Source organism: Microtus oregoni, unplaced genomic scaffold, assembly GCF_018167655.1.
Source record: "Microtus oregoni isolate MIOR12 unplaced genomic scaffold, Mior012 000011F_ref0000422, whole genome shotgun sequence".
NCBI classification, from domain to species: domain Eukaryota; kingdom Metazoa; phylum Chordata; class Mammalia; order Rodentia; family Cricetidae; genus Microtus; species Microtus oregoni.
The window spans coordinates 44,051,284-44,122,157 of NW_024543070.1; the positions used below are offsets into that span (position 1 = coordinate 44,051,284).

At 44.4% G+C, this 70,874-nt stretch overlaps 2 protein-coding genes across 3 annotated transcripts; both read left to right on the top strand.

Moving 5' to 3' along the window:
• The first annotated feature begins 2,766 nt into the window (after positions 1–2,766).
• LOC121453355 (UDP-N-acetylglucosamine/UDP-glucose/GDP-mannose transporter) lies at positions 2,767–35,917 on the top strand. Of its 2 annotated transcripts, none has more exons than XM_041660075.1 (12): positions 2,767–3,019; positions 9,675–9,708; positions 10,912–10,998; positions 13,097–13,164; positions 17,786–17,857; positions 19,196–19,264; positions 23,729–23,831; positions 25,077–25,169; positions 27,274–27,341; positions 33,822–33,900; positions 34,765–34,847; positions 35,416–35,917. In XM_041660075.1, the coding sequence occupies exons 1-12, from the start codon at positions 2,898–2,900 to the stop codon at positions 35,516–35,518; spliced, it is 981 nt and encodes a 326-aa protein (XP_041516009.1). In that variant the 5' UTR covers positions 2,767–2,897; the 3' UTR covers positions 35,519–35,917. The 2 variants fall into 2 exon arrangements, with proteins under 2 accessions (XP_041516009.1, XP_041516010.1); XM_041660076.1 differs by lacking the exon at positions 2,767–3,019 and adding an exon at positions 6,596–6,647.
• An 8,897-nt stretch (positions 35,918–44,814) lies between these two features.
• On the top strand, positions 44,815–69,122 carry LOC121453685 (testosterone 17-beta-dehydrogenase 3-like). Its single transcript, XM_041660615.1, has 11 exons — positions 44,815–44,959; positions 46,579–46,625; positions 61,395–61,470; positions 62,987–63,094; positions 64,174–64,241; positions 64,690–64,725; positions 65,583–65,617; positions 66,788–66,869; positions 67,011–67,076; positions 68,231–68,380; positions 69,012–69,122. Exons 1-11 carry the CDS (start codon positions 44,818–44,820, stop codon positions 69,120–69,122), a joined length of 921 nt encoding a protein of 306 aa, XP_041516549.1. The 5' UTR covers positions 44,815–44,817.
• Positions 69,123–70,874: the final 1,752 nt, after the last annotated feature.

The window sequence follows — 70,874 nt, forward strand, 5'->3', positions numbered from 1 at the left end:
AAAACCAGAGAAGCCTTGCAGCCAGCCACTAGAGAGACCTTTATTTCTACCAGTGCTCAGAGCACAGGGGCAATCCTGTCCTCAGACTGCAACTGTATCCACCAAACCTCAGACTACACTGAGCTCCTGTCTCCTCCCACTTTATATTCTTCTCTCTACCCAGCCATATCAATCCTGTCTCCACCTCCCTGGTGTGGGATCCCAACTGCTGAGATAACCTTTATTTCTCTTTTGGAGGGAATAACCCAGGGTGGCTTTGAGCTAACATCTCTGCCTCTGTCTCCCTCGTGGGACTTAAGGTATAAGCCATTACTCCCTGGCCTCCAGTGACTTAGCTCTGCACTCTGATCTTCAGGCAACCTTAATTTGTTAAAACACAAGCAAAATATCACTACACTTCCGCCAGCTGCTTCCCCCTATATAATAAACCACTTTGGCCATGCTGGTCCTTTTGGTCTTTTGGTCTCTTGGTCTCCTGTCTCTCCCCTCTTCCTTCTCCACTCTCCTCATACAGCCAGGCTCAGGGTTTTGTTCACTCTGGGACTCCTCCAGATGCCTCTGCCTCTGGCCATATTTTCCCTTTTATCTACAATAAGCCTCTTCCACCACACCTAGGGACAGTCATCTTTTTTTTATTTCTCATTCAATTATATTGGTGAAGTTAATTTTTAGAAAAACAAAACATGGGTGGTGTGGGTGGGTGGGTGGGTGGGTGGGGGAGGTGCATTGCCCTGGGTTTATGTGTGGAGGCCAGGAGATAACTTGGAACGGGCTCTCTAACGTGTCGATTCTGGGGACCAGACTTGGGTATCAGGCATGCGTTTTTATCTTCTTTGCTATCTCAAAGGCTCTAGTGTAGTTAAGTATTAATTATTGCCAGCCCTACCCTAAGGCCTTAGAGTAATAGGGAAGGCAGTGAGCCTGCCCTTTTGTGTGTGTGGGGGGGAGATGGGACGGGATTAGTAACGTGCTGGGCTTAGTACTTCATGTCTGCAAGACTGTAAATGTGACTATGTGGAGAGTGATCAGAAACAACAGATCTTTGGGAGGAAATCAGCCCAAGTGACTATATTCAGAGTTTTCTTTTATTGTTAATTCTGGCTATGTTTGTGTATATCTGCCCAGGCCAGAAGCTCAGATCTGCACGGATCTGGGGTTATAGGCAGTTTTGAGCTGCCTGGTTTCCGTGCTAGAACAGCCTGGGTTCTCAACAAGAACAACTAGAGGTCCTAACCCCTGCTCCTCTCTCCATAATTCAGATTTTAAAATCTTGCATGCCCCCACATCCGCCTTGGGGGTAATCTAGCCAAAATTTTCAGAGGTAGACCACTTCTCAAAAGTTCCACTCAGCTTGTAATCCAGCTGTTGGCAGACAGTTCGAGCCTTTATCCAGTTGGATTTCAGCTTTATTTAAAAGGGAATCTTAAGCATTTCTAAAAGGCTAAAATCTCAGATTTTTAAAATAAATTAGAATTAAAAATATGGGACACTTCATTTGAAATAACACTACAGCCGTTCTGCAGTTCCCAGCCTTGATTCCCAAGAATCAGTGATCCTGCACTGCTGTCCTAGGGAGAAGTGGATCCTGGGTGAGGGAGGCCTGAAGCATCCACAAGAGAAGCCGAATACTTGACTACCCCTGCTCTGCCGCACCAGTCCTAGGCATTCATGAACGGGAAACAGAAGCTCCACACAAGCGCTTGCCCTTCAATGTGCCTAGAAGTGTTTAGTAATTGTACATTGGGAACGATCAAAATTCCATCATTGGCAAATGGACCGATGTAGTTGGGGGTGCTTCCAAGCACCGAACCATCCGAAAGAAGGTCTAACGCAGTGCCACAGCAGAAGAGAGTTCCAGAGCTCCGTCCGGAAGGGCCTAGGGGAACTCTCACGCTTTAAGAGGATGTTGAGCTATGTTCAGCAAGTCCGGTTTTATCCCAAGCTTTTTCAGACCCAGGCCAGCTGGCCTTGGTGAGTTCCCGATAGAACATCCCCATTGTCTCAGTGTGTGGGTGCACCCCTCGCGGTCCTGAGTTCCTTGCTCGTGCTCCCTCTCCTTCTGCTCCTGATTTGGACCTTGAGATTTCTGTCCGGTGCTCCGATGTGGGTCTCTGTCTGAGGACTACTGAGAACTCAAGAACAATGGCAATGGGTTTTTGATCCTACTGCACGTACTGGCTTTGGGGGAGCCTAGGCAGTTTGGATGCTCACCTTACTAAACCTGGATGGAGGTGGGCGGTCCTTGGACTTCCCACAGGTCAGGGAACCCTGATTGCTCTTCGAGCTGATGAGGGAGGGGGACTTGATCGGGGGAGGGGGAGGGAAACGGGAGGCGGTGGCGGGGAGGAGGCAGAAATCCTTAATGAATAAATAAATTTAAAATAAAAAAAATAAATAAAAATAAATAAATAAATTGACAGACACAGATGGAAAAAAAATAAAAGGTAAACATTCCTGAACGTGTAAAGCTCAAAAAAAAAATTATCAATAAAATATTTGCAAACCAAAAAAAAAAAAAAGAGGATGTTGAGCTTGGATTTTCGTGTATACTTGGATGTATTCATTTGTCAAATACGCATCTCAAATTAGCAGCTAAGGCGCGTCCTGTAGGATGTAAATTACACTTTTTTTTTTTAAACAAACCAAAGGGAAAAAAAAGCGGAAGCAAATCTCAGCCTTGCTGGAGGTGTGGCCTGAGGGCGGTCCACTGGACCGCGGGCTAAGGCCGGCTTTTCAGCAGTACCCGGTACTGGGCGCTTACGAGGCGAGAGCGCACTAGGGGCGCGGGCCGTCTTGGGGTTCGCGCCCCGGCTCCTCCTGTTCCTGCCGCACCCTCTTCCCGGGCGGCTAGGGGCGGGACCGGGGGCTGAGTGGCGGCGGGGCGGCGGCCGGCGGAGATGGAGGAGCCTGACGCGGCCCGCCTGCCCTCTCGCCTGGCCAGGCTGCTGTCGGCGCTCTTCTACGGGACGTGCTCCTTCCTCATCGTGTTGGTCAACAAGGCTCTGCTGACCACCTACGGGTGAGGCTGGTTATGCGGGACGCAGGGTGGCCGGGGCCTGGAACCGTTGTCTCTGGTTTGCCTTCACCAAGTCACAACACAACAAAGTCCACTTGTAGTCAGGGGCACAGCACACACCAGCTGAACTTGGAAAGCCGCCGTCGCAGGCTTTAAATAAATACACCAACTGAGAAAACTTAATTTTGAAACAGGCATTCATCAGGTAGCTCACGCTGGCCTTGCTCAAATCCTCATGGCTGAGCCTCCTTAGTGTTGGCATTACAGGTGTGAAGCAGCATAAACATGTGTATTTTGAGCAAATTATTACTTTTTAATCTTTGTGGTGTTTTTGACACAAGGTTTCGTGCATCCCGGGCTAACTTCGGGACTCCCTAGCAGCTTTCCTGTCCCCCACCTCCGCCGCATAACACCACACCTGTTTTAGACAGTGTAGGGAAGCAGCCCAAGACTTTCCTCTCTAACATCTCCAGCCAGCCGCAAGCAAAACAAACAAAACAAAAGTGTCCCACAGAGTACAGTCTGGACTTGTGATCATCCGTTTATATGGGTTGATCATCCATTCTCAAATAACCATTACATTTCTGGAGAACCAGAACAAACAGAAGTTTACAAGCTGAGTTTTGGATTAGAGTTGAGTGCACCAGCAACTCTATGCTTCTTTGAATTTATTGTAAAGACTACAATGTCCTATTTAATTCTACTGTGTGGTAGAACCCCTGAGAGAACTGTGGGCCTAAATCCAGCCCCAGGGGTGAGGGCTCTGCCCCCTGGCACTAGTCCATACTTAGCATTTTCCTTAGATGCAAAACCTAGCTGGCTGCAAACCTGGTACTGACCTCACAGGACCTTGCCTAAGATGCCACAAGTTGGGGCTCTTTGTAAACTATAGGACTGCCTTTTTGTTTTATATCTGGGAACACAGGCTGTAAGGACTACAGATATTGAGCGTCTGTTACACGCCCACGGTGGACACTGGGAAAATGGTACGGACTGTGTGAGACATCTTCAAGGGTAGAGAGTAAACGAACAGGTTCAAGAACAGATACGACATCGCCTGTGATTGGAGAGAAGTGAGAGGTCGGTGCCAGGACATCAGGCCAACCCCCGGGAGGAGCAGAATGTGAGCAGGGCTGGATGACCGAAGGGAGTGAGCAGGTGCCACGTGATAGGAGAGCTCAGTAGAGCTTTATAGGAGCAGCAGGGGTCAGAGCCTTCATTCATTCACCCAGTGACACTGTGTGCTCAGGGTGTGCCAGCCTTGGTCTCAAGCACATCGGTGAAGTTACCTATGTGAAGAGAAGAGGTAAAAACCCTTAATCTCATACCCTAGTTTGCCAATAATAAACTAGCAACATTTAAAGTGTGTGTGTGTGTAGGTCAGAAGACAACTTTCAGGAGTCAGTTTTCTTCTGCCACTGTGTGGGTCCCAGGGATGGAACTCAGCTTGTTAGGTCTGGCAGCGGTTCCTTTACCCACCAAACCATCTTGCCAGCCTTGCACTCCCATGGTGTGGCTGGCAACTACCTGTAACTTCAACTCCAGGGGGTCTGACAACTCTAGGGAGTCTGGCCTCTTCAGTGAATGATATACATTCACAAACACATAAATAAAAATAAATTAAAAAAAAAGTGCCGGGCAGTGATGGCACACACCTTTAATCCCAGAACTCCAGAGGCAGAGGCAGGTAGATCTCTATGAGTTTGAGGCCAGCCTGGTCTACAGAGCGAGTTCCAGGACAGGCTCCAAAGCTACACAGAGAAACCCTGTCTCGAAAAACCAGCAGTAGTAGTAGTAATAATAATAATAGTAATAATAATATAATAAATAATAAAAATCCCGCAAACTCCATGTTGAAAAAGCAGAAATGAACATACACTTAAGCCACTTAATACACATAGTGCATGGTAATAAAGGGAAGGAACTGTCAGGGTGGAGATGAGGCTGTGGCGGTGCTGGCCTAGAATACAATGTGCTGGGTTCAGTCCCTGGCACGCATAGTGGTGGACACCTGTAAAGAATCCCATTGCTTGGGAGGTGGAGGCAGCAAAATCAGAAGTTCAAGGTCATCTGACACACTGAGTTCAAGACCAGCTTGAGCTATAAGAGACCTTGTCTCGAAGTAAAAAAAAAAAATGTAAAGGGCTTGGTGAAATGGCTCAGCAGTTAAGAACACTAGCTACTCTTGCGGAGGACCCAGTTTGGTTCCCAGCACCTACAGGTTGGCTCACAACCATCCATAACTCCGGTTCAAGGGGATGCAGTACCCTCTTCTGGCCTTATTGGGTGCATACATTTATGCAGGCAAAACACCTAAACACATAAAAGAAAATAAATATTTTAATAAATAAGACATTGGCAGGTGGTGGCACACACTTTTGATCCCAGCACTGGGGAGGCAGAGGCAGGTGGAGCTTTGTGAGTTTTGAGGTCAGTTTGGTCTATTAGAGCGAGTTCCAGGACAGCCAGAGCTATTACACGGAGAAACCAACAAATAAATAAAACATCAAAATCTACAATTGAAAACATGAGGGTGTCATGGGCATATTTAAGAGTAATGTTGTTATGTCAACCAAAGGCTGAGGATAAGTCTGTTTTGTGTTGGAGTTTGTGGGCTTCTGACTGGCTGTGATTTTAATGCCTCTAAGAAACACATTCTTCTTGTTTTCAGCAGGAGCCAATGAACACTGGCCACTGCTCTGAAGACAATGGGTGTCTAATCATTGAGAGATCTCAGACACTGGCCCTTTTGTTTTTAAGATTTTGAGTTCCAGACTAGGGGGTGTGTGTAGCCTAAGTAATCGACTACCACTTAAGTCTGGAGTTTCATACGTTTCATAAGTATGACTGAGTGGTGCGAAAGATTTCTGTGACTAAAGTTCTCACCTTGGGAAAGCTAAAGCACTTATACTGTTTGTGAAGACACCCCACCCCGTTTCTGTAGTGTAATATTATACATCCGGGCTCGGTCAAAATAACATTCATTCTCTCATTTCAAGATTCCTGAAGCACACATTGTTGAGACAGGGATTGGGGTGATTTCGTTACAACGAACCATAGCAACCTGACCCCAGCAATAGCTGTTTGAGCAGACTGTATTCTGGAGGCCAGAAGGAAGAAGTTTTTTCGTTTGTTTTGTTTTTGACAGTTCTCTGACAAGACTGTAGGTGTGGAGGGAGCTCAGGGGACTTCTTCTGTTCCATTTTGAACAGATTCTTTCTGGTTGGGGTACAAGCCTTGTTGTGTGTGGTCTTAGCTTCTTGTTAGTTTAAGTTCATGCCTTTCCTGGCTACTTTATTGACACAAGTTAGAAGTGCTATCATAAACCATAATTGAGAAAATGCCTCCATAAGATTGGCCTCTAGGGTATTGGGTTACTCTTTTTTAATATGAAAAACGCTGGCTCTAGGAATTAATATAGGCATATTTTGTTAATTTTATGCTAATAAATTTTTTAAAATATTTATTTATTATGTATACAATATTCTGTGTGTATGCCTGCAGGCCAGAAGAGGGCACCATACCCCATTAGAGATGGTTGTGAGCCACCATGTGGTTGCCGGGAATTGAACTCAGGACCTTTGGAAGAGCAGGCAATGCTCTTAACCTCTGAGCCATCTCTCCAGCCCCGGTAATAAATTTTAAAAATTAAAATATAATATAGTTATTTTTAAACTGTTGAATATACATTATAAACTATGTTTATAACTAGTGAGAGAATGACCAAGATAAGTAGACACCAGCTGCTCTCATTAAGTGACTTGTCAGGAGATTGTGGCGTAAAATGACAGACTGTGTATCAGTGTCCTTCTCACAGAGAATACAGACTGGAAATAACATTCCTTAGTAAGTGATTAAATTTACAACCCCAGTCTCGGCCCACCCATTGTGGTGGTGCCAGTTCTGGCAGGAGGTCCTGGGTGTATAAGAAACTAGGCTGAGGGGCTGGAGAGATGGCTCAGTGGTTAAGAGCATTGCCTGATCTTCCAAAGGTCCTGAGTTCAATTCCTGGCAACCACATGGTGGCTCACAACCATCTGTAATGAGGTCTGGTGCCCTCTTCTGGCCGCAGACATACACACAGACAGAATATTGTACATAATAAATAAATATTAAAAAAATAATGTTTAAAAAAAAAGAAACTAGGCTGAACAAGCCATGGGGAACAAGTCACTAAGCAGGGTCCTTCCATGGCTTCTGCTTTACTTCCTGCCCTGACTTCAGTGTAAGATGAAATAAACCCTTCCTTCCCCAAGCTGCTTTTGCTCACGGTGTTTTATCACAGCAATAGAAACCTTAACTAAGGCAGAAATTTGTATCAGGCCATAGGGCATTGCTGTGACAAACCTGACCATGTGTTTTGGAGAGGGTTGTGGTGGCATTTGAACTTTGTGCTGGAAATTCCTTTGAGTGCTCAGAGCTCAGTAGGCTGTTCTGTGGAAGCTTGGAGGATAAGACGTTGGGAACAATGCAGGCCATGGGTGTCTAGTTTGTGAAGTTTCAGGGAGAAGCAAAGACTCTGTCAGGGCTGTTTATGTGATATTTTTAATTAAGAATCTGTGTTTTTCTGATCAGCTCTAGCTGACCAGAGAATCAGCTGTGGTTCACAACAGACCACACCCGCTAGCTTGAAATCTTGCTCTGCTGGGACAGTCAGTACTGGCCATCTGGGGCTGGAGAATCAGCTATGATTAAGAAGAGACCAGCATCACTGAAGAAAAATCTGGGAAGTATTTCCTTAAGGCCAGCATGCAGAAGCTGTGGTCCAGAGGGGCCCAAGATTGTACCTTGGGTTAGCAGATGAACTTGTGTGAGAGTTTCCCAGGTTTGTGGTGAGCATCTGTGGCTTGGCACTTAGAGAAGCCAGGGCAATTCTACTGCTAGATTTACCTGGCAGGAAAGGGATTCTGTGAGCATGTGAACTCAGTGGCTTTCAAGGGCTAGAACAAAAGGAGGCCCATGAAGGAGTTTGTGTTTTAATAGTCTGGTCAACTGGCCACAGTTGTGATCATAAGGGTTGTACAAGCAGACAACTTTTGTGTTTCCCATGAATACTCTTCTCTAGGACATGAAAATTTACTAATGACATCTTATTAAAACATATTGAATCCTAAAGCTGGGTACATCTGTGATATCAGCACTCAGGAGGTGAGGCAGGACGGTCGCTAAGTTTGAGGACCATCTGAACTATATAGGGTGCCCTTGCCTTAAAAAAAATCAAATTTGTTTTATCCAGTTCAACAAATATTTGTTGAGAACTTGCTGTGTGTATTTGCTTTATGATTCACCAGAGAGTATCTTCAATCAATCTCCACCCTCTCAGACAGGATCTCATTGGAGCTGGCTGATTGGCTATTGTTGCTGACCAGCAAGTTCCAGGAATCCTGTCTCTGCCTCAGTGCTGAGATTACAGGCATGGGTGCATAAGAATTGGGGGCATCTTATTTAACTTTTTGAGGGTTACCTGTTTATCTGCCTGCCTACTTTGTCTAAAGGTTTTTTTTTTTTTTGGTCTGGCTCCAAATATGTGTCTATGTATGTGTCTGTGTACATGTGCTATGACTTTGGAGATGGGGTGATAGGAGCCGGTGAGCTGCCCACATGGGTGTTGGGAACTGAACTTGGGTCCCTGAGAAGGGCAGAAAGAGCTTTTAACCACTGAGCCATGTCTTTAGTCCCTTGTTTTTCTTTCTTCAGAGAAGGGCCTCACTTACTTGTTCAGGCTGGCCTTGAACTTGAGATACTTTTACCTAACCTTGCAGTTAGCCAGGTAACAGCCTGCCTGCACCAACAGACTTGATTCTTCTTTGACTTTTAACTTTGGTTTAGTTTTCTATGTAGAGGCGTCTTAGTCAGTGTTCCATTGCTGTAAAATGGCAACTCTGTTTACAAAGGAAAGAATTTAATTGGAGCTTGCTTCCAGTGTCGGAAGTTTAGTCCATTATCATCATGGTGGGGAACATGGCAGCACACAGGTAAACATGGTGTTGGAGAGATAACTGAGAGTTTTACATCCTGAACCATAGGCAGAGAGAGACAGAGATTGGGCCTGGCATGGACTTTTGAACCCTCAAAGCCCACCTAGTGACACACTTTCTCCAACAAGGCCACACCCCCTAATCCTTCTAATTCTTTCAAAAAGTGCCACTCCCTGGTGACCAAGCATTCAAATATATGAACCTGTGGGGCCATCCTCATTCAAACTACCACACGGGGTCTTCTTGTATATGGCATTTTAAATATTATTTTATTAACTTTATTTATTGTATTACTCTATTTCTTTCCAGTATGCACAATTATGACTAGTTTACCTTCACAGAACAAAGGAAAGCTGGCAAGTTTAGCAACCATCATTTTTTGTTGTTTTTCTGTTTTTTGAGAGAGGGTTTCTCTGTGTAGTGTTGGAACTCGCTCTGTAGCCCAGGCTGGCCTTGAACTCATAGAGATCCACCTGCTTCTGCCTCCTGAGTGCTGGTATTAAAGGTGTGCTCCACCATCCAGCAGCAACCATTAGTTTTTTAAAAAAAAATGAAAAAGAAACGGACACAAATTTTTGAAGTTTCCATTGTCTAATGCCTATAACAGCTCTTTATGTCATTATGGTCTTCAACCTTTTTTTATGTTGCTAAACTGATTCATTATTTTATATTTCTTGCAGTTTTCCCTCACCAATTGTTCTTGGAATTGGGCAGGTAAGTTGAAAAAAAAAACCAGTCTTAACTCGCCATTGGTGTTCAGGCTGGCCTTGAACTCACAGAGATCCACCTGCCTCAGCCTCCTAAGTGCTTGGATTAAAGATGTGCTCCACACCCACAAGGCTATTTACTTATTTTTGAGACAAGATCTTACAGTGTATCCCTGGCTGGTCTTGCACTCTTAGAGATCAGCCTGCCTTTGACTCCAGAGTGCTGGGATTAAATCTCCGCCGGGCTGAGATTTATTTTATTTTTAACTATGAATGTTTGTGTGTGTTCATGTGTGGGTATATAAGTGTGAACACAAGAACTCAATGGCCAGAGGTCATAGTTTCCCCTAGAGTTAGAATTCCAGGGAGTTGTGAGTTTCCTGAAGTGAGGACGTGGGTGCTGAGCACTAAACTCAGGTCCCCCAGAAGAGCAGCAGGTGCTGCTCCATCTTTCCAGGCCCTGAGAGGAAAAAAATCTTAATTCTGGACTTCTCGAAAATACGCTCTGACTTTTCTTAGGACATTTTTATTAACTTGTATTTATTGTACAAAATAATGAGTCTCATGATATTTTCAGTGTGTATAATGCCTTTTAATCATATTCACCTCCAATACACCCTCTCTCAACTTCTTTCAAAAAGTTTCGGTCTCTTTTCATTATCTTTCGATGGGTGCAAGGAGTCGGTACCTTCTCACACCCTTTTGAGACAGGGTCTCTCTATGTAGCTGTTGTTGTCCTGGAATTCCAGCCTCAAACGCACAGAAATCTGCCTGCCTCTCCTTCCTGGGATGAAATGTGAGTGTCACCATGCCTGCCTAGGAGTTTTTCCTTTTTAAAAAATGTTTCCTCTTGCTGGCCTTTAAGGGAAGTTAACAGACCATACACTCCGTTTGTGGAAGTGTGGTCCAGGGTCATCTGGTCAGTCTGGTTACTCTCAGAGGCAATCCTTTGTTTACTCCATGGCTGTTTCTAGAGCCCCTGAGACAATGTATCCAGGTGAGTCCACTCAATGATACATTTTACCTGTTCTGATTCGAACAGCTTCTCATCCATGGGTGAGAATCTTAGCTTCCACGAGATCCCTCCCTTCAGCCTGAAAAGTAGATTTTTGGGTTCTGTTTCTGATAAATATGCTTTGATTACACCATTGTATCAGTAAACCTCACACTGTCTTTCCAGATAGTATTTTGCTGTTTCTTTCTCTTCTAGATGGCCACCACCATAATGATACTGTATGTATCCAAGCTAAATAAAATAATCCACTTCCCTGATTTTGACAAGAAAATTCCCGGAAAGGTATGTTTGAAAGATAAAAAACAAACAAACTAAAAAATGAAAAGCAAGCAAGCAAACACACAAAAGATCCAATTGGATTAAAGTAGGGATCCATTTCATACACTGTGGATCTTCCTTTCCCCTTACACTCAGTAGAAAGTTGGTTTTCTTTATTTTTCTTCTTTGGAATTGGCTCTTATGTATCTTTCCAGGTCAGATTTGAACTAGAAATCCTTTTCTTAAGCCTCATCAGTGCTGGAAGAAAAATTTGTTATTTTTTACTTTTTGGTTTTTGAGCCTGAGTTTCTCTGTGTAGCCCTGCTGTCCTGGAACTTGCTCTGTAGACCAGGCTGGCCTTGAACTCACAGATCTGCCTGCCTCTGCCTCCCGAGTGCTGGACTAAAAGTGTGTTCCATTACCACCTGTATGAGAAAGTTTTTAATAAATATTTTATACATAAATATCTATTTGTATAACTCAATGAAGATGCAGACAGGCTGAGCTGGGCTTGTGAGATCTGTAAGTGTGTAAAGTGCTTGCTGAGGAAGTGTGAGACCTGAGCTTGGATCCCTTGCACCTGTGTAAAGCCTTACCTCAGCACGGCTGCATCGAGGTAGGAGGCAGAGAAAAATGTGAACGTAGGTGTTTAACAACACAAATGCTCTTAGTTTTTAAAGCCTGTGTTTTGCGAACTCTTTGGCTAAGGGCCGGACTCACTGTTTATTGTACCGTGAAAGAAGCCCTGTGTGACACACAAATGAGTCAGTGCGGTCATGTTATGATAAAGCTTTATATAAATAAGCATGGGCCAGATTTGCCCTGGGTCCTAGCTTACTGACTTACGTTTTCAGATTTTATTTTTAGTTTTTTTGTTTTTTGTTTTTTGTTTTTTGACAGAGTTTACTGTGTAACAGAGCTCTGATTTGATTTGTAGACCAGGCTGGCCTTGCACTCACCTGTCTCTGCCACCTGAGTGCTGGACTAATGGTGTTTGACAGCACTCCCGGCTTGCATTTTCACCCTAACCTGATATAAGCTAGAGTTAAGAATACAGTTTGATACATTGAATAAATGTACAAGTACACACGGAAGCCGCATTGAAGGATCTGTCTTCCTACTGGGAATATGGAGTGGAAGTAATTTTTAACAACTGGCTGCAGGGGGCCAGGCTTGAGACAGACATTAAATTCTTAGAGTAACCCTTTGATGGATGATATGAAGTAGCTAATGGTAGTGTTTGGATTAACAGGTTTAACTGGTGTTTCTTAAGAAACCCTTGAATAGCTTCTTCATATATATTTACAGTTGATAATCATAGGATATTAGGTCAGATACTAATATATCTATTATAAAGATATATTATATTAAATATATATTAAAGGTAGATGGCTTTCAAAGGGACTAAATATAGCCCAAGATAATTTGTCTCTTGCATTTTAATTCTCCATAACCTTGAAGTTTCCCTATTAGTCCTTCTAGAATCTTCCATACAAGTGAAATTTCTCCTGTCTTCCTCTCCCACCTTCCTCCGTCTCCATCTCCCTACCTTCCCCAACCCTTTTGGGAACTTCAGTCCACAGTGTGTACAATAAGGAGCGTTAATGATGCTTTATTAGACATGTTTTTTTTGTCTTTTTTTGTATGTAGGTTCAAGTTATCCAATCAAAATTACTCCCCGAGAAGCTAATTTTCATGTCTTTTACCTTCTTTGCTGTGTAGCTCATGTTGATAAAAATGGCATCTTTGGTCTCAAAGTAAGGGCTTAAATATTTCATCATGAAGCAGGGCTCTGTGGGATTTTGGGGGCCGTGCCATTTACTCTTTGCTGTATAATGTAATGGCTCAAAACGGTAATCTTTTTATTGTCTATCATACTGATTGAGGAGTCTTCGCAAGGCTTGGCCAAGCAGTTTTGACTTAAGGCCCTCCTTTCCTTGCGGACACAAGGAGAACTGTGTTAATTATGAGTGTGGTTAGCGCAGGTGGGAGGTGGCCACCCATCTGTCTCTTGCTGTCTAAGAACTCTACATACATACATAAATACATACATACATACACACACACACATAAGGAAAGCATGCAAATGAAGTTCTAATGGCATCTTTTCCCTTTTATGAAGCTCTTTCCTCTGCCTCTTCTCTACGTTGGAAACCATATCAGTGGCCTATCAAGCACCAGTAAATTAAGGTACAGTTCAAGATGACAGTGGGGAGGGGTATCCATCACCTCTGGTTGTGCAAACGCTGAGTTTGGTTTTCTAGATTTTGCTTGGGGTGATGTTCTAGTCTGCTCTCTGTTTCTGTGATAAATGCTATGGCTCAAACTACTGTGGGCAGGAAAGGGTTTATTTTAGCTTCCAGGTTACCTTCGGTTGGGGGAAGGCAGGGCAGGAACTGGAGCAGAGACCACAGGGTAGTGCTGCTTCCTCGTACACTTCCCCACTTCCTCCGGCTTGCTCTCTGCCCAGGGTGGACTGGGTCCTACATCCATTAACAATCATGAAAATGCCACACAGCCATCCCCACAAGGCCTTCTGATGGAGGCAGTTTTTCACTCACAGTGCCTCTTCCCAGGTAGGTCGGTTTGAATCACAGGTATCACGTGGGAAACATTAGTATTTAACAATTTGAGAAAGTATAGCTTTGAGTTTAATTAGAAACGTCTTTAGGAAAGTTTAAAAAGCTTATGCTTTTCTTGATGGTCATGTCTCAACATAAGTATGAGGTCTGTGTTTGTCAGATAGAGAAAAGGTGATCACCTGGGGTGGATTTGTTTATACGCATATGACCATGGTAACTTTTCATCGTAGTTGTATAGAAACAGGAATATCCTGTCAGACTTGGCACAGATCACGTTTGGGGTAAGGAAAAAATGAATGTCAGACAATAGGTTTAAGTATGGACTACACTTGACATGTTTGCATCTGTGTTTATTTCACCATGCTTTGATTAATCTTATTAAAAGCTACTGTAGAAAATGAAAATCATTTATAGAAAGGTCACACTATCAAACTACTAACCAGAAACTGTGATCTGAAATCTACAGAAACAAGACTCGTGTGCAAGCTGATCGATGGTGTGTGTGTGCATGTGTGTACAGGGGTGGGTGGGAATTGTGAGGAGGGTTGATCATCAGCCCGACTAACGTAAGCTACAAGCCTTGGGCACTGTCAAGGTTAAGACAGTCTGAGAGCGGCTGGGGAATAGGTTTGGTTAGGTTGCCCTTCCCTGGTCTGGGGTCCTAGACGCTGTGCCTGGGGAAGCCGAGGTGAGTACCAGCCTTCCTTGTTCTGCTGCCTGATTATCATACGATCTGCCACTTTCTTCCCATCATGATGGACTGTGCTCTTGAACTGTGAGCCAGAAGCAAACCCTCCTTCCTTAAGTTGCTTTTGTAAAGGTCTTTTTCGCAGCAGCAGGGAAAGAACTCTTCACGGGAGAGATGTGTTTTCCTCTATCACTCTTTGTCTTATTTTTGGAGATAGGGTCTTTCCCTGAGTCTAGAGGTCACTGATTGGCCAGACCAGCTGGTGAGCAAGTCCCAGGGATCCTCCTGTCTCTGTCCCTAGTGCTGTGTTTATAGATGTCCATACCTGCGCATGCTAGAGAACCAGATGGGGGGGGGGGCTCATGTTTTTATGGCAGACAGTGTACTTTGAAACACCAAAATTTTAAAGTCTTTCTAATTTAGATAAAGTATATATAATACAAAGTTTATCTCTGTATCTGTTTTAAATGTACAATTCAAGTGCATTAATTATATTTACATGTGTGTGTAATCCCAGTATTTGGGAGGCTGAAGCACTGTAGCAGCGTAAATGAATACAGACAGATTGTAAAAAATATACACAGCTTTAATGGGGAAAATAGACTTACAGTACCACGGTTCCCACGGAGAACAGGAAGCAGAAGGGAAGGGTGGGCGCACACCCGGCAGATTTATAGGTAAACATTAGCCTGAGGCGAACCCGCCCCCAATGGTCTGGGCTGAACCCTACAAAGCATGATTGCTGAGCCTTCCAGGCCAGACTTGCTACATAATGATTTTGAGGCTAGACTCTATCTCTAAAAAAGTATATGCACAGTGTAACCACCACCATTATTTATTTCAGAACCCTTTTCATCATCCCAAACAGAAACTCTGAGTCCACTAAACAATAATCCTCTTAGTTAGTCTCAATTTCTCAGTCTCTTGATGTGGGAATTCCCCTCTGTATGCTGTGAATATGTTTTACTACCATTGATTAATATACAAAGCTACTTTGGCCTATAGCAAGGCAGAAAATAGCCAAGCTGGAAAAGATATATATGCAGAGACGCCATGTAGCTGCCAGAGGAGACAGATGCCAGAGAATCTTACTGGTAAACCACGAGTCTTGTGGTAAAATACAAAATAATAAAAATGGGTTAATTTAAGATGTAAGAGCTAGCTAGAAATACGCTTAAGCTATTGGCCAAACAGTGTTGTAATTAATACAGTTTCTGTGTGATTTTTAGGGTCTGGGAAGCTAGGAACGAACAAGCAGTTTCCACCCACAGTCTCTGGATCTCTTCCTTTCTCTTTCCCTCTCCGTCCCTCCTCCCCTCCCTCTCCCTCTCTTATGTGTTGCGTGCATGTGAGTTTGCATGTGGTATGTGTGCCCACGAGGAGGCTAGAGGGGGATGTTGGGTTTTCTCTGTTACTCTCCATCTTATTCCCTTGAGACAGGGTCTCTCAATGAATTGGAAGTTCACCTTGTTGGTGAGGCTAGTTGACTAGCAGGCTTCTGGCATCTACTGGTCTCTTCCTCCCAATACCAAGGTTACAGGCATATACGAACATGCTTAACTTCATATGTAGATGCTGGGAATTTGAACTCAGGTCCTCATGATAGTACAGCAAGGGCTCTCTTGCCCACTGAGCGATCTCCTTAGCCCCCAGCTACTGGTAATCTCTGCTTTATGTTCTGCACCTGTAGCTTTGCCTTCTCTGGGTAGATACAAACAATTGTCCAGTTTTGGGGGGGTGAGGATCTGGATTATTTCCATAGCATGGTGTCTTCAGAGTTCATCCATGGTAGAGTGCCTCTGACTTCCATTTCTTTTAAAAGTTGAATTATAATCCATTTATATGTGCATCCTGCTGATAAACATAAAACATCAAAGTTTTAAATTTTAATTATTTCTACTTTAGATATTGTTTCTATATTGTTTTTATTTTTGTAGTTCTGGGGATTGAACTCCTGGCGTTGCATATGCTACAGAGGTGCTCTACCACTGAGCTACATTCCTGTGCATCCTTTCTTTTGCTGACTATGTTGTTGGTATTGTATCTGAGAAGGCTTGCTTGATCCAGGATCGTGAGCATTCTCTCTTATACAGCTTTAGTTCCTGCACTTAAGTCCTTGTTATATTTCATGTCAGATAATAAATATATAAGGTCGATGTCCTTTATGTGTGTGTGTATGTGTGTGTGTATGTGTGTGTGTAGTGTGATGTGTGTAGGAATTCAGTTTCATTCTTTCATGGGAGCTATAGATGTCCTAGCACTGTCCTTTGGAAAGTTATATCTTTCTTCCATTGTGTTATCTTACAACCCTTGGTAAAATCAATCTATTGATCTGGGAGAGGTGTTGCATGCCTGTAATTGTACTATTTAGGAGGCAGAGGCAGGAGACCACAAGTTCTGTGCCAGCCTGGACTGCATTTGTCTGCTTCACATGTCTAGAGTGGGCAAGTTTACAAAGATGGGGCACAGGATAGATAACCAGTAGCTTGGAGCTAAGGGATAAGGAATTACTGTTGAGCAGGTTCTAAGACCCTGCTCTGGGGAATGGAGCTTCGGAAATCGATTATAGGGATGAGTATGCAACAAAGACAATAAAAAGAAACAAGATAATTGCAAGCCTTTATTTTCTGTCCTTCAATTCTGTTCCATTAATTACATATATATTATTAAATCAGTAATAGGTAGTCTTGGTTTCTGTAGCTTGTAGTAAATCTTGAAGTTGGGAAATGTGAGTGCACCAACTTTGCTAACTTTATTTTTAAAACATTCAGAAATCTCTCTCTCTCTCTCTCTCTCTCTCTCTCTCTCTCTCTGTCTCTCTCTCTCTGCACATGGAGGTTGAAAGACAACTTTTAGGAACTGGTCCTCTTCTTCGGCTAATCTGTATCATGAGATTAAACTCAGGTTATTAGGCTTAGCAGAGGGTGTCTTTACCAGCCAAGCTGTCCCACCAGCCCCCAACTTGGTTATCTTTCAAAATATATATTTTAAAATAATTGATTTTATTTTTAATTATGTGTGTACGGGTGTGTGTGCATGAGTTTGTGCGTGTGAGTGCAAGTGCCCATGAAGAACAAAAGAGAGTGTCAGATCCGCTGGAACTGGAGTTATAGGTGGTTGTGAGCCTCCATGTGGGTGTTGGGAACTGAAATTGTGTCTCTGCAAGAGCAGCGAGTGCTCTTAACCACTGAGCCATCTCTCTAGCCCCTTGACTTTGTTATCCTTCAACATGGTTTGGCTCTCTGAGGCCCTTGAATTTCTATATTTATTTTGGAATTAACTTGCCAGTTTCTGTAGGAAAAAGAAAGCCAGATAAGATTTGACAGATTTTGTGTTGAATCAGTTTGCCAAAGTGGCAGGAAATTATTCAATCCCTGTTTTATGACTTAATATGATTTGTTAATGGTAAATATTACAATGAATGTTAACTCATTATATTTAATTTGGAAAATGACCTTAATTAAAAACGTTTACCATGTTTAAAACAAAAATAGCAGCTGACACTATGTGCCTGACGTTAGGGTTGGATCTTTTCTGACAGCTTGCCAATGTTCACTGTGCTCAGGAAATTCACAATTCCACTGACTTTACTTCTGGAAGCCGTCATCCTCGGGTGAGTCTGCTTTTCCTTCAATCCTTCATTATGTTTCCGACATACTGTGTTTATTCGTGTGAGTGGGTAGTATGTTCACATATATGACGTGGGAGTGCGAGGCTATGTGTGTGCATGTGGAAGACATGTGTTGATGTCCTGTATTTTTCTTTTTCTTTTTAAGAATTTATTTATTTACTATGTATACAGTATTGTATCTGCCTGCACAACAGAAGAGGGCACCAGGTCTCATTAAAGAGGGTTGTGAGCCACCATGTAGTTGCTGGGAACTGAACTCAGGACCTTTGGAAGGGCAGTCAGTGCTCTTAACCACTGAGCCATCTCTCCAGCCCTGACCTGTATTTTTCTCTATTGTTCTCTGCTATTGTTTGAGACAGGGTCTCTCACTGGCCTTGGAGTTCACCTACTGACTAGGTGGGCTGGCCAGCAAGCTCCCGGATCTGTCTCTGCCACCTAGGCTTGTGCTATTCTGCCTAGATTTTCATGAGTCCTGGACCTCTGAATTCAGATTGTCAGGCTTGATGCTTGTTTGACAAAACTTTACCCACTGAGCCGTCTCCCCAGTCCCTCTCACCTTGGGGTCCTCTTTCTGAGTAACTGATTAGAATTACTGCTTGCAGCAGCTTAAGGAACTATTATTTGTTCATTTAAAAGGAGTCAGCTGTACCCACAATTCCCTAAAATATTAACGAGGGCTATTTAAATGTTTGTTTTTGCAGCAGACTAATAGCATGCTTATAGTAGAGAGTTATAATAGAATTAGCAACCACGCTTAAGCAGATATGAACCTGTGTGCTGAACTGGAGAGGATGAAAAGAGACAAAGAACTGCCCACAGACAGGAAGGGCAGGGTTCTGATGCTCCACGACATGAGGTCAGAATAAATTAACTTTACAAATGTTGATATAGAGCTTTCTCACGAGGATACCCAGGCTGACCCATGCAAACTTTGATTTTGCAGTAAAGACTGTACGGCAGTGAAGTTTAGTTACAATGTTGTGAGCCTTGCTATGGACCTAATCTTTGAATGTGCCGTAGATGCTCCTGCAAACTAAATGCACAGCAGCCCCTCTTCTTTATTTCACCCCAGCATCCTTCCAGGGAGAACAGAAAAAATCACATGATTAGGTTAAGGAAACAGCTTAAGAAATAACTAAATTTGGCCTGACTTACACTTCTAGCACCTTCTCTGTATAAAGATGTTAAGTTTTAGCCACAAAGTCACTAAATTTGTTTTCAGGTTGGTTTTTGTTTGTTTGTTTGTTTTCTGTTTTTTTAAACATAAAATCCATATTTTAATTCTTTCTCCCCACCCCCTTTCTTCTTTCTTGACTACAGGAAACAGTATTCCTTGAACATCATCCTCAGCGTTTTGGCTATTGTACTTGGGGCTTTCATAGCAGCCGGGTGAGACTTGGCATTCCCTGCCGCTCGGTGGCTTCTCTGTGTCTTTGACAGTAGGCAGCGCTGTCTGAGAGATTTTCCTTTTCCATCTGACTGCGGCTGGGTTGGGCAGCTAAGAGACAAATCTGTTGAGTTAGTGGCATCCCCAGGTGTCCCTCATCAGAAAGTAGGTCCCACATTGTCAGGAAATGCTTCTGAGAACTCGTGCAGGCATGTCTAACTGTGGCCCATGGGGGTACGGCCCAATACAACTTAAACTATTATGAGACTTTTTTGGTGATTTTTTTCCCTTTGTAACTCACTTGTGTGAGTCTTGAGTGTAAATTCTGTAAATGACAATGTTCTGTTATAAGTAAGCATCACTGGGTATTAACGCAGCTACACTTGACAAAGGGGAGTTTACTTCTGTCATTGAATGCCCTTCAAGTTTTATTTGAAGTGTTCTTAGGCATTTGCTTTAAAATAACAGATTTGGGCTTGGGGTGTTACTCAGTGGTAGAATGTGTACTTAGTGTATACTAGGGCCCATGTTCACTCCACAGTGCCCAATACACACACACACACACACACACACACACGCCTAAAACAAGCCAACAGGTTTATAAACCCAATTATTGCTGTTTTATTGTTCTGTGATGACTGATAGACTGTGGTCATTACATATGCTGATATATTTCAGAACAGGTCAATGCTAATTAGCTCAGATTTCCTACCTGACCTAATTTATCATTCAATGTAGAGACAGAGCAGGAGGAGATGACTCTGTCTGTCCTTCTAGGCGTGTAATCCCACACCATGTTAAAAAAAAAGAAGCCAGAAGTGGTAACACACACCTGTATCCCAGTACTGACCTGTAGAGACAGGCAGTCTCTGAGACTCACTTGGCCAGCTAATGTATCCAAAATCGCGAGTATAAGGTTCAGTGAAGGGACCCTGTGTCAAAAACTGAGGTGGAAAGTGACCAAGGAAGACATGTGAGTGACATCAGCCTCTGGCCTCCACACACAGCAGTGTACATACGTGCATGTGTGTCAACACACACTTGTGTGCATGTACATTCTTAAGTCTTTGGTGAGGAGTGGCCAGCGTAGAACCTGAATGAGTCCAGCTGATTTTGAACACATTGATAATTGTTTCTAATATCATCTTACTTTTGCCCAAGCGGCAGCTTGGAGCAGCAATCCTGACTTTCCCTTCCTCAGGCACTCACCAGATGGATGCCTTCCTGAGGAGCGACATCCAGGGCCCTGAGCCACAGGACACCTGTGACACCAACTTCTGCCCTCCTAGTGAAGTTTCCTCTGCCCCCCACACCAGCTTTGCCCGTTTTTGTGCTCCAGAAAGAGTACTCCATAGGATGCAGTGGCAGGTCAAGCACTTAACAGTTTAATTAGAGCAAGTGAGAAATCAGGCTGTACTCCTCCTAGCAGATCGATGGCTTCTCCTTGTACTTCCCATGTGTCTACTCCAGGGTGAGCCTTTCCAAGAAGGGGCATGCTTTTCTCGGAAGCCCAACTTATCCAGAATTCAGTCTGTTACAAGTAGATGTATAAAATTTAAAAGTAGAGAAAGATAGCCCGTTGGCCAAGTGGACCCAGGTTCAGATCGCAGCACCTACATGGTGGCGGGCAACTATCCATAACTCCAGTTCCAGGGGATCTGATGCCCTCTCTTTGGGTACCAGGGACACACATGGTACACATACATGCATGCAAGCAAAATACTCCTATAAAAATGTTTAATACAGAAAGTTGCAAGAGTATATATGGGGTTTCTCACCCCCAAAGGTGAAAAGTTTACTGGAGGAAAGGGTACCAGCACTCTGCATGCTTCTTGGTGAGGAAGTGGTGAGGAAGTTCCCGAAATAACTTCTACTTGACCAAGCTCGTTTGCCTGCTACCGCCCATTGTCATTTATATCCTGCTTTGGGGACCGTAGCTATCTGTCTGGGGTTGGCCATTACCAGTATCTTCATGTTGTAACCATCAGCCAACCATCACTGTTATCTTCCATCCTGTTTCAGGTCCCCGAGCAGACCCAACTATTGTTCCATGTGTCCTGTTTTTGGTGCCTGTTGATCAATCCTTTCCAGCACAACTTCCTGTCTACTGAAGCTAGCCAACCCCTGTGCCAATAGTCCCTCAGAAGTAGTTGGGATGAGCTAGGTTCACCTGCTGTAATAAGCAGGCCCAACAGTTTACTATTTCCAAACATCAGCTGTACACTTCCCTGATAGTAAACCTACTGGTTCTGTTTACTGAACCCAGGGACCCAGCCACGAGGTCCCTACCTCAGGCTTCCTTGGAGACCTAGGAAGGAAAGGGGGTTATTTCTGCCCTGGCTCATAAAACTTTTGCCCAAAAGTGACGTCAATTCCCTTTCTTGTATCTCATTCACCCAGGGAAGCCACATGGCTGGAAATGTTGAAAGAGAATGTCTAGGAATGGACCAAATGACAGCCACATTCAGCTGACCCTGAATATGCGTTATTTTGTAGGCATCTGTATTCCTCATACACTTTGTTCTTATTACTGGTTCAGTAAGGATGGGTAAGAGTGGGGTGGGCCATACATCAGGGAGTACGCGTGCCACTATTGGGCATTCTTGCCCCCAGAGGAGACAGGACTCTGCAATCTAAAGCTCTCCCAGGAAGTGCCTTTTCCTCATGCCTCTAGAAGCCTGGCTTTTCTTGCTCATTCAAAATTAGAGTTTAGTTGTTTCATTAAAATATTTTGTACATATGTGATGTATTCACATGTGTATGGGCGTGTGTGTATGTTCACTTGTGTGTGTACAGCCCAGAGGTCAACATTGTTCCTCAGGAGTTGTCCACTTCATTTCTTGAGACAGATTTCCTCACTGACTTGGAATTTGCTGAGTCATTTAGGTTGGCTGGCAAGCCCTAGAGATCCACTTGTCTCCCCTTCTCAGCAATAAGAGTATAATCAACAGAGTTTTAAATGTGGAGTCTGAGGTTGAATTAGGGTCCTTGTGTTTATCTGACAAATGTTTTGCCCATAGACCTACCTGTCCAGCCCCCAAAGAAAAGCCTATAGACAAGTTGAATTTAATAGTTCTATTGTCCAGTGGAATCTTTTGCAAATCTAGTAGTCCACAGAACCAGCACAGACTCAGCTCCCTCCAGCAATTCCTGCAGGAAGCATTTATGAACAGGAAGCTGCCAAAGTGACATAGCCAAAATGATTAGCCAAAACATGCTGCTTTGGCATCAGGGTTGTTCTGAAGTTAGAGGTAATTGAGAACCAAGAGATGCAAGGTTTTGCTGTCCTTTGTCCCTGACAGCTGGGTATAGTCTCTCTGTGGAAATGGCCAGCAAGAGCAGCCGCTTCTGCTGTTGGACACAGACAGTTGACACTGAGATTAAGTCTGCATAATTCAACTCTAAAATAACTTCTCCCTGCCACTGCTTCCTCCTGTTTCCTGCTAGGTCACGGTTTGGCTCTGGACATTGAAACCCTTTTTTCCTTTGTTAATATGTTACATAAATCTCAGTATCCAACTGCTTTGAGTTTCATTTTTCCGTGAATTACTGTGCATGAAAAATAGTAACACGATTTGTGTTCTTTTTCACTTGTCCATTCCATTAGCAGTTCACAACCATGAGAAGCAATGTTACTTACCTCTAGTATTATCTACCACAAAGGGGTATTGTCTGAGTCGCAGACCCTCCAGGGCAAATGTAGTGAAATATTGTTAACTAAGTAACCAGCTAGCGAGTTAACTAAATTCACAAGCTCCAAGTATTCATCCTAAGAGGGTATATGAAAGGCTTGACTTCTGACAGTCTAGAGCATGAATTATGACCTGGGTCTGGGGCAGGAAGGAAGTGCAGGTGGGTGAATCACATTGCATATCCATTATAGTTGTCTGCCTCATCCGTAGGTCATATTCCCTCATGTTTTTATGTTGATGTTATTTATTTATGGAAGTTGCTGAGGTTCTGGAAGAAAGGAGCCCTGGAAGGCTTGCATAGGCACACAGGTCCTTGCTTCACCTTTTGACAGACATGGCACTTCCCCAGCTGTCCAACATGGGCTGTACCCTGGGGATGGCCCTGCTTAGAATAAGCAGGGATTCTGGTGGGTGGGCAAAGTGTGCCCTCGGGGCAGTCACGGCTCACCAGTTATTGTGCCAACCTGTCAGCTAGCAAATAAAGGATTTTGCAGTTAAGACAGTTCAGTCCCTGGTCCTGAGCGAAGTGTAATTACAACGGAGGTCAGCTGATGAGATGTCCCATTCTCTCTCCTCTGGGAGGAATCAGAGGCAGTAACAACGCACTACTAGTGTGTGTGTGTGTGTGTGTGTGTGTGTGTGTGTGTGGTTTCCCCAGAAAAGATGGCACCAGCACCGCACACAGATCTAACTAGACGAAGGACAAGCAGCCAGGCTCTGAGGCCGTGGTGAGAGTGTCTTATAACGGCCTCCCCTTCCTGTTCTCCCTGCCAGCTCTGACCTTGCATTCAACTTGGAAGGCTACATTTTTGTGTTCTTGAATGATATCTTCACAGCAGCAAATGGAGTTTATACCAAACAGAAAATGGACCCGAAGGTACCAGACTTCCCTCCTGCAGCTTTTTGCCTGTGCCATCTGGCTCCTGAAATGACATGAAAAATGAAAATGAACATGTTCAGTTGGCATGCAACTTGATGCGCACCCTGCGATCTAGAAACTACTAATTTCTCCTTACTTACCTTGTGTGTTATTATTAACCTCGTTAGTCTCGGCACTGTAAAAGTTTGGTTGAAAATTAGATAAGGAGAAAAAGATGTTACTAGTTTACATATGCGATCAGAATATACACACATACATGCATGTAAATATGCACATACATGTACACACATACACACACGTGTATACACATACATAGACACACATACATATCTACGCACATACATACATGTACATATGTACATACACAATACATGAATACATATATTTAAAAAGCAAATTCATTTTTTAAAACAGCATCATTAATGACCATGATAAATTCAGAAGAGGGGGCTGGTGCCATGATATTAGGCCATTCCAGCTTTAAACCTTCATTTCTCCAAACCTGTTTCCTCATCAAGAAGTGATATGGCCGGATGGTCATTTGTCATGTCCTCCAATGGCAGCCACCTCTTCTGATTGCAAGCTGTAGGGGCTGCCTGTTGTGCTGTCCCCAGCTCTCACCAAGCCCCAGCTGTGACCGGAAGCGGTCTGGGGTGGGTCAGGCATATGGGTCTTTGTTCTGTGCTCTTTGTGCTTTGTGAGGGAGTTCTCTCTGACTGATGGGTGCTTTTCTGTGAGCTATTTTTAAAATCTGTATGCCCATTTGTTCCCTTGAATGGTGACAGTTTTACAACGACGGGTTCTTTGCCTTCCTGAAAATACAATATGTCACCCTGTTTTTGGCAGAGAAGTGGGTGGCCACTTTAGTAGAAGCAAACACGGAAGGCTGCCATTCTTTAATGGATGGAGCAGATGTTGGGAAGGAGTTGGTTAGCATTTTAAATTTCCATTATCTCGTTTCAGATTTCCTATTTTGAATAACGGGCTTAAGAGCAGAGTGTTAGAGATGAGTAGAACATCAGAGGCGTTCTGTTTCCATCCGTTACATATGTAGTTGGTGTGGAAAGAATGTTTATTCTGAAGTTACAACACAGTAAAATGTTACATTTTACCAGACATTGGCCAAATGTCTCCCAGCACAGAGCCAGCCTGATACACATTCTAACTTTGCATAAATAGACAAACTGGCCCAGGGGATATGATGTATCTCTAAAGTTGAGTGCAGTTTTCTTATCCTCATAGGAGCTGGGGAAATACGGAGTGCTTTTCTACAATGCCTGTTTCATGATCATCCCCACCGTCATTATTAGCGTCTCTACTGGAGACTTCCAGCAGGTGAGAATGGCCCATGTGAAGAACATGGTTAAGGTAGGGGAGGCTGAGCTATGACGTCTGCTAGGGTGAGTGTACTCAAGGCATCTTTGACATTATTGTGTTTTCACTCTATAGGCTAATTGAGAGGTAACCCTATTGTTGGTGAAGAGATATCTGTAGTTTATTAAGTCCTTATGATCTAGGAGACGATCGTCTGCTGGTGTGGTGCTGGAATGCCCATTGTTTGCACCGTCTGGCCTCTTCCGTTTCAGATTCTGGAGACTTAGAAAGAACTCTATGAACTGAGAAATTGCCAGACCTTGAAACTGCAGATGAACCAACGACCTTTGTAGAATTATTATTAAGATGAAAATCATAATCAGAAAAATATATTTAAAGTCATAAGAACAATATCCAGAGCTGGGGATATAGCTCAATGATAGTCATTGGCTAGCATGCATAGGTTGTGGGTTTGATCTTCACTGCTACAGAGGGAAGGGGGAATTGAGAGATTCTCTCTAAAGTGATAAAATGCTAAAGCTATAATGTTAAAATACAACTCTTTTGGGTTGGTGAGATAGCTTAGCAGGTGAAGGCACTGTTGTCAAGCCTGATGCCCTGAGTCACCCCAGGACCCACATTACAGACAGAGAGAGCTGACACTGGTGAATTATCCTCTAACTACCATCACGTGCTGTGTGTCTGCCCTACACCACACCACACCACACCACACCACACACAAACACATGTAATAGGAGACTTAAAATAAAATATGAGTACACCTTAAGTATTGTATGACAAGAGATGATCAGAGATGCAGGATGTAGACTGTAATTAGTAATGAACATCTAAAAGAAGAGATGACCTGTTTTTACTCTGTAATGGTTGTAATGTCCACTGAACTGTACTAAGATTGTTCAGCCGGTCACTTGGGTCCATGGCTGAATCAGTTTTAGAATTTGAACCAAATATGATAAAGAAGGAAATTCATGCACATTGGTATAAAGTTTGAGTTAAATACATTGAAAACTGATGGACAGCACGGAGTGAAATCTTTACTCCCCTTTATTGGAGGAAGAAGAAGGGAGCAGACTGAGAGAGATGGAAAGGCCAAAGTTTTGGTGACTCACTGTTCTGGGAAGTGAGTCCTGGACTTCGGACTTGTATAGTTAGTAGATTATTAACTGCTTTGATTCTGCTTCTGGGAAATAAAGTCAGAGACAAAAGCCCCTGTGTTAATAAACCAGGTCCTTGGAAGAGACTCCTTTGGCCTTCTGTACAGTAGGGCCAAAATACACATAATGTGTTGCAACTGATGAAGAGGGATTTAAAAATGGACTTTTTTTTTTTCTGGTTTAAAAATCCCCAAAAGTGCAAAACAAAAAAGTTCATAATCTAGAATTCTTTGTAAATGCTGTTTTTTTAAATGTCACCAGTATAGATTCAGTCTTAAAGAAATAAAATAAAACTAACATATATTAAAGTGTAGGTTGGTGGAGAATCTATATATTAAGGAATATTACTAAATAATTGCTCCTGGGTTTGTGATATCAGGAGTAAATAATTTTTTTTTTTTGGTTTTTCGAGACAGGGTTTCTCTGTGGCTCTGGAGCCTGTCCTGGAACTAGCTCTGTAGAACAGGCTGGTCTTGAACTCACAGAGATCCGCCTGCCTCTGCCTCCCGAGTGCTGGGATTAAAGGCGTGCGCCACCATCGCCCGGCCCGGAGTAAATAATTTTTATTTACTGTTCACATAAATACTTCTAGATCCTGGTTTTTAATTTATTACATTTATTATTATTATTATTTATGTGTGTGTGTGTGTGTGTGTGTGTATGTGTGAGTGTGCACTCATGCCCTGGTACACATAGGAAATCAGAGAACCTATTTTTTTTGTTTGTAAGTAAAAATAAAATCTTTTTATAATGGAAACTTTCAACATATACAAAAATTTGGAAAGTAGTATAATAAACCCTTGTTTAAATCATTATCAATATTCACTGCATGTCTCTTTCCTAGGAGAAGTGGGTAATTATTAATAATACATCGACTGCATTAAAGGTAAACTGTGCCAACTGGGTTTGAACCGAGCTGTCACTAATCTCACCACGATCTTTCATTCCAGGCTACTGAATTCAGCCACTGGAAGAACGTCTTGTTTATCATTCAGTTTCTTCTCTCCTGTCTTTTGGGGTAAGAAGCTGCACATGAGCAGAGGAATTGGTTAATAGTATCTCTTGACAAGTCAGATCTAAATATGTCCTCTGTCTGTCTGCCTGCTCTGCCAGAACCCTGTTTCCTGTGTTTCTCTTGACTCTCTCTGGACAGTACACCCAACCCCATTGCACACACATTAGTAGAAGATGTTTTAAAAATGTGTCTGGGCTGGAAGTACAGACTTTATATTCTTGTTGGTCCAAACATTTCAGTGTCACAGCTATTAATGGAGGTCAGACAGAGTGCTAGGTGCCCTGGGACTAGAGGTACAGGTGTTGTGAGTCCCCGCATGGGCAGTAACACCTGAACCCAGGTCCTCTGCAAGAGCAGCCAGTGCTCTTAACCAGTGAGCCATCTCTCCAGCTTCCGTTAACTCTCTCTTTAACTTTGTTGGATTTAGTAATTATCCTGTTGATGGAGTTCTTAATTTATTATTATTGTTATTATTATTATTATTACTACTGTGTGTGTATGTGTGTGATGTGTATGTAAGTGTCCATATTCCCACTGTGGAGGTTTAGTCCTGGATTTGCCATTTACTAGCTCTGGATAAGCTGCTTAGCCTTGTCTTTTCATGAGGCTAGGATATTCATACTGCAAGATTTAATTATAAAGCAGACTTGGGACTTACTAAACACACAGAAAGGATTCAGTATGAACTGCTAAACTGTGCCCTGTGGGTGTGCCTATAGTTCCATCACCTGAGAGGCGGCTGCCAGAGATTCCCAGAGTTTATGGCCAGACTGAGCTAGAAGGAGGAGAAGAAAACAAAGAAAAGAAACATCCTTGTGGTTGCTGATATCCCTTTCTTGGTTTCGTCTTGGCCTTTTTTGAGAGTGGGTCTTATGTTATCCCAGGCTTGTGTTCTGGCTGTCCTGACTTTGCCTCCTGAGTGTTGGGACCACAGGATCACACCACCATGCTCTCCTGTTGAAATCGCTGAGTTTGGTTGTCTGCTTTCCCCAGATTGTCATGGTTTTTCTACTCTTTCATGTACTTTGCCCTCTTTTGTTCGGTTTGATTCCAAAACTGCGAGAAGAAAGCTTCAGCTTTGACGTGCTAGATTTTCGAGTTTCTGCTTCCTTGAGGATGCTTATAGTTAAAAGTTGTCACAGTCAGCTGCTTTGCTTCTCCACAAGCTCAAAAGTGGCTGTTCAGACCCTGGCCACTGACCAGGGCTGTCCACCCGGTAGGCATCTCAGTTTCAGTGACAGATGCATCCCAGGGCAGGACCCAGAGAGCCAGCTCCAGCGTCTTAGTTGATTTCACCACTTTCAAGTCTGTTTCCCAAACTTCTTTTTCTCAACCACCAGACCTTTATTGAACTTATAATTAAAAAATATTACATTAAAATTTTACTTTACATTTAACATTTACTTATTCAGTGTGTGCATGTGTGTGTATGTCTGTGTGTGTGTGTCTGTGTGAGTGTGTGTGTGTGTGTATGTCTGTGCGTGTGTGTGTGTCTGTGTGAGTGTGTGTAAGTGTGTGCACATACCCATATGTTGCCTTCGTATGAATGTGGAGTTTATTCTCTTCTTTCACCATATCCATCCCAGGGATTGAACATAGGCTTTATCTGCTGAGCCGTCCCACTGGACTTTACGACATTTTGAATAAGCTTGTTACAAAGCCAGTAGAATGTTGAAAGGGTAGGTGTTTAATTTCCCTTTGAGTTATGGTGAGGTTGCACTAATCCTCTGGAAACTTCAGTGTGTGGTTAAGGGTTTTCTCATAGGCTGTGGGGGCTGAGTGCTTCAGGAAGGTGAGATGGACCATGGGAGCTCAAATGATCAGTGCATGCAAGGTGAAAAGCAGGCTGAGCCACAGGCTGGCAGCCTCAACTTGAAAAAGGCCACTCTGGGGCTGGAGAGATGGCTCAGCGGTTAAGAGCACTGACTGCTCTTCCAGAGGACCCGGGTTCGATTCCCAGCACCCACATGGCAGCTCACAACTGTCTGAAAATGCAGTTCCATGAGATCTGACACCTTCACACCAACAAACATAATAAAGTTAAATAAATAAAAAAAAAGTTTTAAAAAAAAAAAAAAAAAAAAAAAAAAAAAAAAAAAAAAGAAAAAGGCCACTCTGCCAAGAGATTACAGGTTTTAGTTCATTCCTTTAGCCGCGGGTACCGGTTTCCTGTCGTTCAAATGGATTATCCTAATCTATTTCCAAACTGTCGCAGGACCTTTGATCTCCCAGAGGAACAATATGCTCTATAATAGAAAGACAAATGCATCAGACCTCCCTACTCAGAGTGCCCAGAGTTGTTCGGCTCCTCCCCCTGCCTCTCTCTCACACACTTCTGCTTTTTGAATTTTCAGCCTGTACTTCTAAAGAGGCAGCTCAGAAGGATGGGTTCTGAGGATAGCTTGCACACAGGACACAGGTATCTGCATGGTCTCTTGATAAGGCAGATTTTTTTCTTTTGTTTTGTTTTTGTTTTTCGAGACAGGGTTTCTCTGTGTAAACCTGGCTGTCCTGGAACTCGCTCTGTAGACCAGGCTGGCCTCAGACTCACAGATATATCCACCTGCCTCTGCCTCCTGAGTGCTGGGATTAAAGGCGTGTGGCACCTGATGATGCATGAGGCTGATGAGGCAGATCTTTTTTTATTCATCTTTCTTTCTTTCTTTCTTTCTTTCTTTCTTTCTTTCTTTCTTTCTGTCTACCTACCTATTATTGTTTCTGTTGGGCTATATATTTTCCTCCTCTCCCCTCCTTTCCTCCCTCTCCCCTCCTCCCTTCTCCCGTGACCCAGGCAGACCTTAACAGAACATCAAAGCTTCAGAAAGGCACGCCATGGTCAGCCTGTTCCCTTGCCTCTTTAGCACATTTTAGAGTCTTCCCAGAGCAGGAGAGCCGGGATTATTTGAAATTCTTTGAACTGCAGAGAATAATGCTCTTAGGTTCCCAGTAGAAAAACCAAATTCAAACCTAGATTTCCCTACCATACACTCACCACACAGGTCGCTTCTGCAACCTAGGAAGCCCTAGGGATTTCTCCTCACAAGCGTGTAAGTTATTCTTCAGAGGATACCCAGCTGGTGTCCTCCGGTTCAGTTCAGTTCTGACAGATCTACCTAGATAGAGGTAGTGCCAGATCCTGGCCCACTCAGGACCAGCTGGAGTCCAGCTCTCTCTCTCTCTCTCTCTCTCTCTCTCTCTCTCTCTCTCTCTCTCTCCTCTCTCCCTCTCTTTCTCCTCCCCCTCTCCTTCCCACCTCTCTCTCTCTTCCTGTCTTCCCCGCTCCACATTGTGTGTGCCACCCCACAACCGTGTGTGTGGCCCAAATACAAAGGTCAGAACCGTTCCAGAATGTACGTTCTCCAAAGTTGTCAACCTTGTTCCTTAGAGACAGGGTCTCTTACTGGCCTGGAAGTCACTGACTCAGCTAGAGTGGCTGGCCATCAAGCCCTAAGGATCCACCCATTTCCCAGTGCTGAGGTTATAAGTACACTACCAAGCCCAGCTTCCCCCCACACCCCCACACAAGTTTTAGAGATAGGACCCAGGTCCTTGAGCACTGTACCAACTGAGTTGTCTCCCAGCCCATAAGTCCAGGACTTCCAGAGCATTGGCTAAAACTGGGGTTCTCTTAACACCTTCTTTGGGTCCAAGCCATTTGCTAGAACAGCTCTCAAAACTCATAAAGAAAACACCAGCTACCCTGAAGCTTGTTAGAAAGGATAGTTTAAGGGATACAGATGAGCAGATAGAGGCAAAAATGCAGAGAGACTTGGGAGGGTCAATCATGGAGGTGGGGTACACCTGGTGAATGCAGGGTTCATCCTTGCTTTTCGGTTGCCACGGCACAGGCAGGATTGCAATGTGCACCGTGGTGTGGAAATGCAGTTGACAGACAAGCCATGCCTGGAAGGCCTTTCTGTTCAGATGTTCCCCACACTCTGAGTGGAGCTTCCTTTCTTCTAGGTGTGGGACCCCCTTCAGAAATGGGGTTCTTATGATCCCAGATAAGTCAGAGAGTTTCTTTAGGGTCAGCTCCAAGACAGAAGGAGGAGAAAGATGGAAGTATAAGCCTCCTCTCAGGAGAGGAGGAGGAGGAGAGATTCTGGTTTCTATGACCTACTTGTGACTATGGGTATTGAGCATGGAATCAAAGATGAGGAGACACTCTTCTCCCTGCTGTGACTCGCTGTTGGTGGCAGGAGAGCAAGGCGCTGTCACTGTAGTAAAGCAGAGAGAGATGAATACTGGTGACGGCCCTGCTCCTTTATATGCAGTCTGGGACTGAAGCCTAAGGGATTGTGCTGCTCACATCCAGGGTGGGTCTTCCCTTCCGTTAAAGTTAAACCTTTCTGGAAATTCCTTCGCAGAAATGTCTGGTAGCACCGTTCTGTGCTGATCCTAAGTTTAGTCATATTGACAGGATTGATCCATTACATCCGCCTGCGGGTGTGTAAATTGGCTTTTCTGGTCTAAACATGTGCACTACACTCGTGTATGTGCCGGTTTGTGTTGTATGGAACTCAGAAATAAGTCGATGAAGAAATACAAGCAGAAAGCAAGTGATGTGATTTGCTATGTGTGCTGGATAGTTTTATCTGACCCAACACAAGCTACAGTTATCTGAGTGGAGGGACCTCAACTGAGAAAATGCTTCCATGAGATCTGGCTGTAGGGCATTTTCTTAACTAGTGATTGATGGGGGAGGACCCATCATTGTGGGTGGTGCCATCCCTGGGCTGGTGGTCCTGGGTTCGATAAGAAAGCAGGTTGAGCAAGCCAGTAAGCAACACTCCTCCTGCATCAGCTCCTGCCTCCGAGTTCCTGTCCTGTTTGTGTTCCTGTCCTGACTTCTTTCAGTGATGAACAGAGCTGTGGAAGTGTGAGCTGAATAAACCCTTGCTTCCCAAGTATCTTTGCTCATGGTGTTTTATCACAGCAATAATAACTCTAAGTAAATCACCATGTAGGAATTAATGAAGGCTCTTTTAGATCAAGGGCTTGGTCTTTTCCAATGCCCTAGAAGTGTTTCTTTAAAAATAATTTATAGTGTGTGTGTGTGTGTGTGTGTGTGTAGACATGCACATGTGTGTACGTGAGTCTGAAGCCAGTGGTTGACATCAGGTATCTCCTCCATCTCTCTCCACCTTGCTTGTTGACAAAGGGTCTCCCACTGAACCTAGAGTTCCCTGATTTGGCTATACTGGGTGACCAGCAAGCCCAAAGACCCTCTTTCCATCTCCTGGTCCTGGGATTACATGCGTGAACCATTATACCTGACTTTTTGTGCTCAAGATCTCAACACAAGCCCTCATTCTTGCCTAGCAAACCCTTTACAAGCTGAGTCCCATTTAAAAATAATTTCTAAAGCAAGCAAACAAACAAATGAAAAACCAAAACTGGGTGCTGGTAGCACACACCTTCAATCTTAGCTCGGGAGGCAGAGGCAAGTGGGACCTCTGTGAGTTCAAGGCCAGGGCCAGCCTGGTCTACCTAGCGAGCGAGTTCCAGGACAGTTAGAGCGACACAGAGAAACCCTGTCTTGAAAAACAAAAAGAAACAGAATTCTCCTTTTCTGAGGACATCTAGTGGGCATATTGAGAAGTGCAGCCTCTCTATCTCTGCTAGGAAGGACTAGGGTTCATTACCAGCAACTCCAGTTTGTTAGCCAGAGATCCCCGCCTAGTGGGCATATTGAGAAGTGCAGCCTCTCTAACTCTGTTAGGAAGGACTGGGGCTCTTTACCAACAACTGCAGTTTGTTAGCCAGAGATCTCCACCTCTAGCTCAGTGAAGTGATGAGTGAATGTCCTGGCTGCCCAGACTCCTGGCAGATGGATAATGGCATCTCGGGTCTCCACCTACTGAGTCAGCAGGCGGGCCAAGGTGTTTTCTAGAGTGGCCTGACAAAACTAATAACACGTCTATCAAAATGACATGTTTACAGGCATGGTGTTGCATGCCCTTAACCCAAGTACTTGGAAAACAGAGGCAGGATCTCTCTGAATTTAAGGCCAGCCTTGTCTACCCAGTAAGTTCCACGCCAGCTGGGGCTACATAGCGAGACCTGCTCTGTCTTAATAAATAAATAAATATAAAATAAATTAAAAAAACATAAAAATTCAGTGGATCAGCAAAAACAAAGACAAAAGACTTCCCTTAACAAAAACAAAAGCCTCTTGACAATAGAAATAACTGAGAAGGGGGTAGTGGGAGTGGAATATGATCAAAATACGCTGTATACCGTATGAAGATCTTATAATGAAATGTGGAATTGATACATGTTGATAAGAAACCCTTTTCTTCCCCTCTCATGTGGACACATGGAATGAGAAATGTAGGGCACCTAATCAGGTTGGCTTATGCACACCTGAGCCTATTGTGAAAAAAAAAAAAACCCTAATGATGGATATCTAAATGCAGGTTCTAGAACCGTCATGACAGCCGGAAAAGGTCGGCGCTCATGCTGTTTTTCTCCTGCCCTCAGGTTTCTGCTGATGTACGCCACAGTTCTTTGTAGCTATTATAACTCAGCTCTGACCACAGCAGTGGTTGGAGCTATCAAGGTAAGTGATGGAACCTTGCACTGGACACTTGGGTGGGGAACAGATGGAAGCTGTGTGTGGAAAGCCGTTTGTGCTGTGGACAGAGACGTAGCGAGTGTGGAGGCTTGTGACTCCCTCAGGGGGTCTATGTGACCCCTCTGCTGATCTGGCATGGGAGTGAGGTTGCTAACTCAAAAAGGTAAGAGGCTATTGCTTTAAAATTGGAATCAGGTGAGGGCATACTTTGGGGGAAAAACAAGTAACAACTGGAAAGAAAAATAATCCAAATACCCGTGATCACTTTGTTGTCTGGAATTGGTTGGCTGGGAGAACCTGCCCTCTGAGAAGACAAGCTCTCCCGAAGGAAGTTTTCAGTGATGCCTTTGCTCTGTGATAAAGCAATGAACTTGGACTGGTAGATTGTTGCAAACGTGTCTGTGTATGCTTGTGTGCGTTTGAAAACACACGCTTTTGAATAGAACGTGGTCTGAATTCCAGTCCACTCTTTCCTGTTCACACAGGCTCCGAGAGTGAGTGGGCAAATCTTACCTACTCCATCCAGTGGCTTCCTCAAGTAACTTTCACTGAGTTCTGCTTAGCGTTTAGCTGACTGCCCTCTCCAGGTTGGGGGTGATGGAATGAAGATGGGAGCTGGCATGCTGACTGCAACGCACTCTCCCAGCTTTTGCCTGGAGTGCAGAAGGGATGAACAGTGCGGTTTTCGGTTACTACATTTTAGTTGACTTCATCTATTCTTAAAGCAGTATGTCATTAGGACTTCCATGCAAGCCTCTGTGCAAAGTAACCCACGGGTCTGGCTTCAGGCTTTGCACGTCTGCATTTCCGCCGAAGTTCCGTTCAGTGATGAGCCCCCTTTCTTTGCAGAATGTATCGGTTGCCTACATTGGGATGTTGGTTGGTGGAGACTACATTTTCTCTCTCCTAAACTTTATAGGGTTAAATATTTGGTAAGTGAACTCACAGTAAAGTGATGGACTTAACATGATTACCAGGTATATAAATAGGTGAAAAAGCAAAGAGAAAGGTTCTGTTTGTCACGCTGGGGATGGAACCAGGGCCACGTGCGTGCCAATCAAGTGCTCTGCCAACAAGCCACACCCCTGCTCCAGGCTCTTTGTGTTTGTAGGCATCGTTTTCATGTGGTCTCTGGGGGACACTTGTCACAAAGAACCTCAGGACTGAGGTTTCCTCCTGCCGTGTGGGTCTCATTATCTGGTGGCTTTTGAAGTGCTGTATCCTGAGGATGCCGGCGGGACTGTGATGCTTTTTAACACAGTTTTGGGTTCTGGACATGGGTATCATATGCAGAATCATTGCATATATACTTTATTTAATAAAAATTGAGCACTTACTTTCTTCTCCTGTCCCAAATGTTTGTAGAGAATAAATTCTCAATCTATAGCCCTGTGAGGGAAAAACCCAGAGATCCTAATAGTTGTGTGCAAATTAAGCTGATTGTAATTATAAAAACATTGACAGCCTCTGTGGGATTTTCACCTTCTCCCCTCTCTTCAGCATGGCAGGTGGTTTAAGATACTCCTTTTTAACACTGAACAGCCAATTAAAACCTAAACAACCCACGGATGAAGAAAGCGTCCCTCTGGATCTGAAGAGCTAGGCTGGAAGGCAGAGTTGCAGGCCTAGGCAGGAGAGGTCAGCCCCAGCAGGTGTGGACAACCCGGAGATCCCACAGCAGGGACAGTCACCTGCTTGGTCAGAGCACAAACAGGATTGTTTGCGAAACACAAAGAAAGCTACCTCATGTGTCTCTGCACAAGGAGCCAAAGGATCCCAAGACACACAGCACAGAACCTTCCCCAACCAAGTGAAGCAAATCCAGCCACGGGGCTCTACACTGTGTGCTGAGGGGGATGTTTCAAGGGTGACTTTGCTTATCAGCACCTTGGCCTTAATTTCAAAGGTCCCAGCCAAAGCAAGTGCCAGGGAGAACTTTTATTGTTGTTGTTGAAACATCTCTTTATTTTCATAAAAATAAACCAGTTTTGATTTAAACGATGCTGGCATGTTGTCTTCCAAGTCATCAAAGTGAAATAAAAAGCCGTTTCTATTTATGCCTCACAGTGTGATTGCGTTATGGTAGAAAATACAGTCGGTTGTTCAATGCCTAGGAATACTCCTGGGGCGGAGGTGATGGCCCAGTGATAGGGAGTGCTCACAGTACAGACGTGAGACTCTGAGCGAGAGAGAGAGAGAGAGAGAGAGAGAGAGAGGTGGAGAACGGGTGATGAAGACTCCCATCATCACCCTCGTGTCTCCATACACACATGTACATGTGTGCACAACATGTCCACACACATTTATCCCTCCCTACGTATGCATTACTCCACCTTGAAGGGAACAAGGAAATACCCACTTTAGGACAAATGTTGGGAAAACTTGGCAAAAACCAAAAAAGTTCTCAGTACATCCCTTTATTCTTGGACATTTGAATGTATGGTCCCCAGTTGGGTGGCCTTACTAGAGGAAGTGTGTCACTAGGGTGGGCTTTGAGGTTTCAAAGGCTCCGGCCATTTCAGGTTTGCTCTCTGAGCTTCCTGTTGGCAGAGTGATGAGCTCTCAGCCGTTCCTGCCATCATTGCTGCCTGCTACCATGGCTCCCTGCCGTGATGACCTCTCTGGAACTGAAGGCCCAAGTAAACTTTTTCTTCTATCAGTTGCCTTAGTCGTGTTTCTGTTGTTGTTTGAGTCTTGTTGTTTGTTTTTTAATCAAAGCAACAGAGAAGGGGCTGATGCAAGTGGCTAATCTGTCTCGTTCTGCCCAGTGCTTCCCCCAGGTGTATTCAATATAGTACAAATAATAAAAACCCAGAGACAGCTATTGGGGTTCAACCTGAAGATCAGAAAAGCAAAAAGCAAAGCAGCCAGCCACGAGAGGGACCTTTTACCTCTGCCAAATCTTCAGACCAAAAGGGCAAGATTCTGTCTCCACAAATACTCAAATTACACACTCCACTGAGTTCCTATCTCTTCCCCTTTATGTTTCTCTCTCTGCCCAGCCATATTGCTCCTGTCTCCACCTTCCTGGTGCTGGGATTACAGGTGTGTGATACCAAGTGCTGGGATCACCTTTGTGTGAGTTCTGTTTCTCTTTCAGACAGATTCAGTCTCGTGTAGTTTAGGGTAGCCTTGAACTCACAGAGATCCATCTGCCTCTGTCTCCTGAGTCCTCGGATTAAAGGTGTGTGCCACCACTCCCTGGCCTGTATGGCTGACTAGTATAGCTGCTTTGCCCTCTGATCTTCAGGTAAGCTTCATGTATTAAAACACAAATAATATATCACTACAGTTCAAGGGAATTTGAAAGTTACAATGTGTGTGACTTTACTGAATTAATTCCCCAGCCCCACTGGCAACAACTAAGTTTGTAGAAGCGGAGCCAGAGGTAGTAGCAACTGAGGGAATATGCTTCCAACTACTAAATACAATTGTTGTGATAGGTGTGTATATACATATGCCATGACTGTGGGCATCAGAAGACAACTTTGTGGAGCTAGCTTTAAAAGCCATTCACTTTCCTGTGGGTTCTAAGGATTGAACTTGGATCAAGTGCCTTCTCCCACTGCCCTCTTGTCAGCCCAAGGACAGGATCTCACTGTGTAGTCTGGTCCCGTTGGAGTGAAAAACACACTGGCAGAGCAATTTCATGGAGAAAGGGTTTGTTTGGCTTACAGGTGTAGGGTGCACTCCACTGTGATGGGCAAGTCTTAATGACAAGAGTTGAGTTGGTCATGGACCCATAGTCAAGGGGCAGAAAGTCGTGGATGGAGGTGCTCAGCTGGCTTTCTCCTTTTTACAAAGTCTGGCACCCCAGCCCATGGAATTGTCACCTGCATTCAGAGTGGGTCTCCCCAAATTAATTAACCTAATCTAGATGACCCCACAGGCATGCTCAGAAGCTTGTCCCAGACAGTTCTAGATCTTGTCAAGTTGATGGTGTTGACTGTCACAATACCCCATTTGCCTATTCACTCAGCCATTGATCCCCTTGGGGTGTTTCTATCTTTAGGATTTTGGTGAATGGTGACACTCTAAATACAGAAGTACAAATATGTCTTCAAAACCCTGATCTCAGATGCACATTCATAATCACTGCACTCTGGAGGTTGAGGCCAGCCTGGGGGCACAGCAACACCCTGCCTCAAAAAGTAGAAGGTCACGCTTTCAATTATGTTTGGATTTATACACAGTAGTGGAATTCTAGTTAATTTGTTTTCAAGACAAGGTTTCTCTGTATAGCTCTGGTTGTCCCGGAATTCGTACTGTAGTCTAGGCTAGCCTCAAACTCAGAGATCTGCCTGCCTCGACCTCCTGAGTCCTGGGTTTAAACTTAGAGATCTGCCCGCCTCAACCTCCTGAGTCCTGGGATTAAAGGTGTGTGTCACTAGGCCCAGCTCTAGTTTTAATTTTTTAGGATCTGATACATTGTACTCTTTTCACAGTTACTGTGAAGTTTCTCATCTTTCACAAAACACATTTTGGCTTTGTTTTTCAGTAGTAACCATCCTGATGGATTTTTGGCTTGGACCTTTAATGCCCTATTTCTTCTGTTTCTGTTCAGGAAGGGGCAGGCCTCCCGTGGGTGTCAACAAAGCAGAATCATTAGGTCATACTTCAAAAATCTTTGCTTTACAAAATTGGAAAATCTAAAAGAAATGGACAACTTTCTTAATAGGTACCACATACCAAAATTAAATCAAGATCAGATAAACATGAATAGACTTATAAACCCTAAGGAAATAGAACCAGTCATTAAAGGGCTCCCAACCAAAAAGAAAAGTCCAGGGCCAGATGGTTTCAGGGCAGAATTCTACCAGAATTTTGATGAAGAGCTAATACCTTTATTCTTCAAATGGTTCCTCACAATAGAAACGGAGCATTGCTAAATTATTTTTATGAGTCACCCTGATACTCAAACCATACAAAGACTCAACAAAGAGAATTGTAAACCAATTTCCCTCATGAACATTGATGCTAAAATACTCAATAAAATACTAGCAAACCAAATCCAAGAACACACCAAAAAGATCACCCACCATGATCAAGTAGGTTTCATCCCAAAGATACAATAAATGTCAGTCATGTACCCCTTTTTGTTTCTGATTTTGTTTATTTGGGTATTCTCTCTCTGGACATTTCCTGGATGTTTTGTGTTAGAATTTTTTTTGGATTTAGCAGTTTTTTGACTAATGAATGTATTCCTTGATCATATCTTCAGGGGATCAGATCTCTCTGTCTTTTAGTTAGTTTGGATAAGGGTTTTGTTTATCTGTTGACTTTCTCAAAGAACCAACTCTGTTCCATTGATTCTTTGTGTTGTTCTCCTTGTTTCTATTTTATCAATTTCAGTCCTGAGTTTGATTATTTCCTGCTGTCCTCTCCTCTGGGGTGCTTTTTCTTCCTTTTGTTCTAGAGCTTTCAGGGGTGCTGTTAAGTCACTAGTGTGAGATTTCTCTAAATTCTTTATTCAGGCACTTAGTGCTATGAACTTTCCTCTTACCACTTCTTTCGTGTGTTCTGTAAGCTTCTTGTAGCTTTACGGGCATGTCCTTCTTTAGGTTGAGAAAGCTTTCTTCTATGATTTTGTGAATACATTTTCTGTGCCTTTGAGTTGGGATTCTTCTCCTTCTTCTATCTCTGTTATTCTTATATTTGGTCTTTTCATGGTGTCTCAGATTTCCTGGATGTTTTGTGTTAGAAATTGTTTGGATTTAGCAGTTTCTTTGACTAACGAATTTATTCCTCGATCATATCTCCAGTGCCAGCGACCCTCTCTTCCATCCCTTCTATCCCATTGGTAATGCTTGCGTCTGTATTTCTTGTTCACTTGCCCAGATTTTCCATTTCCAGAATTTGGTTTATGTTTTCTTTATTGCTTCTGTTTAAATTTTCAAGTTTTTTTTGGGGGGGGCGGGGGTTTTCGAGACAGGGTTTCTCTGTGTAACAGTCCTAGCTGTCCTGGAACTAGCTCTTGTACAACAGGCTAGCCTTGAACTCACAGAGATCTGCCTGCCTCTGCCTCCTGAGTGCTGGGATTAAAGGTGTGCACCACCACCGCCCAGCTCAATTTTCGAGGCTTGAACCATTTCCTTTGCCTGTTTGATTGTGTGTGTGTGTGTGTGTGTTTTATTTTATTTTATTTAAGAGACAGTTTTTGTTTGTCTTTTCTTCAGTTTCTTTATGTGGACCCGGACGGTCTCAAAGTCAGAGGTCTGGCTGCCTTTGACTCCCTTGTTGAGATTAAAGGAGTGCACTACCAGGCCTAGCTTTCCATTTCTTAATAATGTTGTTTCTTTTATTTCTTTGTTTTGTTTGTTTTTTGTTTTGAGACAAGGTCACCTGTAATCAAGGATGGTTGAATTTATGATCCTTCTGCTTCCATCACTCAAGCTGGGATTACGGTTATGTACACTGAGCCTGGCTTCTGTGGTGCTGGGATTACAGTTACAGACACTGAGTCTGGTTTCTGTGGTGCTGGAATTACGGTTATGGATCCTGAGCCTGGCTTCTGTGGTCCTGGGATTATGGTTATGGACACCAAGCAAGCCCAGCTTCTGTGGTGCTGGGGTTACGGTTATGTACACAGAGCCTGGCTTCTGTGGTGCTATCAAAACCAGACTTCAAGTGTTAGCCAGGCGCTCTTCCGACTGAACTGCACTCATCCCTGCCCCTGCTTACTTTTTAAGGCTTCGAGACTATGACATAGGGGCTTCCAGACTGTTGTTAGAGAAACCTCTGGCATCCCTTCTGAAGCCAGAGACCAGAAATCACTCACTCAGCAAATAAGTGAAAACAGCCTTTCTGTTTTAGACGCTGTTTTCCTTATCTTGAAGTTTTATTTTTGGATTTCGTTCAGAAATGATTTTAAGACTTTGCCTCGTCTTCCACATATGGCCAGCAGAGGGCACCCTAAGAACGGCATTTGTATCAGGATGGCCCGAAGCCATTTTCACTCTAGGAAGGCCTGTAGCAGATGAGAGTGCCAATCAGGGTTCTGAATTAAGGTTAGGTGGTGGTGGTTGGGGGGTGTTGGATGCATGAGGTGGTGCCAGCTAGACACCTGTGCGGATGAACCTCGATCTGTGGCCACTTCTGCGAGGCATTTTCTGATCCCCAGAACCCACAGCAGAAAGAGCAAACTGACTCCTAAAAGTGGTCTTCTGACCTCTGTGTGGGCATTGACACCGCACTGTCCCCAGAGATGCTTGGGCCGTTTCTTTTGGCCATCAGGCTATTAAAACAATGGTCTCTGAGGAATTAAAGTCCCCCAGGAATCACATGTTGGGGAAGGAAAGGGCCGGAGCTTGTTTTCCAGGAAGATTTCAAACGTATGCGGGAAAGCTCTCTGAGACGTTGTTCTGAGATCTGGGCAAGAGTGGTAGCCTCTGACAGTTAGACCACCTTGCAGGGCAGACTAGAGCCCAGACAATGGTGGACGGAGGGTGAGCAGGGTCCTACTTGATCAGGATGCCTTACTGACATCCTTGCTCACTATTTCAAACTAAGCCTGCTGGGGACTGAGGTCAGCCCACGGACTGTCAATCAAACCAAAGGTACTGAGCACGGAGACAGACTCCACACTGGGGAGACAATGGGCGATTTCATTTGATGTTTCTCTGAGTTTGTTTTATGCCTTTCTCCCTTTGACTGATTTTAATTTGTCCTCACTGGATACTGCAGCAGCAGAGTTGGCCCCACCCCTCACTATAGGCGTAGGCCTCACCTGGGCAGCACCTTAGAGCTGACCCTGTAGTTGGGATGCAGGTGGCTGGCCCTACGGGGCTGAGAGCAGGAGAGCTGGCCCTGATGATGTGAGTGTGGGGGACCCGGATCTACGGGCCTGAGAGCAGGAAAACTAGCCTTGCTTCTTGCTGCAGGCTGCATTGGGTGAGCTAGCCAAGGCTGGAGAGCTCACCCAGGTAGTGATGATGAGGAAAAGCTGGTGGGCTGACCAACTCAGCTACAACTAGGGCCCAGAACCAGGGCTACGAGTTGGTCCACCCCACCATCCTCTAAATCTATGAACCGTGAAGCATGTGGAGCAATGGAGCATGTGAGGGGAAAAGCCTACAGATACAAAACAGCAGGATCTCCCTGACACGGGTCCACAGCAGGATACCAAGAGAAGCTCCAATGAGAACCCATCATTGATGATGTAGCGAAATCAGAGACCTCCAGCCAGATCCATGACCCAAGACAATGAACCCCTGCAAGTAAAGATGAACGGACTAAAGGGTGAACTGTGTGATTTGATGGGTCTCACTACAGCTTCCATGACAAGATTCATCTTTTGTTTGGTTTGGTTTTTGATTTTTCTTCTAAGTCTGATTTTGATCGAGAGGTTGTAAGGGTGGGGAGATAAAGTAGAATCGAAATGCATGATATGAAATCCACAAAGAATCAAAAAAGTTTTTTAAAAAAGATAAATAAAAAAGAAATAGGAAAGTCACTTGGAGACTAGAGATGGAGGGGCCATTTAATACCATAAGGCACAGTGAAAAGCAGGAGCCATGTTGGTGTGCATGCCTATAATTCCAGCTGTTCCAGAGGTTAAAAGAACAATACAGAATATCAGAGAAACAATTCTTTGAAAAGATAAAATTGGAAAACTCTTAGGCAAGTCAAACAAAAGAGAGAAGACCTCAATTTTTTTAAATTAGACATAAAATAAGAATATTAATAGATACCACTGAAATCCAAAGGATTATTAAAAATGTATATCCTGATAAATTGTAAAACCTAGGAAAAATGGATATTTTTTTGACACATGTGACTCAAAAGAATATAAGCAACCCCAAAATGATAGTGAGCCTTGAAACTGGAGGAGCAATAGCCTCCCAATAAAGACAATCAAAGTACTTGGCAGATTAATTGCTGAACTGTACCAGATCTCCAATGAAGAGCTAAGACCTTCTCATACTATCCCACAAAACTGGAAGGGAAGGAAGGAAGCTACAGCCACTCTGATGGCAGAACTGGGTGATGATATCACACACAGAGAGAGCTGCAGACAATTTCCTTGATAAACACAGATGCAAAATCCTCAGTAAAACACCAGCAACTCAAGTTAAATAACAGAAGAAAAAGCTAAAACCCCAGGAGTGAGGTGGTTTCACTCCAGGGATGCTGGAATAACAAGTGAGTTAATGTAATACAGCCTAAAAGCAGAATAAAGACAAGTTACATAACCATCTCAATGGATATAAAAAAGGTTTTGACAAAATTCAGCATCCTTCACGATTGAAAACTCTGAAGTAATCTCCCCATGACAACACCTGTCTGTGAAAAGCCAGCAGTGACTTTTATACCAAATGGGGAAAATGGACTGGTTTCTCCTGAACCTGTGACAAGAAAGGATATCTGGTCTGCTCACTAATTTGGTGACCTCAGTAAGATCATGAGCTATGTTCTTGTAGCTTCCTTCCTTTCTTCCTCTTTCTTTCTCTCCCTCCTTCCTTTCTTCTTTCCTTCTTTTATTCCTTCCTTTCATTTTCTTTTATCTTTTTCTTTTCAGACAGTTTTAAGTAGCCCAAACTTGTCTTGAATTCACAATGTAGCCAGTGACAACCTTGAGTTTCTGATGACAATTGGGGTAGTCACCAATCTATGAGTAGAGCAGAATATTGTTAGGCGCCATTATGTTGGCATTTTTCCTCCAATTGTGTTTGGTTCTATTCTAGGTTACTGGGCCATTCAGTTTCTAGATCCTAGCACTCCAGGCCGTGGCGGGGTGGGCTCACTCTTGTGGTCTCAGGCTGGACCAGTCATTTCCCATAGTCTCTGAGCCACCCTTACCCTGGTCCCTTCTCCCCTACACATCCTATAGGCAGGACAGAGTGTGGGTTGTATGGCTCAGTTGGTGTACCAATACCTCCACTGGAAGACTTGCCTTTCTAGTCATCTCTTTCAGTCCTCTCCCCTCCTCCTTCCAACCCAACCCCTCATGTTCCTATCCCCACCTGCCCCCAGTACGCCCATGAGATCTCTCTATTTCCCCTTCCCAGGGAGAACCATGTGTCTCCCCCACTTGGACCCCCCTTGTTACCCAGCCTCTCTGGGTCTATGGATTATAACATGGCCTTTCTTCACTTTACAGTTAATATCAGCTTATAAGTGAGTACATACCATGTTTGTTTTTCTGGGTCTGGGTTACCTCATCCAGAATGATTTTATCCTAGTTCCACTCATTTGCCTTCAGTTTTCTTGATGTCATTTTTTTTTTAACAGCTGAGGAATACTCCATTGTGTAAATGTACCACATTTTCTTTATCCATTCATCAGTTGAGGGACATCTACGTTGTTTTCAGGTTCTGGCTATTATGAGCAAAACTGCTATGAACATAGTTGAGCAACTGTCCTTGTGATATGATTGAGAATTCTTTGGGTGTATGACCAAGAGTGGTATAGCTAGGTCTTGAGGTAGATCAATTCCCAATTTTCTGAGAAACTTCCATATTTATCTCCAAAGTGTGGGCCCCATTTCTTAAAAGTTCTATCACCTCCCACATCACTAACACCATGGGGATCAGGCCTTTAATACAGAGACCCTTGGAGACCAACTCATAAAACCAAGGCTCTTTGGAGACTTCAGACCCTAGTATCCCTGCCATGTTACCTTTCTCTGGGCTTTGCTTTTCTGCAAGTCTACTGTCTCTTTCACTCAGAAACTCCACTGTCACAAAAGCCCAAGCATGCTGTAAAGATATTATGAAGAATACTTGATTCAAAAGCTTGTGAATCACAAGGTTACATAGAGAAGTTACTCTAATCTTGAGGAACACACCCAGTGCCTCCCGGAAGGAGATCTGGCAAGTCCCCAGGCCGCCTGTCCTGGGAGGCACACAAGGGGCAAGGGCCAGGTCCCAGCAGCATCTCCAGCAAGACAGCCACGGAGAGACCATGGAGCAGCTCTTTGTTTTTGTGGGGCAGCTTGTGTGCCTGCTCTGCCTGCTCAAGTGTGTGAGGCTTTCCCGGTACCTCTTGCTGAGCTTCTGGAAGGTTTTACCAGGGTCTTTCCTGCGATCGATGGGACAATGGGCAGGTAAGAAGACCCCTAAGTCGTACTGATTTGATTGCTCCTGTTTCTTATTCTTGTGTCTCAGAATGCTTCTGAGACTTCACATAAATGCAATGGCGTGGCTAGACAGCCCGAGTGGAATTAGAACTATCTGAACATCAAGGCATGGGTCAGGAGATGGTGGAGGGAGACTGCCCCTCAGTTCTCACCCACGTGTCTGCTACTTTGCTAGATTTTCTTCTTACTGGAGTTTTTCTGGTAATACAAATAATAAATAAGGCAGAAATACCTGTCTCTTCATCTACAGATTTCTAAACCCCGGACTGGTGTGCATCCGTTTGCTAAAGGGTATTTCAAAAAATTTGAGGTGCAAATGTTAATTTATTTTTTATACATCCCATGCCCTTCTCCACTAAACTTGTCAACTTCGCAAACTTTGTCATAAGTGTTTGTTAAATGACTATATGGGAAATTGTTTAGGATGAACCCGTGAGTTTCTAATTGATGCTTCTTATGCTTACACTGTGTGTGCACACATATATGGTGTGTGCACATGTGTTTGTTGCCTCTAGTAACCTTACTAGGCTGCCTGGGCTTGTGTGCTCTGATCCGAGTATCAAATGCCGTGCACAATCAAATGCCCATGTGCCTGGAGCTACCAGACATCTCAACAAGCACTGCCCATGTAGACCCTCTAAGAACCCTCCCCCAAAAGCAGTTAAAATGGAGCCAGAGACTCTGCGGCTTCAAAGTGAAAAATATAATCTTAGCTCGTTTGGGAGTCAAGAATGCATAATGTTATCATGAACAAATATGTAATGTCTTCAGGCACAGGCCAGCCACCGGGGGAAAATATTTCAAGGAGGGGACAACCCCCCCTCCAGTTATAAGGCTGGAGAACACACAGAGAGAATATCATGAGATCCATGCTCAATAAACTTAATAGATTTTTTTTGTTGGCATTTTTTAAAGCATGTCCTTCAATTGCTGGTGCCAAGGTCAGTCGCAGGTGTATGTGTAGTGAATTGTGGCATTCTGTCTCCAATTTTAGGAAGGAAGGATGTAAAGGCATTTGAGATTGTTGGGTACTAGCAGATAGTGGTATTGAGGATTAGCTGTCTAAAGTCATTGGGTTTCTGCACCCCTCATTCCTGTGTCCTTTTTGCTAGGTTCCCTATCTTCCACAGGCATTGAGGGCTGCTGTCCTGTGGGGTGAAGGAAGGGAGGGTCCAGACTTCACTTCTCAGACAGAACACTGAGATGTTCTTAGGGTAACCACTGGGCAGGGTGAAGCAATAACGGTTCACTTGCTTGCCCTGGAGGTGCTAAGGCTTGTGCTACCCCACACATTAAGAAACCTGGATAAAATACTTATTGATTTAGGCTTTGCTGCATTTCAGAGTGTGTTTTCTAGATACATGGATCCCTCTGAAAATGACACACACAACCTCTCACACCCCAAACAGGCAGTTCTGTAAGGGGGGGGACCAAAGCTGGAGTGAGAAAACGTGGCTTTGTGGTATTGAGAGCTCTAGACTGAGTTGTACAGGAGACTGTAGTTGAGAGAGAGAGAGAGAGAGAGAGAGAGAGAGAGAGAGAAAGGCACCGTTCTGTTGCTTCAAGTCTGTCGCTGTTTCTTGCAGTGATCACCGGAGCAGGAGATGGCATCGGGAAAGCCTATGCATTTGAGGTGAGGTGGCCGCTTTTTTTTTTTTTTTTTTTTTTTTTTTTTGTGGTTTGGATTTTGGAGATCAGGTCTTACTATGTCTCACTGGCTGATCTCAACTGGATCTCCTGCCTTGGTTTTCTAAATAGCTGGGACTCAGGTGAATTCCACCAGCCTAGCTTTGAAGCTTTCTCCCCTGTTGTCATGGGACACCCACCCCACTCATCACTTTCCCGTGTATAAAAGTCATAGACATTCATTTAAGAAGTATACTACCTTTAGGGCTGGAGAGATGGCTCAGTGGTTAAGAGCATTGCCTGCTCTTCCAAAGGTCCTGAGTTCAATTCCCAGCAACCACATGGTGGCTCACAACCATCTGTAATGAGGTCTGGTGCCCTCTTCTGGCCTGCAGGCATACACACAGACAGAATATTGTATACATAATAAATAATAAATATTAAAAAAAAGAAGTATACTACTTTTAATGTGAGAGCCCAATAAAAAAATCTCACCCTTTAGAAACTTAAAATAGTTTTACATGTATTTGTGTGTGCAGAAGAGGAGCTGGTGTTACAGGTGGTTCTGAGCCACCAGTGTGGTCTTCTGGAAGGGCAGCAAGTGCTGAGTCATCTCTCCAGTCTCTTCTCTAACACGAGCAGACCAGTGGCTGTACCTCCATTTAGACTTTAGGGACTTATGGGGCATTTGACGTTTTAGGGTTGCAATTGGGCCATGGTGTTTAGATATTTACCTTTAAAAATGTAAACTCAGCCTAGTGTGGTGGTACAGGTCTTTAATCCTAACACTTGGGAGGCAGAGGCAGGAGGCTAGCCTGGGCTACAGAGCAAGTTCCAGGATAGCTAGGGCTACATAGTGAGACCCTGTCTCTAAATAAATAATAAATAAATAAATGGATAATCCCTTTTATTTATTCCATAGAAAGAGGTAACATGCTGATTCAAAGATTATTGTGTGGGCTAGATGAGTCACGTATAGCTTCTGTTTCAAAGCACTGGGGAGGCAGAGACAGGGAATTCCCCTTGGACAAGCTGACTAACTAGACCAGACAATCAGTGGGGGTTGGGTTTAGCAAGAGATGCCTCCCCAATAAATAAAGTGAATGATTGAGGAAGACACCCCATGTAAACTTAAGCCCTCCATAAACATGCTAGCCTGACACACTTGTGAGCTCATGCATATTTAACACCCACACATACCACACATGTACAAAAAAAAGTATTCAAGTCTTTATAGAGAGTATTATAAACCTCCAATGAGAGGAACGAGTCCTCCTGAACAAGGGAGACAGAAAGATAACTCCTAAATTTCTTTCAAATTCCAGGTTACATATATATATATATATATATATATATATATATATATAATTTTTAAAATGTGATAGTTATTAGCATTTTCTTTTATAAAAAGATTTCCTTAAATTTTATTTACTTATTTTTTCACGTGTGTGTGTGTGTGTGTGTGTGTGTGTGTGTGCACGCCATGGCATGCATGTAGAGGTCAGAGGACAACTGCAGAGTCAATTTTCTCCTCCACCAAATGGGTCCTGCAGATGGAACTCAGGTCATCAAGCTTGCTGCTAAGTCTTTTCTCACTGAGCCATCTGCCTAGCCCTCCACAATATCATCTGGAAGTGGCAGTGTAATATTCTCTCAAATGAAGGTCTGTAGCTCAGCCGTGTTTTTCTCACTAAAAAGGTTTAGGTTAACCTCCTATTTTTTCTTCATTTTCTATAAACTTGGAAACAACTTGTAGAGATTTATATTAAACTCTGAAGTCCTAGCTGGTCCCAGCCGTCACACAAATGTTGCCATAGGCTGGGTAGCCCAGACAACGCATTCCTCACAGCTCTGGAGACTCGAAGGCCACATGCTGAGTGCTCAGTCCTCCTGCTGGATTACAGACAAAGAGTGTCTCAGTGGGTCCCCAGAAACAAGCTCTCTGGGCATATCTCAGGGCACTAACCCCACAACATGGGCTCCACCCTCAGGAACTAGTCTACAGCATGTTGTACATTACATGCTGAAAATTACACCTTTGGCTGTTTTCCCAGTAAGGGTTAGGATTTTGTTTGTTTGTTTGTTTCCTTTTTTATTTGTTTTTTTTTTCAAGACAGTGTTTCTCTGTGTAGCCTTTCCTGTCCTAGAACTAGTTTTGTAGACCAGGCTAGCCTCAAACTCACACCTGCCTCTGCCTCCCAAATGCTGGGATTAAAGATGTGAGCCACCGCTGCCCAGCTAAAGGATTTTTTGTTTTGTTTTATTTGAGACAGGGTCTCACTAGATATCCCTGACTGTCCTAGAACCCACTTTTTGACCAGGCTGGCCTTGAACTCATGGTTCAAGCCTCTGTGCCTATCGGAAAATGTGTGACCTCTGGTTGTTTGCCCAGGTCTGTTTGATCAGATGTAAAGAGTTCTTCATTCTTACCCTAGTTCATATATAAGGATGTCCTCACAAGCATTGGCTGGCCCTTGATAGATGATGAGTGGTCATATTAGATTGTGGAGAATAGGAAGAGGGCTCAGCAATTTCTTTTGAAAGCAGTCTTTTGCTATCAAAAACTGCGGAAGACAGGGCTTGCAAGATGGCTCAGCTGCCAAGCCTGGAAACCTGAGTTCAATCCTACTATGATGGAAGGAAAGAATCAAGTCCAGCAGGTTCTTCAATGATCTTCACTCATGCGCTCTCTCTCTGTCTCTGTCTCTGTCTCTGTCTCTGTCTCTCTCTCTCTCACACACACACACACACACACACACACACACGCACGCACACACACATGCATGTAACCCTTCTCTTCCCCACACACAATACCATACCACAACACACACATCCCCCCCCCCCCCCGCCCCCAATATAAAGGATGCCTTCTTACTGCTACAGCCTGGAGCTTGACTTTCCCTTCAAGGCCCATTTACAGCTCGTGGTGCTGCTGGGAGGCTGTGGAGCCTCTAGAAGGGAGCTAGGCTCTGAGATGTGTTCATAATTCCTGGCTACCCTGAAGGGAGCAGCTTCCCCCTGCTGAGTTCAGTCACTGAGGGTCCATAACAGAGGGGTCATGGCCACCGACAGGAACTTCGTTGACCTTGGGTCCAAATAAACCCTGCTGCCTTTTAAGTTGTTTGTCACAGTGATGGAAAACTGACTGAGGTCTGTGGCTGTCGCAGGGTTCTATTGCTGTGAAGAGACACCGTGACCATGACAGCTCTTATAAAGGAAAACCTTTAATTGGGGCTAGCTTACAGTTTAGAGGTTCTGGCCATTATCAGCACGGCAGCACGCAGGCAAACATGGTGTCGGAGAAGGAGCTGAGAGTTCTACATAGGGATGCACAGGCAGCAGGAGGTGACTGCCACACTGGGCGTGGCTTGAGCATCTGAGACCTCAAAGCTGTCCCCTGTGACCACTTCCTCCAACAAGGCCACATCTCCTAATAGTGTCACTCCTATGGGCTTGTGGGGTCCATTTCAAACCACAACAGTGGCTCGAACTCTGAGCTATTGGGATTCTTTCGGACTTCTCCTTCTTTCCTTAACTCCACATAGACCTGACTTTGTTTCTTGGTACTTAGAGGAGATCCCAAGTCAAACGCTGCCTGAGCCATTCATTTCTTTATCATCTTTTAAAGAAAGGTTCACAAACTGGGGGCTGGGTGGGCTTGGCAATCCTCACTCAGACAGGATCTTTCGATTCTGACCAAGGGATGCATCCTCCTGGGGCTTCTGAGTCACCAGAGAGTTCTCCTGTGAGCCTTGGGTCCTGACATTCTGTTCCGTCCTTGACTAATTCTTATTTTTTTCTTCTGTACAAACTTTTTAATATTTCCTCGTGTTCTTTTAAAAAGTTAATAAAATTTTTTCCCTAGGCTTGTAACTTTTCTTCATGCAGACTTTTCTCCGTTCCAGAGTCTATTCTCTCCTGCTGACTGCTGCTCCAGAGACAGGGGTTCAGTCTCGGGTGGTCAGGACTCCATGGCTGAGAACTGGTCAGATATGTGGGTATCTGGAGCTTGCCTCTGACCATCACTGCCCCCTTCCCCTCCCTCCTCCGTCTTCTTCTTCTTCTTCCTCCTCTTCCTCTCTTCTTCTTCTTCTTCTTTTCTTCTTCTTCTTCTTCTTCTTCTTCTTCTTCTTCTTCTTCTTCTTCTCTTCTTCTTCTTTTCTTCTTCTTCTTTTCTTCTTCTTCTCTTCTTCTTCTTCTCTTCTTCTTTTCTTCTTCTTCTTCTTCTTCTCTTCTTCTTCTTCTTCTTCTTCTCTGCTTCTTCTTCTTCTCTTCTTCTTCTTCTTCTTCTCTTCTTCTCTCCTCCTCCTCCTCTTCCTCCTCCTCTTCTTCTTCTTCTTCTTCTTCTTCTTCTTCTTCTTCTTCTCCTTCTCCTTCTTTTTCTTCTTCTGACAGGGTTTCTCTGTGTAACAGGCTGTTCTGGAACTTGTTTTGTAGACCAGGCTGGCATATCACAGATATCCACCTGCCTCTGTCCCCCGAGTGCTGGAATTAAAGGCTGCTGGTCTCTTCTTTTTTACTTTTGCTTTTATTTTTAAAGTTTTTTTTTTAAATTTATCTTTTTAAAATTTAAAAACTTTTTTCATTTTACATACCAATCCCAGTTTCCCCTCCCTCCCTCTTCCTGCTCCTCCCACTTCCCCCCCCCTCCCATCTACTCCTCAGAGAGGGGAAGGCCTCCCATGGGGAGTTAACAAAGTCTGGCACATCAAGTTGAGGCAGGACCAAGGTCTTCCCCCTGTATCTAGGCTGAGCAAGGTATCCCTCCATAGGGAATGGGCTCCAAAAAGCCAGCTCATGCATTAGGGTTCCACTGATAGTGGCCCCACAAACTGCCCAAGCCATACAACTGTCACCCACATTCACAGGGCCTAGTTCAGTCCTATGCAGGTTCCCCAGCTGTCACTCCAAAGTCAATGAGCTCCCACTAGCTCATGCTGGTCTCTTCTTAATCACTTCTTAATCACTTAATATAATGTCTTAGTCCAGCACCAAATATCCCAGCAAGACAAAGTTTTGATTTAGTAATTCAGGTATCCTGTTAATCACAGCTGACTCTTCAGCCCCAGCTAACCAGAACCACAGAATCTTAATTTAAAATAACAAATGACCCTGGCAGAGTCTTTAAAGTTTCTTCTGAAACTCCACAAGCCAGGCCTCTATCCTCTGCACTGCTCTAGACATTCTTACCTTCCAAGTTCCCACAGAACGTCCCACAGAGCTTTAACACTTCATGGTTCTTCTAGCCCAAAGTTCCAAAGTTCTTCCACAATCTTCCCCAAAACATGGTCAGGTCTGTCACAGCAACACCCCACTCCTGGTATCAATTTGTCTAAGTTAGGGTTTCTATTGCTTCAATGAAAAACCACAACCAGAAAGCAGGTTGGGGAAGGAAGGGTTTATTCAGCTTACACTTCCATAGTGCTGGTCATCACCAAAGGAAGTCAGGGCAGGAACTCAAACAGGGCAGGATCCTGAAGGCAGGAGCTGATGCAGAGGTCATGGAGGGATGCTGCTTATTGGCTGGCTTGCTTCCCCATGGTCTGCTCAGCGTAAATTCTTACAGAACCCAGGACCATCTGCCCAGGGATGATACCACCCACCATGGACTGGGCCCCTCGCACTGATCACTAATTAAGAAAATGCTTTACAGCTGAATCTCATGGAGACAGCTCCTAAACGAGGCTCCTTCCTCTCTGACGACTCTAGCTTGTGTCAGTTGACAGTCAAAACCAGCCAGAAAAGCCCTCATTCTTCTAAGCTCATCCACTGAGTGAAACGTGGCTTATGCAGAAGTAGTGGTGTAGCGCTCCGTGTTCGTAATTCTACTGCCCTGGAAGTGGAGGCAGGAGGAGCAGGAATTCAAGAACATCATTTTGAGTGTGAGGCCAGCCCGGGCTACACATGACCCTGCCCCCGCTCCACCAAACAGATAGGACTTTCCCCCTGGAACTTTTTGTTTTTCATGTTCCCACAAGGACTCTTTAAGGCACTTTAAAAAAAGATTTATTTTTAATTGTGTATGTATGCACACCACACGTGTGTTTGTAAGCACCGCACAGTATGGTACTTGAGGAGGCCAAAAGAGGGGTCAGATCCCCTGGAGTCACAGTTGTGAATTGCTTAGTGTGTGGTATTGGGAACTGACTTCAGAATCTCTCCAGTTCCCTTGTGAAGTATTTTTATCCTTCAAAATCTTGTCAGAAAAAAAAAATCTTGTCAGAGAACCACAAAGAAAAGAAAAAGAAAAAAAGAAAAAAAAAAGGTGGGCAGTGGTGGCACATGCCTTTAATCCCAGCAGTAGGGAGGCAGAGGCAGGCAGATCTCTGAGTTTGAGGCCAGCCTGGTCTACAGAGAGCGTTCCAGGATAGCCAGGGGTACACAAAGAAATCCTGTCTCAAAAAACAAAACAACAACATAAAACAAAAGAAAAATCCCATAAAATCTTGTCAGAGAACTCTAAATATTGGCGTCTAAGTATCTTTTTCTTACTCAAACTTCTTTGTATGTTGGGTAAATTTTTTTTTTTTTTTAACTATGTCCTGGACATTTCTGGTAAAATGTCATGAGACTCTGGGTCTTACTCAAATCTGTTCGTGTGGTTTATACTGATGGCACATTAGCAGCTGGGGAAGGGACCCAGGTTTTCTACTTGGCCCCCACTAAGGCCTCTGCCTCCTTGCTACTGCTGGGAGTTTGCCGGTCAGAGCTAATATTAAGTAACCTAACCAGATGTGTTTCATCTCCAGTAAATCTTTTTTTTTTTTTTTTTTTTTTTTTTTTTGGCTGAGGCCATAGTACTTTTTCTAAGGTGTGTACTTGAGATAGAGTAGTTATTGAAATTACCTGGAGCAAGTGAGAAGGAAACATGGAACACACAACAAACCCGCTTAGGAGTTTATTCATGGAGGGTGGAGAGAGAGAGAGAGAGAGAGAGAGAGAGAGGGGAGGGAAGGAGAGAGAGAGAGAGACAGAGAGACAGAGAGGAAAGAGGAGAAAGGGAGAGAAGAGAGAGAAAGGAGAGAGAGGAGGAAAGGAGGAGGGAGGGAGAGAGTGCTGAAGATGGTACTTCTAGCCTTTAAGGGCTGCCTAGTGCAGGAGCACAGGGGATGACATGTTACGTCATATGCAGATGACGGAGCTCATGCATGTGGGCAAGAGTTCACACAGCTGCATCATATGTAGGTGATGCAACCAACCATACTGCATGTGGGACAAACCTGGTGGCCATGGAACCCAGAAGTGTCAGCCATATTGTGGCTGAATCATAACAGTTATTACCTGTGTGGGGTGTGTGTGGGGTGTATGTATGTGTACATGAATGTGCTGACCCATGTGAGTATGCGTGGAGGTTAGAGGTTGGTATCATTGTCTTCCCTATTACCATACATGTCATTACTTTTGTTTCCTTACACCATATATTGGTGTTGACCTTGCCATGTTTGGATGCCAAAATATAACATAGGAATAACAGGCTTGGGGCCGGAGAGACAGCTCAGTGGTTAAGAACACTGGCTGCTCACAGCACCCACATGGTGGCTCACAACTGTCTGTAATTCCATCTGCAAGGGATCTAACACCTCCTTCTGGCTCTATGGGTATCCTATGCTTATGATGCACTTATAGACGGCAAACACCCATGCACATAAAATAAAATACAAAAATTAAATCAAAGAAACTGGGTTTGATGATACATTGACAATTATTATTACTCTAGCAAAAAGCAATTGGAATCTGAAATGTTGCATTCCAACTGTTATGAAGTGTTATTTTTCCTACCCGAAGTCTCTCTGATCTTGATAACTGTGTCTCCTCTAATGGTGTCCCTGAAATAAGTAAAATGTTACTTGTCTGTTTATTTATTTATTCGTTTGAGGCAAAGTCTCTCTTTGCACCTGGAGCTACCTAGCTAGTCCTGAAGATTCAACTGTCTCTGCCTCCCCAGCTCGCTATCGCCATGCGGCCAGGGGTTGGGTATTCAGGTCCCTGGGCTTGCACAGCCAGGCACCTTACCCACAAGCCTTTTTCCAGCCCTGCCTACGCACTCTGTCCTTGGACGTCCCCTTTTCTGATCCTTTAATCAGAGAAAGTGAGCTTCCTTGGGATTTGGTTCACATTTCTGATTTATCCGCCGCTCCGTCTTAATTAAAGAACTGGACGTTTCAAGGGAGTGCTTAAAGGCAGGAACGGGGGAACGCGCTTCTCTGGCTTTCCGGAAGCCTATTCTGTGCTCATTTAAGTTTAATCCGCATTCACCTTTAAAGTGGTAGGGGAGGCTTTGCCTCCTGTCCAAGGAATTTCAAGTATCAACCAAAGCAGGTGGGAAACAAAACAAAACAAAACAAAAAATACTTTCGGAAGGGGCTGGGCTGGGAGGCAGAGGGTGGGCTCTGTCTGCACCTCTGTGGCTCTCTGTCTGCACCTGAATTCCAGCCCTGTCTTCTATTCTCTCCCACACAGAAGCAGCCCTGTCTTATTCCCACCCCCGCGTGTAGATTAGCAGCCACAAGCACCTTCCTTGACCCAGGCTCCCATTCAGTCCTGCAGTCGCTGCAGAGATCCGGGACTGGTGGGCAGTGCATTATGGGAAAGGCCTTGCTGGGGGCTTAACTCTCTGAAAGGGGGCTGAAGACCCGCATATGGGGCCTGTCAGCCCCGACTTTCTCAAAATAAGATTGAGTCCTGCTTGAGCACACAAAGGGGACAATGCTGCCCAGACTTCGGCCCAGACCACTTCACATGCCGCCTGGAAACTCTCTCCAGAAAAAGGCGCCACCAAGGAGAGGCTGGAGCCCACAGGCAAAGAGCACCCTTTGTGCTGGAAATGCAAATTGTTTTCCATTTAATGGACAACTTCCCCTCCAGGAAGCTGATGAAGTGAACGGGGAGACAAAAGTCCTTCATTCTTAAGTCACATTTGTGACAGATTCTGGCGGGGGTGGGAACTCCACGGCACCCTCAGCCCAGAATTGCCACCACTCTGGGTTTTGGGTTTTTCCCCCTAATTAATATTTTATTTTTGTCAATATATTTTATAGTTAAAACTGCTTGGTGAAATCTTACTTTAAATTGCATTTCCCAGAGGGGTGGTAATGATTCTGGGTGTTTTTGGTCTAAAGAGATATAAAGGAAACAATAGGAAAAACTCAAATACATTAAATAAAAAAGAATAAATCTTTTTTTAAAAAGAAAACTCTTAGTTATGTGTAGATGCAGATGTTGAGAATATGGCTGGCAGTAGGAAAGGGCCTTGATAACGTTCAGAGGGCTTTAAGTGATGGGTGTTTTCCCGGGTAGAACTCTATCTAATTAGTGTCCTTCCTTCTGGTCCTCACGGGCAGTCTGCTCTGGGTAAAGGGAAAAGGAGAGAAACCACTGCACATTCTCATCTTTTCTTGGGCAGAGAAGACTGCGACTTTCTGTCTAACCCTATGCCCAGAAGGGGGATCTAGCATCATTAGGACTGCTAGTGTCTGAATTTACCCTGTAATTTAGCTTCTGCCCATTATGCAACAGCGAGGGCTCTCTGTCTCTAAATCTTGCTCTCAACTTCATTTATTGCTTTTTTTTTTTTTTTTTTGAGACAGGGCTTCTCTGTGTGTGTAGTCCTGGTTGTCCTGAAACTCACTCTGTAGACCAGGCTGGCTTCCAGCGTGGAGATCTGCCTGCTTCTGCTTCCTTAGTGCTGGGATTAAAGGCATGTGCCACCACTGCCTGGCTCAACTTGGGGACTCATTTCCTTCAGAAGGCTGGGTATTTCAGTCAGTGAGTTGACAGAGTCAGACAGATAACATGCAAAAGGACACAGATTTCAAACCATCCTAAGCCATCCGTGTGTGAGACTCACGAGGGGCCAAAATAGCTGGACTCTATGTAGGGCAAAAGGAGATAGGGACTGGACCTTTGGGGAGAAGGGAGGTGGTACAGGAGATGCATATTCCTGGTTGTCAATCTATTCGAGGTGATACAGATGAGAATCTCTCAGGTAGCAGTCATCGTGGTCCCCCTGGGCAAGAGTCGCATTGCAATCTGTTTGGGCATGTAACAAGAAAAGCCTCTGCCTGCATTCTATGTTTCATCTATGAATATTTATATGGGGTATTTGACTATTCTCTTTTTGGGGGTTGTGATTCCAGCTCAGATATTCGGACAGCCCTGCTCTCCATAACAGTTCTCAGGGTGGATTATCTCAAGGAAGTCTCATGTCTGGTGCCAGCCTTCAGGGATGGCCATTAAGTTGACTTTAGTTGTTCTTGTGGTGGGGTGCATGCATGCGTGTGTGTCTGTGTATGTTTGTGTGTCTGTGTTACAGTGTTAGCCAAGTGTACCTTATCAGGAAGCCTGCCAACTAGGTTGGTATTGAACTTCAGTATTGGACTCCACTGCCAACTTGTTCTTATGAGACTGATATGACCTGACGGTACCCAAGATAAGCCGAGGTCCCTATTCACCAAACTATAGCCTTAAATAGTATAGAGTTGGCTTGTGGTCACATTGATGCATATTTTGGTTGTTAATGGCCAGAGAATCCCAGAAACAAAAAACACTATGCAAAGTCATTTATTTTCATTCCTTTTTATCTGAACAGTTGGGGGCTACTCCCCCCACAGTGTGGCAGATAAGAACATTCTGGAGGCAATGTTCCTGGTGGCTTCAGGAAATGGTATCCTGTTATCACTCTACTGTAGCATCCCCTGTGTCCCGATGTAGCCTTGCTTTCCTCAGTTCACAGACACCTGTGCTTTCCCATATGCCGGCCTCTGTCTCTTAGAGGACACGCACGTCAGTTAACAGCATCCGTGAGAACAAACTGCTGAGTCATGGGCTGTGCTTCCTGGTGATCAGCTGGACTAAATGACGGTGTTTGTCTTCTAGAGAATCTGAGGTGTCAAGGTTATAGGCACTGCATGAAAAGAGAGAACTTGGCCTCCTTTTTATTCTTTTAAAGGATTATGCAATTTTGGAATGATTGGGTTTTTTTTTTTTTTTTTTTTTTGAAATGTTTGGTAGAATTTACCCAGAAGATAATCTGTGCCTGGAATTCTTTCTGTGGGACAGTTTGAATCACTTGTTTTTAATCTTTATTGCCTTATTATTAACACTCGGGTTTTTTCATTTTGTTTCTTTTTTTTTTTTTCTTTTGAAACAGGGTCTCTTGCTGTCTCCTGCTCCATATGCCTTCCTAGCTGGCCTGCGAGCTTCTGGGCTTTGCCTTTCTCCACCACCCATCTCCACTTTGCTGTCGGAGCAATGTTAGAGATGTGTGCTGCCTGGTCTGGCTTTGCACGTTCCTACTGATCCAAACCCAGGTCCCCATGCTTGCAGGGCAATGGTTTTACCCACAGCACCGTCTTTTCAGCCTTGTTTTATTTTACTATGTTCTTTTCTGATGTAAAAATTAAAAATAACTAAAACAAGGGGACAGGTTCTTGTTGTATAGCCCAGGGTATACTTTAATTAAGGCAGGGTTTTGCTCCACAGCTCAGCCTAGCCCCACACTTGCAGCAACCCCTCCTGCTCCCTCATGTGCTGGGATTTGCAGGCGTATGCACCACACCTGGCTAGAACTGTCTAATTGCCTGCCCCTCTCCAAAGAAATCAAGAATACCTTCCCTTTCTGAGAACACTGTGTGTGTGTGTGTGTGTGTGTGTGTGTGTGCACTTAACACAGCTTTAAGAAACAGCCTTTCTGGTTTTCTCTCAATCCTCTGAGGATGGCAGCCTCTCTTCCCTGCTAGTCTCTTCCCCTTTGCTGGATCCTCTGCCTGGCAGGTTTGCTGCCTCCCACAGATGTTCCTGGGTCAGCTGTTCAGGGCTGAGGAGTCTGCTCTGCATACTGTTGTGCAGGTCCTTGTGCTCTTTGGAGGAGAGGTGTTTTGGAGTCTTTCCTCACTTCCTGCCTTGTTTTGGCTGTTAAGGCTCATCTCCTCTTTGTACACATGCCCTGAACTCAGTTCTGAGGGAGACAAGGGCACTTGGGCTAATGACTTTAGGAAAAGCTAGGACCCAGTACTCTTTATCTGGCTTCTTTGCCCCAGCTGCGGTGCTGGTGTGGCCTGAAAGTTTAAAATGCTCAGGGGCTTAGATAACAACTTCATTGGTTATTTCAAAACAGGAGAGAGGATTTTGAATATTCAAACACAAATGAGTGATCTGTATCTGAGATACCAGATATGCCAGGCCACAAAGTGATCCTTACACATTGTGCACACACACTGCAATGTCACATTAGAATTACTACGTGCCAATTATAAAGAGAACATGTTATCTATATATAAGTCTATGGATATAAAACATGTATAGTGTAAACTTTTAAGTTAAAGTTCTAAATTATGTTTGTGCGCTGGGGAAAGGGTGTGTGGACCTGAGTGCAGGTGCCTGCAGATGATCCCCCTAGAGCTGGAGAGGAGATTCAGGACTTCTGGAAGAGCAGCAAATGCTTCTAACATTTGAGCCTTTCCTTCAGCTCTTACCAGGATTTTCAGAGACAGCGTTCAGAGGATGAACTCTTGCTTCATATTGGTATGGATTCATAAGAGGAAGCTTAACATTTGTGTGGTTTCTATACTCTGTTTCCTTACCAAATGTCTATTGCTTCGTCCAGCAATTAAAATCTCCAGCTGAGCTGGTGTATTTTTACCCCCTGTTGTGTTACCTCTTCCGTGTAAAGCTTTTCATCTGGGTAACCAGGACTAGGACTGGTGTGTCTCCAGTAGGAGTCAGCCTTTCACAATGTCTGTTTCTAACAATATTTAATTGTTTTAATGCTGATTTTGATGGACTTACTAGAGCTGTCTTTCTCTTTTGGTTTGTCTTTATTGCTTTCATTTGCTCTTGTTGCTATAACACAAACACTCCAAAGTTAGGCAATTTTCTATCCTGAACCCTGAAGCTCTCTAGGGTCTCCAGACAGCAGCTGTCATTGGTGTTCTGATAGACACTTAGTATTTAGAATATTCCAAGATTCTCAGGGGGTAGGAATGAGGGACCAAGACCGAAGAAGGAGCAGGAGATATTCCTGGAATTTCTGTCTCATGTGGAATGATGCTCTTATCCTCTCCTGCATGGGAAAGAGACTCTTATCGTTCCCAATGTGCAGGAAGTTGCAAGGCCTGGAAGCTCTTACTAGCTAGGTACAAGAAGTGAATGTATAATTTGTACCACACAAATATTGGCTTTTTTCTCTTTCTCAAATCACCTTATGATGTGCTGTCTATTATATCTTAGTGTGTGTGTTCAGGTGAATGTGCATACTCGTGTGTATGCATGTGCATATGGAAGCCAGAGACTTATGCTGAGTGTCTCCTTTACTCTTTCCACCTGTTTTACTTTGAAGACAGGGTCTCTTCTTGCTGAACCTGAAACTCACTAACTGACTAGACATGTTATCTCCTGGAATAGTTCTGTTTCCATCTCCCCTGCACTGAGTTTATTGGTCGTGCTGCATCTGGCATTTTTTTGGTTTTGTTTTGTTTTTGTTTTTCGAGACAGGGTTTCTCTGTGGCTTTGGAGCTCTTGTGGACCAGACTGGTCTCAAACTCACAGAGATCCACCTGCCTCTGCCTCCCGAGTGCTGGGATTAAAGACATGTGCCATCACCGCCCAGCGCTGCATCTGGATTTTTACATGGGCACTGAGGCTTGGACTCGAGTCTTCAGGTTTGTGTGACAAGCACTTGAGCATCCTGCTAGGCCCAGTGATATCTCCTCTATCTTAGCACCTCTCTTGAAACATCCACCCTCATAACTAACTTACTACATGAGGAAGACGTAAGGAAGATGAAAAGGTTTTTGAAAACACACTTACATTTGTTTCACCAATACCAGGTAAACACCTCTGAGACAAGTATGGATGAAAAGCTGCAAAAGTCAAAGGATTTTATCAGGCACTTATGAACTGCAGTTTGGGAAAATGGCTTTGTATAGTTTCCCATCAGTGTTCCAAAGAAGAAAGGAGGAGGAGGCGCATGCTGAGTGACTGAGGAATTGTTTTATCGCAAGGGAGTAGCACTCAACCTGGTGGAACTGCAGAAAGTGGAGCAGGAGCCATGGAGCCCAAGGGAGAGAAGGAAATGAGTGCATACTATTGGTGAAAACACCCAGACAGAGTCCGGTTAGTCTCTGACGCACACCTTGAGTCTCTGGGTGCCATGTAGATCTAGGAGATGCTTTGTCAGAGGGGAACCAGAGCTCACAGTGTTGGGCAGCCTGGCATTGCCTGTAAGCCCTGCTACCCTGATAGTCACCCAATAACACTTCAAAAGTGTGGAGGGATAGCCCAGTCATAAGTGTTTGCATTGCTGAGATCGATTCCCAGTACACACATGAAAGCCAGGTGATCTGATGCCTGCTTGTGATCCCAGCACTAGAGTGGTGAGGGCAGGTAAACCTTGGGGCTTGCCTGCCGACAAGTTAAGCCTAGTGGATAAGTTCCAGTCCAGTTAGAGTCTCTATCAAAAAGTAAGGTTTGCAGCCCCCAGACTTTACAGTTGGCTACAGGGAGCCCCACCAGTTCCAAACAGGGACTCCCAGATGATGATCCTGCCAAGACTTCTCACAGTGACTCTTGCCATATAATGGGCACACAGCGACACTTACAACAGCTACAGTGTTGGCTTCAGCCTTACCCACAATGGCTGTTCACTCACAGCATGGGAACCTCCATCACAGGAGGAAGCAGGAGACTTATGGTGCAGTCAGGGACAGAAGGACCTTCTACACAACTAAGGCCTCCCATCTGCTTAGCATCTTTCTGTTTTTTCCATTCCTGCCTGCAGCTGGCCAAACATGGACTCAACGTTGTACTTATCAGCCGGACACTGGAAAAGCTACAGGCCATTGCAGAGGAGATTGGTGAGTGATCCCACACAGCAAGGCGGGTGTGTATGCATGGAACTGGTCAAACATGGCACTGTCCTGCCTGTTCATGCCATGTCTGCTGCCGGAAGCCTGGGCTGCCACCCGCCCGCTGTATACAGAAGGGCCCAGTATACAAAGGGAAGGACAAGGTATAAGGAATTCTGTGGCCTGGATAAAGGAAAAGTTTTCTCTGGGCTTTTACCCTCAGAATCAGCCCTGCTCAGCCAGAGCCCTAGCTGCCTCTTAGCTTTCGTCCCTTTCTTCGAAGCCAGAAATAGTGTCTGTTATTTGTTTCTATGTTCATAATCCTTATTTTTAGATATTAAATTTTAATAATTACATGGTTAATAATTAAGTAAAGTATCAAGGCAAAGGTATGAATCTTTAATTATGAAGGCTTTTTAAAGCACAGCAGGCTGTCCTGGGTCAGCTTTGTTTCTTTGGGGGAGGTTCAGAATAGAAGAAGGTTGTGGAGGTGGGGGCTGTGCGATCAAACTGTGGAGGCTCCCTGCCCTTGAACGGGTGAATTTGACTTTTGTTTGGCATCTGGATATTAGAAGTCATTCCGATTAGGACCAAGGCATTCTTGAGTGTCTTCCTCGTGGTGTTGAATGTGCTTTTTGTCACGTTATAGGAAAGCAAGTCCTGCCTTGTATATTAAAGGATCCTTGACTCTTATGTTAGGTCTCTTGATTGCTTGATCAGAGGAGCTGGGTCTAGACTCAAAGTCAAGGCTCTTCTGAGAGAGACTGGGACACCTCTACCTGCAGCTGTCACCACTGCCTATAAAGGCCTTCCCCCAGGCAAGTGAGCGCAAAACCACAGAGAAGGCGCTAAACTTGGAGTGAAGAATAGGTTCTGTGGACAAGTTAGTCCACTAACTTGTCCTCAATTTGCTGCTCTGGAAAATGGGAAGAAGAGTGTCTGCTCCCTCAGGATTGTGGGGGACAAGCTGCCATGTATGTGGATTCTGGAGCATAGGACTCCTGTGTCTATGCTGAGGGGACCTTAGTCTGCTGAGTTATGAAAGCATCCGAGGGTGTGCACAGTCCTCCTCCAGGGGCTCAAACCTGAGTTTGTGTCAATCACCTGGTGACTTATGTAGGCCAGTCTGGCTCAGGCCAGTATGTCTGAACCAGTAGGTCTGGGGTAGAGGCAGATCTGGGTCTCTAACAAGATTCCTGATGATTTTGATATGACTTTGAGAAACACAGTCCCAACTCTCTTTTAGATATTTCATTGTAATTTTTAATTGTGTTTATGTGTGTATGTCTGTGTTGGTGTGTGCAAGTGCCTATCAGATCCCTTGAAGCCAGAGTTACAGGAGTTGTAAGCCACCTAATGTTTGTGCTAGAAACCAGCCTGGGGTCTTCCATAAAAACAGAAAGCACTCTTAAGTGTTGGACCATCTCTCCAGTCCTACAAAATCTATTGTATTGCTGTGGACTTTACAGTCAAGAGGGATGATTGTACTCAGGCTTACTAGAAACACCTGTGGTCTCTCATACAGAGGGGACCACTGAAAGCCGTGTGAAGATTGTGCAAGCAGATTTTACCAAAGAAGACATTTATGACCATATTAAAGAAAAACTTAAAGGTTTAGAAATTGGAATTTTAGGTAAGTATATTAAAAATGCAAATCTTGATTTTCCATGTAAATATGATAATCACCTCAGTGACTATTGAAGTCCCTTTTGGGAGTGGCCTGGTGAGATGGCTTGATGCATAAAGACACCTGTCATCAAGTCTGATGATGTGAGTTCAATCCTAGTGATCCATTTGTGGATGGCAATAACAGAGTGTTCAAGTTGTTCCTGCTCCAGCACCTTATATATCATGTGCATGTTAGTGCACCCCTGTAATCCAAACCCTCAGGAGCTGGAGGAAGGAGATCAGAAGTTCTTACCCTTAGGTGTATGGTTAAAAACTCTCGTATCACCGGGCTGTGGTGGCGCACACCTTTAATCCCAGCACTCGGGAGGCAGAGGCAGGCGGATCTCTGTGAGTTCGAGACCAGCCTGGTCTACAAGAGCTAGTTCCAGGACAGGCTCCAAAGCTACAGAGAAACCCTGTCTCTAGAAAAAAAACTCTCCTATCACAAGTTCTAATGTTTTTACATTCTAAATGGACGTGTGTGCGTATGTGTGTGTGTGTGTGTGTGTGTGTGTGTGTGTCTGTCTGTCTGTCTGTGTCTGTGTACATATGGAGGCCACTGGTCAATGTCAGATATCTTCTATTATTGTCATCCTTATATTTTGAGTCCTTCCCTCCTTTTTTCCTCCCTTTTTCCCTCTCTTCTTTCTTTTCTTTTTAAAAAATATTTATTTATTTATTATGTATGCAGTGTTCTGTCTGCATGTATGCCTGCACACCAGAAGAGGGCACCAGATCTCATTATAGATGATTATGAGCCACCATGTGGTTGCTGGGAATTGAACTCAGGTCCTCTGGAAGAGCAGTCAGTGCTCTTAACCACTGAGTCATCTCCCCAGGCCCCTTTCTTTCTTTTCTATTTTAACTCAGGTCCTGGTGTTTGTACAACTGTCACTTTGTTCGTTGGGTCACTTCCCTGACCTGCATTCCCTTGTTGTTATTAAATCATGTTGCAATGAGCACCCATACACAGAAATCATTTTGTGCATGTTTCTGTAGAAAGATTTCCCATCTGCTCTGACGTCCTTTACCTCTCTCTGTCAGTCAACAATGTTGGAATGCTCCCCAGCCTGCTCCCAAGCCGTTTCCTGAACACTCCCGGTGAGATCCAGGTGAGCTTTTCCTTGTCCTGTCTGCTTTTGTCTCTCAGACAGGTATGGACCCCTGGCTTGATCATCAGGATTCAGGGAAGAGAGACAAGAACCAGGTCAGGGCAGACTCTGCTGCGTGGTGGCTGTCTTGATATTTTTCTTCTCACCCTAGAACTTGACACAAAGGGTGTGCCTTTTCATCTCTGCTCATCAAAAACTTCCTAACCACCTATGATTCTATTCCATCCTGAGTTTTCAAGGCTACTCTCCTTCTGCCACTGCTCACATACGGGCAGGACTGCAGAACAATGCCACTGAGCCTCAGCTAGGAGCCAGAATGCAGGCTGAGCATGTAACGGGGTTATTGGCACTCAGCTTTTGCGCATTCAGTGCTTGGTTAGCGCCAACTTATTCCCAGGACAATTCTCCTAGGACTGGACTGACTTCTGTCTGTGACTATCTATTGCAGAGTCTCATCCACTGCAACATCACGTCTGTAGTCAAGGTACGTGATGAACACGTGTGCTAACATCAAAACACAGAGGCTGAAACATTCCTCGAACTGAAACTAAACTGCTCTTAGCCACAGTCTGTTCACTGTTCTCATCTGGAAAACAGAGATAGGTTCATTCTCTCCAGTATATAAACCCTATTTTTGCATTCAGAATGCACTAGGCCTGAAGATACTAATATTTCCTCAGGACTTTAAAGCAATTCCCTAAAAGTTAATATTTTAATAAATGTTTAGTAGTCTCTAAGAGAAGGACATTTATTATGTCAGAAAAGATGATAGAGGGCTGGGTTTTCTAGGTATTTGTTGTTGAGTATTTTTTGAATTGAGCTCAAAGTTATCTATGGACTAGGCTCTTTTTAAAAAGACATTTAATTGATTATATTCCTATTTTTAAATTATGTGTGTATCTGTATTCCTGCATGTGAGTAGGTGCACTGAATGACATATGTGTCGGCCCCCCTGGAGCTGGAGTTCCAGGCAGTTATGAGCTGCCTAGCATGGGTTCTGGAGGAGCAGTGCAGGCTCTTAACCTCTGAGGGCAGACTCCAGCCCAATAATCCCTTGTAATTTGTGGTTTAGTTATCTGGGGTCAGTCCTGGTTCCAGAATGCTAGAAGGAAGATTGTCTGCTTTAAGAAAGAGGCTAGAGAATAGTCTAGGTTTGCCATCTGCCTAGGTTGCTTGCTGTGGCTTCTAGCCAGATTCTCAGGTTGCCAGAACGGCCTCTAAGGTTGCCAATAACTTTCAAGGTCCTCTGGGAAGATTAAGCTTCCCCAACTTCCTCCAAGGACCCTGTTGATTGCTACTTAAGTTTCTTTTTCAAGGCTTAACCCTGGCCTTCTCTTCTAGATGACACAGCTTGTTCTGAAGCGCATGGAGTCAAGGTAAGGCCTGTCAGGAGAAGCAGAGAGCAACGTGGCTTCCTGTCCTGGCAGCCACTGCTTGGGGACTTGGTGGTGGTGGAGGGAGCACATTAAGCTGCTGCTTCAGTTGGTGGCTAAAACCTATGAAGAGAGAACACAGTGATTATGGGGGGAAGGCCAGGCCAGTGTTTCACATACATGTGTGTATGTGAAGGTCAAGTGTAACATGTTTTAGAAGGAGATTGAGAACAGCTGTTTGAAAACACATTGGCTTTCAAAGAAAATTAACTCATGTTGAACATAAAAGACGCAAGTTGGCCTCAGATCAAGACTATGTCCTTTTTTATTGTGAATTCCATCTTCTGTCAGAATGAGTACACCATTCCCCTGGAAACTGCCTGCCCCCAGTCTCTCTAATAGTCCATATTTGGGGCACCCTAGTACAACACTCATGAGGGGCTGGTTTTCATCACCCATTATTCATTAAGAGCAAATAGTTGATAGTTTATTTTTTCTAGAGTAAGAAGGGGGTAGCTTTGTATTCTGATTTGCGGTGTCTTGCAACCCCACTCCAGGCATCTAACTGGGAATATTAAAGATAATCGAATTTTATCCAGCAATAGGGAGGCTGAGGTAGGAGGATCACCACAAATTCAAGACCAACCTGGGTTCCATAGTAAGGCCGAGGCTAGCCTGGATGATATAGCAACATAAATATGTCTCAATAAATGAAATAAACAAAACCAACTAAATTTCGAGAGGTATAAGCAAGAGCCCTGAAGAGCACAGGGACGTTGGAGTGAGCACAGCCCATTTAAGATGGATCCCACCACATGACACTATCCCTATGAGCCCAAAGGGCTCCAGAGCATGTGGTCCCATGGAGACTAGAAAGTCCCTTCCTCCTTTCCTGTCTGAGCCAGTTTGGGTTTTCGTAGCTTGGCAGGGAAACGATTGCCCTAGCAGAGGTCCTGTTTGGAGACCAAGCCCTCCATGACTGTAGAGAGTGACGTCACCGCGCAGTGTCCTCCTTGAGATCATGGGGGATGTTTCTTCACAGTTCTCGCAAAACCAGCCCTTGTGAGCCACGGAAGCCTAGAGGGTGGGTGCTGACAGCCCCAGCCCTCAGGTGTGTTTGCGGCAGTGGGATGGGACAGCCAACAGTGCTGCCTTTGCTCCTTTGCCTTACAGGCAGAAAGGCCTCATCTTGAACATTTCTTCTGGGGCAGCCCTTTGTCCCTGGCCTCTGTATGCCCTGTACTCAGCTTCCAAGGTGAGTGACAAGCCATCGGGGCATCTTCCTCCTCCTCCAAGCAGGAAGTGTCTGTGATACTCTTGGGAACCTGAGGGATCCCGTCTATAAGGGCAGGAGGAAGCAAACTCCAGACCTGAGGTGTTTTCTCTCTTACTGCAGGCTTTCGTGTGTACATTCTCCAAGGCCCTGCATGTGGAATACAGAGCTAAAGGAATCATTATCCAGGTGAGGCGGACAGTGTGGGAACTCCCGAGAAGGAACCAGCTGGCTGGCTGGTGGTCCATCATCCCTTGCAATGCAGGTTGTATGTGTGAAGATGGTCTAGTGATTCTGCTGGGCTCCCCTGACCAAGACCAGGCCAAGTGCTGTCTCTACAACCCCTCCTGCTGCTGGGATTTCTGCTGGCCTTCCTTCATGCTGGTGTTGGTTGAGGAAGGGAATTGCGTATGGATGTGTTTGCTCAAAGATGCTGTGGGGGCTGGGGATATAGCTCAGTTGGTTGAATGCCTGCCTAACACAGACAGAGCCCCGAGTTTTATCTAAGGCACTGCATAAAAATGAGTATGGAGGTGCATGCCCATGATCTCAGCATTCAGCAGGTGGAGGCAGGAGGATCAGGAGTTCCAGCTGGTCCTTACTACACGGAAAGTGTAAGGTTAGCCTGAGCTGTCTGGGGAAGCATGCTGTGGACCCTTTGCTGCGTGGTATGTATGTTGTGTGAGCAGGTATGTATGTTGTGAGCCGGCATGTACATATGTGAGCAGGTATGTACGTGTGTGATCGGGTATGTAATTAAATTTGATTTCCAAAGGAACGTGAATAAATCTGTCGAGACAGAGTTTTACTAGTAGCCTAGTTGGCCTTGGACTGCCAATTCTATCGCTCAGCCTTAGATTAAAGGTCTGTGCTGCCACTTCTGACTGATTGACTGTCTAGTGTAAGCCCATTCAATGCAATACTTGGGACAAAATTATGCTGAGTGATTTATGCTTGGCTGGACTTCAATTCTGAGTTCCTTTTATTTGTGTGTGCAGTGCTGGGACGCGAACTCTGGGCCTCATGCAGGCGCTCGACTTCTGAGCTTATCCCCAGTCCTGAACTTCAGCTTTAACTGCTGCCTTGCACTTTGTTTGCTGAGTCTCCCAGTTGCCGTGTGTGCTCTGAATGGCGTTTGAGCCCCTTGCAATGAACAGTTTAGGCCTCTTGAGCAACCAAACCTCCTGCTCTCCAGCTTCATGCCAACTTTGCATCTTTTATCAAGGACCTTAGAGTGTTTCACAGGCAGAAAGGAGCTGGGATGGATGGTGAAGTGTGCATTCACACCTCAGTCTCCGATGGCCTTTACAGTGCTGTGTCCTGCTCTTTATCTTTCTCTGCAGGTGCTGACCCCTTATGCTGTCTCAACCCCAATGACAAAGCATCTAAATACCAACATGGTGACCAAGACTGCGGAAGAGTTTGTTAAAGAGTCCTTGAAATACGTCACGATTGGGGATGAAACCTGTGGCTGTCTTGCTCATGAAATCTTGGTAATCAATGACTTCTTTTGAAGCAAGGGAGGAAGGGTGTGTGTTTTCTTTCACCGCAAGCTCACAGGGCCAGCCAGCTGCAGTATAGCCGGGGAAAGCAGTAGGAGATAGTAGTAAGAACTGAGGCCGATGCCCTCAGCCTATAAACAACCACGAGACTCCACTTCTCCACTTAGAATGACCCCACTTAGTGGCTCCTGGGAGTTCTTGGGTAGGAAAAACAGGAACACCTGGCTCTTCCATGCAGCGGCCTCTGCCTCCTTGGCTCTGTGTTTCAGTAAAGTTGAGCCTCTAAAGGAACGCTTTTCCTTAGCTATGGGAAAGCTAGCTAAGGAAAAGGGAAGGAAACAGGGAAGGAAAGCCACTGAGGAGATGGGGTTTCAGGAAGAAATAACCAATGCTCCATAGGACAACAAAGAGGTGTGGTGGGGTCGTCAGCCCATGAGTGATTTAACAAGTCCTTCAGAAGGCATTTAAAGGGACAGCCCGGGTGTCTAAGAAGTTCCCCATTGCAAAGTGTCGCAAGATCTTGATAGTAGTCAGAAAAAGTCATCCTCCAATGACTGACTCCAAGGACTGGCTGAGGTATAATTTCTTCGCTTTGCTCAGACACTCCTATTTTTCTGTTCAGGCAATGCTGCTGAACCTGATCCCTTCCAGAATCTTCTACAGCGACACCTTCCAAAAATTCTTCCTGACAGGCTACTCAGATTATCTGAAGCGCAACACCAGCAACAGATAGAGGGAGTGGGGGATGGGGATGGTGGTGGGAGGTGGGGGTATAAAAGGGTATAGTTTCTATAAAAGGGAGGCTTAGCATTAAAGGCAACACTAAAAAAAAAAACAAAAAAAACCAAAAAAACCCTGTAAAGGTAATAAATGTGCTGAAAAGAAACTTCCAAGTCTCATTGAGAAGCATCTCACCTAAAGGGTCACTTTAGAACTCTGTGTAGAAATCAAAACTCAAACAATACCTGGGACTGCTAAACTTTGCTAGGACCTCTGTGGGTACAGAGCATGGTTTTTAAAATATGGCTTCTTGCAGGTCCACGAGACTGGGTGGGAGAATATGTTGGGGCAACAGTTGTCTCAAGCCAGTATCCTGTCTTTCCCAACTCCCTTTCTTTTACCGTGAGAGCACCGGGTGCTGTTTCATTCATAGTAGGTTCTGTAAGGCTGTGCCGGTAAGGATAAAAACGCAGAAGGAGGTTTTAAGATATCGCTCTGAGGCTAGGGAGATGGGTCTGTGGATAAAACACAAAAAGTGGGGTTCGAATGCATACAACCCACACCAAAGCCAGGGTGGCTTGGTAGCCTGCCCATATCTCCAACACTCAGGAGGCTGAGACAGGGGATCCCTGGGGAAGCTGTACAGTTATAGGAGCCAGAACTGGTGAGGTCTGAGCTCAGCAGGAGACCCTACTTCAGTAAATAAAGTGAAGTACTGAGGACATTTATGTCCATAGGATTGCTTGCATACCCACATGCGCATATGTACACTCACCATATACATACACATGGGAAAATGTCCTAAAACAAACACACGTCTAGGCATGGTGCTGCAGGTCAGGACACAAGTGGGGGCACCTCCACAAGTCTGAGGTTAGACTGATCTGTGTGGCAAGTTCCCAACCAGCCAGAGATACATATCGTTACCTCTCTAGTTGGAGATGCATCTGGGAAAGCGGAACCTAAAAATGAGGCAGACTAAAGTCTCATGCAATGGTTAACATTATTCAGAGCTTTGGACAATTTGTACTGTAAGGGTTAAGTGAAACCTTTGCTTTTGTGGGACAGTCGATGCTGGTCAGCCAGAGCTGAAGAGTCAGCTGAGTGTGATAGAGACCAGCACAACTGAAGAACCGTCTAGAAAATACTCCCTCAGGGCTAGCACACAAACTGTGGTCCAGAGGACCCAAAGCTGCACTACATGCTGGCAACTGAATTGGAGATGTGTTAAGAGTCCCTACCCCCTGCCCTACACACAGGGTCATGGTTCTGACATTATGGAAGCTGCAAGCTTGAAGGCGGTCAGGCAGACCATTTGAGGCTGACCATGAGGCGGGGTCAGAGTCCCCGAGGAGAGGAGAGGTGGACATTGTTAGAAGTGCAGCCTCAGTTAGTGGAGACCCCAACATTTGGAGATGTCAGGACTGTTAGATGACCACAGGGACAGGAGCTGATAAGCACTGTGTGACCTGTAGGCAGAGCCAGAGAAGGGGACCTGCCCACGCTCTTTGAAGCCCAGAAGATTGTGTGTGAGTCCCAGACGTAGGACACTGCACTTTTTACAGAGTTAAATGTTGGGTTTGCGGGATAGGCACCAAAGCTACAGAGAAACCCTGTCTCGAAAAAAACCAAAAAAAAAAAAAAAAAAAAAATTTGGGTTTGCTCTGATCTGCCTGTAACTGTGCCCATGGTCTTCCCTGTTGATATAAGAAACTATTGGATTTGTTGACTTTTTTATTTTAAAAGAGTCCACAGTTAAGAAACT

What these genes read in the sequence shown, in the direction of transcription:
- LOC121453355 (XM_041660075.1), top strand. Translation starts at nt 2,898, where the DNA reads ATGGAGGAGCCTGACGCGGCCCGCCTGCCCTCTCGCCTGGCCAGGCTG. An exon ending in GCTCTGCTGACCACCTACGG is followed by an intron (nt 3,020 to 9,674) that starts GTGAGGCTGGTT and finishes TATTTCTTGCAG; the next exon opens with TTTTCCCTCACCAATTGTTC. An exon ending in CAGTGGTTGGAGCTATCAAG is followed by an intron (nt 33,901 to 34,764) that starts GTAAGTGATGGA and finishes CTTTCTTTGCAG; the next exon opens with AATGTATCGGTTGCCTACAT.
- LOC121453685 (XM_041660615.1), top strand. Translation starts at nt 44,818, where the DNA reads ATGGAGCAGCTCTTTGTTTTTGTGGGGCAGCTTGTGTGCCTGCTCTGC. An exon ending in CCCTGTACTCAGCTTCCAAG is followed by an intron (nt 66,870 to 67,010) that starts GTGAGTGACAAG and finishes CTCTTACTGCAG; the next exon opens with GCTTTCGTGTGTACATTCTC. An exon ending in GTCTTGCTCATGAAATCTTG is followed by an intron (nt 68,381 to 69,011) that starts GTAATCAATGAC and finishes TTTTCTGTTCAG; the next exon opens with GCAATGCTGCTGAACCTGAT.